The 67,204-nt window shown below is 45.1% G+C and overlaps 5 protein-coding genes across 6 annotated transcripts in view; 2 read left to right on the top strand and 3 right to left on the bottom strand.

The window, feature by feature from the left end:
- The first annotated feature begins 7,408 nt into the window (after positions 1-7,408).
- On the top strand, positions 7,409-32,335 carry itga3b (integrin, alpha 3b). Its single transcript, XM_084669810.1, has 26 exons — positions 7,409-7,765; positions 20,011-20,141; positions 21,235-21,317; positions 21,540-21,789; positions 21,971-22,060; positions 22,350-22,551; positions 23,343-23,536; positions 24,473-24,561; positions 26,755-26,888; positions 27,028-27,117; positions 27,289-27,356; positions 27,969-28,111; positions 28,330-28,476; positions 28,566-28,663; positions 28,831-28,999; positions 29,119-29,193; positions 29,298-29,377; positions 29,483-29,560; positions 29,674-29,776; positions 30,097-30,273; positions 30,443-30,565; positions 31,005-31,118; positions 31,227-31,325; positions 31,417-31,542; positions 31,722-31,865; positions 32,245-32,335. The coding sequence occupies exons 1-25, from the start codon at positions 7,593-7,595 to the stop codon at positions 31,830-31,832; spliced, it is 3,147 nt and encodes a 1,048-aa protein (XP_084525936.1). The 5' UTR covers positions 7,409-7,592; the 3' UTR covers positions 31,833-31,865; positions 32,245-32,335.
- Positions 24,993-26,428, bottom strand: LOC146259527 (intelectin-like). Its single transcript, XM_084669811.1, has one exon. The coding sequence runs from the start codon at positions 26,295-26,297 to the stop codon at positions 25,278-25,280; it is 1,020 nt and encodes a 339-aa protein (XP_084525937.1). The 5' UTR covers positions 26,298-26,428; the 3' UTR covers positions 24,993-25,277.
- Positions 32,336-34,503: 2,168 nt separating the features above from the next.
- Positions 34,504-49,719, bottom strand: ace (angiotensin I converting enzyme (peptidyl-dipeptidase A) 1). The gene is made up of 25 exons (XM_084669809.1): positions 49,195-49,719; positions 45,643-45,810; positions 45,295-45,385; positions 43,650-43,793; positions 43,133-43,324; positions 42,741-42,838; positions 42,395-42,564; positions 41,927-42,150; positions 41,615-41,759; positions 41,301-41,399; positions 41,052-41,174; positions 40,606-40,817; positions 40,194-40,330; positions 39,925-40,083; positions 39,713-39,800; positions 38,910-39,053; positions 38,534-38,725; positions 38,268-38,365; positions 37,923-38,092; positions 37,398-37,621; positions 36,968-37,112; positions 36,628-36,726; positions 36,306-36,428; positions 36,004-36,188; positions 34,504-35,130 (listed from the first exon to the last, which is right to left on the bottom strand). Exons 1-25 carry the CDS (start codon positions 49,405-49,407, stop codon positions 34,883-34,885), a joined length of 3,891 nt encoding a protein of 1,296 aa, XP_084525935.1. The 5' UTR covers positions 49,408-49,719; the 3' UTR covers positions 34,504-34,882.
- Positions 49,720-56,990: 7,271 nt separating this feature from the next.
- Positions 56,991-60,167, top strand: abi3b (ABI family, member 3b). The gene is given in 7 exon segments (XM_084670918.1): positions 56,991-57,471; positions 57,784-57,951; positions 58,437-58,610; positions 58,885-58,952; positions 59,242-59,283; positions 59,503-59,864; positions 59,867-60,167. Coding segments are annotated over 7 exon segments (1,056 nt in total). The 5' UTR covers positions 56,991-57,336; the 3' UTR covers positions 59,974-60,167.
- Positions 60,168-64,286: 4,119 nt separating this feature from the next.
- Positions 64,287-67,204, bottom strand: part of mpp2b (MAGUK p55 scaffold protein 2b) — a 26,518-nt gene continuing 23,600 nt past the window's right edge. For both annotated transcript variants that reach the window (XM_084670912.1, XM_084670911.1), the window contains 4 exons: positions 67,179-67,204; positions 66,726-66,928; positions 66,054-66,182; positions 64,287-65,800 (listed from right to left, as the gene is read on the bottom strand). The exon at positions 67,179-67,204 is cut by the window's right edge and continues 136 nt beyond it. In XM_084670912.1, the coding sequence (XP_084527038.1) occupies positions 65,624-65,800; positions 66,054-66,182; positions 66,726-66,928; positions 67,179-67,204 (535 nt within the window). In that variant the 3' untranslated portion in view covers positions 64,287-65,623. The remainder of the gene's footprint in view (positions 65,801-66,053; positions 66,183-66,725; positions 66,929-67,178) is intronic.

The raw sequence follows: 67,204 nt of genomic DNA, 5'->3' as shown, positions 1-67,204 counted from the left end.
TATGTGTGTTATAGCAGAACTCACAGTGTGCAGTAGTTATGTGTGCTATAGCAGAACTCGCAGTGTGCAGTAGTTATGTGTGCTATAGCAGAACTCGCAGTGTGCAGTAGTTAGGTGTGCTATAGCAGAACTCGCAGTGTGCAGTAGTTAGGTGTGTTATAGCTGAACTCATGGACACAGTAGATGGCCAGGAGAACACCCACAGTGCCTCAGGTCAGTGTTCTGAGCAGAGCAGAGAGGGGACTGTGACTGAGTGACTGCACCCCCCATACAGGCCTCTCAGTGTTTGCCCCCCCCTCCTCCCCCCACCAGGACTAATGAATGGGTATTTAATGATCAGAGAGCCACTCAATTGAGTGGAAAATGTTCAGGTCCGTAGAGCCACAGAGCCACAGAGCATGGTGAGGCCTTGTTAGAGAAAACAAAGACTCCTGCTTGGTTCACACACTCTGAGGAGAGGGAGGGAGGGAGGGAGGGAGGGAGGGGAGGGAGGGAGGGAGGGAGGGAGGGAGGGAGGGAGGGAGGGAGGGAGGGAGGGAGGGAGGGAGGGAGGGAGGGAGGGAGGGAGGGAGGGAGGGAGGGAGGGAGGGAGGGAGGGAGGGAGGGAGGGAGGGAGGGAGGGAGGGAGGGAGGGAGGGAGGGAGGGAGGGATTTTTGTTTAATTTTGCTTTGTTTTGTTATGTTGAGAACAGTAAGTGCCACTGAAACAATATTTGAATTTTCTCCTCTTAGAGACAGAGACATGTGACCATGTGTTAGTACATTCATCAATGTACTAAAAGTTGTTGTTCACTAGAAACCAGTTGAATATAACCACCAATGCTTCTGTTGAAGTCAATCAAATTCTTTGTGCCACTGCAGTGGAACAATAAAAACCTGGCTTTGAAATGCACAACTAGTAAATCTACAACATCTATCAACCCAGGCAGATTCACAATAAACACTGTTTGAAAAACCAACACAGACCACAGGTACATGTGTGTCCAATAAAAAAAGCCATCCTTTAATGTTGTGATATTTATTTACAAGTCATACGAGTCAGGTCATAAACAGATGGCCCCATGTCGCCATGGGAGACAGCATCATAGGAGGACAGGAAACAGGAAGTCTCGTATGGGTTTATGGGAGGGCTAAAGGATGACCGCAAACCCGTGCAGGGGCCACAGTGTCTCACAGCGAGAGACAGGAAGGAGGCTTTATGGGGGAGGGGGGACTCTGTAAATCATAGCAACTCACATTACTAGAAGGGAGGGCAGGGGTGGGGTGGGGTGGGGGTGGGGGGGGCAGGTCAGGCGACAGCGCTGGTGCCGTGTGCTGACGACCACGATTCACTACTATCTCCTCTCCGGTAATTGCGTCATCATTCACTGGAGAGTTCCACTAGATTACATTAGGCTTTGTCACAGTGTCCATACATCACCTTTACTGTCCTGTAGCTCTAACTAATAGCTCAGGTGAAGAATAGGAGACCTGTTAAATGGGATTAAGTGGAGGTTGAGTAGAAAATAAATGTCCAGACCAGACAGTTTGTAATATTTCAGTGTGTCATTGTAACTTATAGAGACACTTTTGGAGTCAGCAACGTCCAATCTTTCTGGAGTGATACCATTAGTATGGTAAAAGTATCTGGAGAGAGCGTATATACATACACGTGGTTCTGTATTTTCTTAGCTGTATTGTACTTCCTGTGTTTGACGGCTGAGGTAATATGGTACTTTCATTACTCTAGTCTAGAAGGTCTAAATGAAGGATGAGATTGTTTATTTTTCGCCTACCAAAAGACAGTGCAGCTCCATTGGTAAACATTACAGACAGTTGATGGTATGGTTCCAATGCTCCAGGCTCCTGGGTGTCAGGTCATGTGTGGTGTGGTGTTCTACTGGATCCAAGAGGTAAGGTTTGTCAAATCTGAAGCAAACATCACCATTACTGGTTCTGCTGTACTGAAAGATTTGTTCTGTCGACTATCACAGAATGGCATTTTTCTTGTGGTTTGAGGGCAAGGTGCGGCAAGCAGGCAGCGTGATTGGTTAAACTCCTCTCGTGTTTCGACAGAGCTGTATTGTGACTGGCCTCTGGCTGGAGGTCAAGCAGATGTCAGGCAGTAATTCCCTGGAGATAGCCCCCTTGACCTGTCTACTCCCTCAGAGTCCACAGACATGTTTGTATACACAATCCTAAACTTAACTTGACGTATGGGACATCTTGTGTACTTTTTACACAGTTGTAAGAGCTTCTAAGCTTCTATCGGAGAAAACTGTTCCGAGACTGTGTTCTGTGTTATCGCACGTCTGGGCACTCTGCCAGGTCAAACTTACCCTCCCTTTACATGTGAAATACTGATTCTTCATCAATCTCTCCAACAAAGAAACTGTACCAAGGCATTCACAGGCCCAAATATTTCAACGATACTTTGTTAAGGCTGTCAAAGGAATGTTTACATAGAATCTCTCCCCCTTTGCTGACATGATAAGGGACCAGAAATAACTATCGGTTGTAAAGTTCTGTTCCTATACCAGTTGTAAAATACAGTAGTATTTCATGATTTACTTCAGAAAGTAAAAACTCACACAACCACATAAATAAAGTCTAACCTTATAGATATCCTTGCAGAAAGGTCATACGGAAAGGTCTTGGTAAAAGCTCTCTATCAACCATTATCAAAACTGCTGTGGCTTATGTTCTGTGCTCTGTAGTGAACACAGCTGGGCAGTAGAGTGAATAAATTATGATCCTGAGACCATGAGGAACATTATAAATATCGCTCTAAACACTGCTTCCTGTTGAAGTTGCTGATACTAAAGCTGGTTGTATTTGCATTTCAGCTTTGAGCCTAAACCATTACACAAGAGATGTTTGTTTACATACAGTAAAAATATGCAATGAGCACTACATGTCGTTCTTCTATTAGTATTTGGATTATCTGACTTGGAGTAACAGCTGTTTTGTTTCCAAAACACGGTGGGTATAGCCTCCTGTCATCTCTCCCTCCATCTCTCTCGGAGCTGAGCTGAAAAACAGGTGCCCTTGGACAGGGAGAGACTGTACATCTGCAGAGAACCTGCTCCGCCCTCCTCCACCAGTACCTAAGGGCATACATTCTTCTACAGAACTGTGTGATCCCACCTACACACACACACACACACACACACACACACACACACACACACACACACACACACACACACACAGAGAACCTGAGGAACAGCCTGCTGTGTGATCCCACCTACACACACACACACACACCATCCAACTCTGAAAATTTAACAGGAGATCAGAGTGCGGGGTAAATCCTAGGAACCATACGAAGCCATAAAACATCATGTGCTCATACAGGGAGATGGGATGGTATCATATAACAATACCCACTCCCCAAATTTGATGTACATAACATGTGTGACATACTAGCTCCAGTTGATATGGTTAATCCATCATCCCCACTAGCGAAAATGTAACCACACCTTCTCAGAGAACAAGACTTGAATCACATCTCTGACCTTTGTCATTTAAATGCATTGACTAAACTTGATTGGACTACACGTCTAAAACAAGATCTATCTTGCTTTGGGAGGTCTGGTAATTCAAGGAGTTTGAAATAACAACTATGTCTGACATATTATTACTCCATTCCATAAGAGCCTGCAAGACAAGCTGGATTCATTTGTACCATCACAGCTGTGAGCATTTGATAGTATGAAGTGACCCTACAGATAGAAGATATAATTGCATCCCTGCTCATTGTCTCACTGTACTGGTGCTGCACAGTATTTAATCCCCATCTGCCCCAACCCCCCCCCCCCCCCCCCCATTTGTAAATCCGTCAGCAGAGACAAGAGCAAAGAGGAATCCTGCTTGTTCAGACAACTGCTCGGTACCAAATACTCTGCATAACTCGTTCTGGTCCACCCAAACAAATTTGGAGTACAGCAAATCTTTCTCCAGTTTGGTTTAGTTCTCAGGGAAAGAGTTCCTGCTAAAAATAGACACGTGCATGCATGGACCATTTGTGTCAAATTTGTGCGGGAAAGTGTGTCAAATTTCATTGTCCTTTGTCCCCTCCAGTTGTGTAAAAAGTTCACTTGATATTCAAAAAGCTCACCAAAGTGTTCATAATGACCTATAATCACGCCGACAGGAAGTCATCTCCACAAACAAAATAATGAGCATTTTAGAACGGGACACATCTAATGATTGAGAGGAGCTGAAAATGTTTGTCAATGTGTTCCTGATCATGTGTGTGCTTTGTACACTGAAAGTGTGTGTGTGTGTGTGTGTGTTATGCTGTGTGTTGTATGTAAAGGGGAGATTACTGTATTACATTCCACTATTTGAGATACAGTAGATCTTCTCTCACAGGCAGCATGAGCCCAGAGACTTGGCAGGAGTTTAAATAGAGTGCAGTGTCTTCCTCCCAGACGATATCGGCTGGCCTCGGAAACACACTGGGCACATAGCAACTGAGGGATCCATGGCAACGGTGAGCTCTCTCATCGAGGTGCATGGAGGACTTGGCTTGAGAGCGTGCTGTGTTTCATATTTCACCAATGACCAGCGCTGTGCTGTGTGTTCCTGTCTCATTCACATCCAACACAGGCCACATCAAACAGAGACAGGCTCTCTCTTATTATTCATTCAAATGATTTCATTTACAATGGCCAAGCAAAACATCAATAAAAGGAGGTTAATCTCCACGGCAGCAGGAGTCAAGCTTCCGCAGCTGAACATGAATGCAAGCAGGCCAGTCCTGTCCAGATGCACACCTCTCTTCCTACACACACGGCCCAGGCTCAGTTAACATTCACAGATACACACACGGTCCAGTTGTGCTACAAGTACCTATCACATGTCCACATCAGGAAGTCCTGATACCCATCCACCCACCCCTCTGCCCATGGCCTCCTTTCAAGGGATGTTGCCTGGAGAGAGAGAGAGACAGACAGAAAGAGAGACAGAGAGAGAGAGAGAGAGAGAGAGACAGAAAGAGAGAGACAGAAAGAGAGGCCCCGGGCCAAACCACCAAGTAAATAAAAGACTTTGAGGAGGGGGGAACACTAACTGAAGCTACAGGAACTTAACCCCCTCAATTAGACAGATATTACCAGCGAGAGGGAAAACAGCAATAATGAGATGTAGGAGGAAGAAATCTGTTTTTCCGGAATAGTATGAGGCGGGGGAGGGGGGGGGGGGGGGGGCAGGAAACAAAGACAGAAATACCAAATTCCATATGTGTGTAGTAGTATGAAGTATGGGTGGGAGGTGAGGGACTGGGAGACAGAAACAGGGGGGAAGGGGGGGGGGGGGGCTGGAGAGGAAGAGGGGGGGCAGGGGTCTCTTGGGGTTGTGGTTGTCGCATTAGGCCTTTTGTACTATGGTTCACAGAGGCTGGTGTAAGTTTACAGTTGAGTTCCGGGTGGAGCCCAATGTTGCTGTACTGCATGCTGAGAGGGCTGTGTGCTCACTGGGCCGTATACAAAACGTCGGTAAGGAACCGTGTGTCCATTCTTGAAGTTGTGCACTCCCCCTGCCTAAATAGGAGACTAGCTCACGGTAAACACATCTATCACAGTCTTGTGTGGGACAGCACAGCGAGGTTGCCAACATCGCACGATGGAGGGCTTTACATGAAATCACAGAACTGCAATGATCAACATGCATGTATCTGTGTCCTTTTATTTGTTCACAACTGTGTCTGGTGATAAGGCCAAGCTCATCTTACACCCAGGTAGCAGGTTGAGAGGCATCTGCTGTCTGGATAGGACCTATTGCAGGGTGGGGCAGAGAGCTGGAGGGGGTTGAAGATCTGATGGCAGGTGTGCCTGTCTTTGTCATGCTCACAGTTATCACCATTGATCATGTAGCCAGTACAGGGTGAAGGAAAGGAGGTCTATTATGGTCTGGTTACTTAACATTCCTCCTCCTAATGTCCTTTTTTTGGGGGGATCTCGTGTGACCTGACTGGAGTCAGAGAGGTTATGTGTTTCTTTGTTTGCACAATCCAGTTGATCTGTTTTACATCACTGCAGTATGAGATGCCGACCAGTGATAGCGTCAGGATGTTGACTCTGTAAACACCGGCATGTTGTGCACTCACCTTTGGGTTGAATACTTTTCGCTGGCGAGATTGAAGCTCAGAACCGTCATAGTTGTTCCTCCAATTTAGCTTATAGTATTGTTCTAACTTTGTTGTAATTGTTTCTTCCCCTCTGAGTCGCTCAATGTTCCACTGTCACTGGAGTATGTAGATCTGATTGGCTATTTATAGCCAGCTTTTCAGAACAAACAACACATCATCAGTATCAACAGATGGCCAGACGAAGTTAGTAGTTGGCTTATGGAATGTGCAGCTAGAACTATTATCTACAAAGACATGAATTCACTAGGGAGAGAAGAAGGATTACCCTGTCCAGTGACACAAACTCCCATAGGGTGAGGAGAGAGAGCATATCAGAGAGAGCTCATCTAGCCTCCACCAGTCAAGGAGGAGAAGGGAGGAGGAGAGGTCACTGACGGCACATTAGTACGTGAAGACGTCTAACATGGTGGACAATGTTTAAGGGTGAAAACGAAGCCAGGGTGTTGCCCGGGTGGGTGATGGCAAGTCGGGTTAAACGGTTTCTAAGAGTGGTTACGCGAAAGGAGATTAGATAAGAAAGGTTGGGGGGTTGAGTTTAGAACCAGACTAAAACACTGCCTCCCTCTCTGAACAGACTAAGGGGATTAAGGGTTTTAATGAAGTAGGTATTGCTGGTCAGAAGTTTGATTGACAGGTTGTGGAGTCAATTGTGAGCCTGGTTCTTACTGGGGGCGGGCCTAGTGACAATCAGTTGACCTGGAGGTGAGGCAGGAGGCCAGGCTATCACGAGGCTCCCAAAAACATGAGAATCCTGAGAGAACTTCAGCCGTCCTAGACTTACAAAAGCTTACTCCACTATAGCATAGCATCATGAGTCAGGACTACAAAGTACTTAGTTGACAGGACTATTTTGCACAAGATTTGATTATGACCGGTGCAGGTGTATGTATTTAGCAATGAATTGTGCAGGTGTTTATAGATATACTTCAGTGAGAATAATATTTTTCACAAATTATGGTTTGTCAAAAGATTATTCGAAAAATTAATCTTCCCATATGTTTACTTTATTGGTGGATGTAGTTTTTTTTGGTATACGTTTGTTTGTGCGTGAGTGAGTGGGTGAGTGAAAGATGAGTGAGATAAATCCCGAAGTGAATGTACGCAGCTAATGGCTTTGAGTGCGTTGCCATTACTGACGTACACAAAGTGGCTTCAATTACACTATCATTAACTTTATCCACTGTATGCATCCAACAAAAACCGGAAGAGTTGGTGAAAGTCCATGCAGGTTTGAGTGTGTTGGTCTACTCGTTCAATGGGTGGAGTAGAGGCAAGGAGGGAGGGGAGAGAGAGCCAGCCACCGGCACCTTAGCAGACGTTCACAGAATAAGAGAGGAGAGACGTTTCTAAATGGAGTGCGCACTGTGAATCCTACCTGGGAAACCTAGGTGCAGGGAGAATATTTTACACTCCCGCTTCAGACTGTGGAGCAGCGGGAACTAGTCAGCGAGGAATAAACATGGCCCCAGATATATTACTCCGTGGAGTCTTGACGTTGTTATTTGTGACAACCTGCTTTGGATTTAATATTGACGAGCGGTTCCCAGTCATCAAAGAAGGAAAAACTACTGGCAGTTTATTTGGATTCTCCGTAGCTCTGCATTATCAGACACAAGGCTCGAAGCAATACCTGTGAGTATCACGGTGCATCTATTGAACGTAATTTGTTGTGTCTAGACGAAGATGTGGGGGTTTAGATGTGGTTTGTATTAACGTGGTATAGTTTGCAAATATTAGCTGTTAAAACTCGGATGTACTGTCACATATCAGGTTATTGAACAAACCACTTTCTCCAATTAGATTTACAAAAGGTTCTGGAATCTTCTTTAAAGTTCTTACGGTGATATAATCAGCTGTATATTGCTGTCCATTGCAAACTGGTATTATAAACCACTGTAGATCTGTGCCGCAACTTCTCAATTATTCATAAAAACTCTCCCACAAGTCGCACACCTGTCACATCAAACTGTCTTCCTTCGACAATTTTCGGCGCTTTACATCGACGCTGCTATCCAATCTCACCATGATGAGGGCTCAGTATAGGATTATTCCGTTAGATACAATAACAACATGTATTCTCGGATTCTAAACTTCAAAGACGCCGAAATACATCGAGCTACTGTCTGTGCCCTTGCTACGTGATGGCTACGCAATTCATGAAATAGTATGCGCCAGTAACGTTACTTTTTTGTGTGTGGAAAGAGTGTAGCCTAGGTGTCATGGTTGAAGGTGTGGAAGGTAGATTGCGTCAAAGACAAAACTTTACCTTCACTTTCACCTAAGCTATTCAAATTCCGTTAATGCTTATTAAATACACAGCGTCTCATTGCCTTTGACCTTTCTTCATGTGTCCAAACATTCATAAAATGTGTGGCTGTGTCTTAGTTTGTTGCATAACTAAAGGCCACAGAACATAGCCCAAGACAGAACATTTAAATAAAAGAGGATGCGTTTGCAGAAAGCAAAGCATTTTTTATATATGCTATCTTACGCGGAATCTCGTATGTCTCTTTCTGGCTGGCTCGATTGATCAATGGCAGCCTAAGACAACAGAGCAATGTTTCATAGGTATGGTAGTAGTCTTGGATGGAAGATTTGTAACCAAAAGGACTTGTGTAGACTTCTCACTATTACATGTGTGTTGTGCTCTCTGTGCTGGGCTGTCCGCTGCAGGATAAACAGGTGGGCCAGGTGATCATACATTACAGCCTCCACTTCCAAGGTTCTTGGCTTGTGTGCTCCAAAGGGGATCATATACCTCACTAAATATACCCCTGGGGGGTTGTATGTCTTAGGGAAGGGACTCTATACACAATTGCAGACTTAGAAGAGAATCCCAGAGGAAATGTTTCCTTATACTTACTGCTCTTGTAGGTTGGCTAGATGCGTATACTGTGTTTCACGATAAGATGGTCACTGGGCAGAAATTTGTGCAGTTCGTTATTGTCTGTAAGGGCATTCTTGCCCATATATCTGTATGTTACATACAGATGTATGTTACATACAGATATGTATGAAACATATATCTTGCCCTTATATCTGTATGCTACATGAATACAAACGTGTTCTTCTAAGATCTTACCTCCCAGTGGGCTTGATAGAGCTATGTGGAATCTCACTGGTAGGAGATCACTAGGACTACCGTACATCAGTACATAATTGAGGATTTCCTTTGGTCAAAGTGCCCATATCTTCCTGTTTCTGTTTTGTCATGGAGAATTGCCCATTTAATTGCCTACATGAGTTAAGCAGGAAAGAAAACTACAAACTGAGCTCCTCTTCCTGTGATGTAATCATGGACGTGAGATGAAGAGTAGGGGAGTTACCGTTTTACAATAACTCTAACCCTCCCCAAAAATATATTCCTAATAAAATAGCAGAACAGTGTATTACTCTGTGACTTCTTAGTCAGGGATATGGATTGCCAGCCTGTGTCCAGCTGACTCTTGCTCGATGTGCCATACTGGCCCTGTCCCCAGTGAGATGGTGTCACTGTCCACAAGCTGCAACCTAAGAAGGGGACCACATGGTCATGATGATGAGACAGGGGACCTAGGGGACCTGGGGACATACTGATGGACTCAAACCTTGCTGAAGATGAAGGAGTGAGAAGAGCCCTTAGCACCTGAACTCCAACATTTCAACATCTTTATTTATTTGTATTATTTCAATTCCTCTACAGTCTAGCAATAACCTTAAATGTCATGTTGGCTATGCTGCTAAATGTTTTGACCTATGACTTTATATGGAAACTAGTCTACTACTTATTTTTATAGTTTTTCATGGTTCAGTTGGCAACATCATTGGCAGTCAACCAGATATTTAGTGTGAAAAGGCAGCATGTATTAGTAAACTGTACTGTACGCAGTATACGATATAAGCCAACATGCGATGCTATGGTGGCTGGTTTGGTATCGTATTGGCCTGTCTCAAGAGACAGAAGAATGTGCTGACTTATGTTTGAGTTAAGGGGATTTATCTGTGTTGTCTGCTGTCTGTGTTCTGTATTCCTTTAATGCTGTTTTTGTCTTGTTTTACCACAGTAAGGGTTGACCACAAATCTGCTCGTTACATTTCTCCATTGTAGAGGGGATGGAGAATGATTGTGAAAAATGCTTTTAAGGGGTCTATGAACGAGGCATAGCTTGTACAATGTTTTAAGTTTATTTATGTGTAGTTTTTGTCTGTATGCGTGTTTGACAGAGTTGAAGATTGGAGCTGTAAAAAAGGTTTTTACCGGTGCAATAAACCAGAGCTGAGATTGTTTTGGCATGGAGAGTGCAGAATTTGAATGTTTCCAGAACAGAATACTTCAGCTCAATGTCTGACCACTATATGGAGGAAAGGGGTTAGTTCCTGTTCAAAACCCAGAGCCTTTATGATCCAGACAAGCTAGCACCTTGCCCATGCAATATATGTACCTGGTCATTTGAACATGACATCCCTCTCTCTCTCCCCCTTCACTCCACTCCTCTCTTTTTTTCCCTTCCTCCCATTTTTTTGTGGAAGATCTATTGGGTGTTTTGTTCCTTATTGGACCAGGAGAGGAGGGACAAGGCTGTCAGCTGGCCTCTCATTGGTTCTTCCAGGCCCCTGACTCGGTGGTATGCGTGGAATGTTTCACTCTTGCCTGCACACTCGCGACCCGCCAGGTTGCAGGTTGGGACAGGACTAAAAGCGAGGAGATTGAACGCATCCCTCTTTTCTGCCACTAAATTCATCTTGTATGCATCCAATTCAAACCTCAACAAGTCAGAAAAAAGCAGATCTGTCTCTTCCCAACACAGACTCACATTTACGATTCACTGTGTTCCTGAATTGGTTAATCAACGGGCCATTAATCCTTAGACTCAGACATATTTAATCAGAGTTGAGAGGTGCAGCTTCAACACATCATCTCTGTCTGGGAGCTGTTGCCCAGCACCATGATATCCTGCATTTCGTTTGATGGGGTCCTCCCCTTTCTCCACAGAGGTGTAGATTAGATTGGCTGTCAGTGGTTTGATAGACACACACACACTGAAACAGAGTAGCTGCCGCTGCAGTAACAAGTCTCCTGACTTTGTCCCTTTACAAGAGACTGAATTTTCATGCAAAACTCCAGACAGATATCTCCCCCCATACTGTTGATTCCGGGAAAAAAAAACAGTAATTACATTCACGAACAAAGGAATAAGGACAGAAGAATTACCAATGTGATTCTGAATAACAAAAGATAGTCCCCTTGATAACATAAAAGAGTTGGCCACGCCGGGTTAGTTGGACTTGGATCCAGTCCAGTATTCCATGTCCGTAGCTGCATCTTTGGCTCCTGAGTAAGCGCTTTTCAAAAGCACTAGCATCATGCCATAATGACACGCCTTTGCGATAAGAAGCCTGTGTTGTCCATTAGGAATAGGCCCTTAAACATACAAACTATATGCCACCACTAGTCACACCCCATAGACAGTGGCCCATTGATAAATCTCTGTGACAAAGAGCTGTAGTATTTAAGTTTTGTTTTAGGATAATATGGGATAGAAACAGAACTAACCATGTGTGTACTTTGTGTTTTTCAAGGTGTTTTAATGCATACAGGATGGCCTACCGCATGCTGCACCACATCTTTCAGATTTTGTTAGCCTTTATGTATTTATTTCTTCATTTTTACTTACATAGATATCAGAACAGCCATGCTCTGTGGAAGTTACTGAAAATTTAAGTGCCGAGTCATTGGTGCTGTCTGCTAGAAATGGGATCAAAGCCTTTGGTGCATTCATTAATCGTTGTTCTTCTTTTTGTTAGTCTGCTGTTTTTGTGCATTAGCTCTGAAATAATCCATAGCTCTCAGTGTATAGGGCCTTTGCCAATGATGTTGCCAAGTGAAGTTTCAGCAAAATCTGAGTAATGCTGAACCTATAACAAAGTTAAGTTGATAGCTTTGTCTGAATTATTTTCTCTTTTACTGCCCTCCTTTACCAGGTAGAATCTTTTTTTTTAAGAAGTTTTCAAAGAACATAGGCCTACATTTCAGCTAGTTTTAAGATTGTTCATGGTGATCATGACCCCTAACCAATCACCACTAGCCTGCATCACTTATCTTAGCCTCTGTCCCATTAGCATGACTGACAAGTTCCAATAACGTGTTGAAATTAACCTCAGCATGATCCCAGGGTCCCCCCTAAAACAGCCATGGAGACTCACCTCAGAGGGGCTTTCACTGGGAAACACCTGCAGGGAAGACAACTTCTCACCAAACAAAACAGGAACACTTCCTTTGTCTGCTATGGCAGTACATACTCACCAAAACAGCATGGCGGATGAACTTGTAATGTTACCTCAGGGGCTAATGAAGATATGGTCGCCAAGGGAGCAACATGCTAGCTCACTTTCCCCTTTGTCATATTTCATCTCTGATGGTCATTTGATAGCGAGGTATACGTTTACCTTTGGTATGCATGTCTCTTGGCAATAACATTGTATTGGGGAATACTTAAGATGTTGTAAGAGCTTCTGTAAACGATGTCACCGGCTTGTCAATTAATCCTCCTCCCAATCTGCCCATACTGGCGCAAGTGAGCAGTATTTATACTTGGAGTGAGTTTAACCAATTAAACTCAGTTACACTCACCCTCAGGTTATCTACAAGATTTGTTAGATTACCTTAGCAAACATGCTAAAATGTTGTTAGCAGAACATCAACCGTCAGCAACTGTCAAGACTGCTCTTGACAAACCCCCTGCTGTCCAACCTGGAACCTTTATATGGGGATAGCCAAGCGGGGTCAAGACAGTGGAGATAATCTCAGGGCTAGTCTGTTGTAAATTCCACTATTTACAGCTCCGTGAGGGAAGTGTTTCAGTTGGAAACCCCTGCTCTGGTTAGCACAACGACAACCACTGACTTTGCTGCCTTGGAAAGATTGGTCAAATGGGTCCAAAGTTCTCCCGGGCCATACAGAAATGTGTTTACGGATTCCCCAGATGTGGGTGTGGATGTGTGTGTGTGGGGGGGGGGGGGTGAGCGTGTGTGTTTGAGCGTGTGTGAGTTGGATCCAAGGGTACAGTATAGTAATGTGGTGTTGCAGTGTCATGTTTGTAGAGAGACTGTGTTCAGTACAGGAGCCCCCCTGTACCATCACATCCCTCACACCAAGCCCCCCTGTACCATCACATCCCTCACACCAAGCCCCCCTGTACCATCACATCCCTCACACCAAGCCCCCCTGTACCATCACATCCCTCACACCAAGCCCCCCTGTACCATCACATCCCTCACACCAAGCCCCCCTGTACCATCACATCCCTCACACCAAGCCCCCCTGTACCATCACATCCCTCACACCAAGCCCCCCTGTACCATCACATCCCTCACACCAAGCCCCCCTGTACCATCACATCCCTCACACCAAGCCCCCCTGTACCATCACATCCCTCACACCAAGCCCCCCTGTACCATCACATCCCTCACACCAAGCCCCCCTGTACCATCACATCCCTCACACCAAGCCCCCCTGTACCATCACATCCCTCACACCAAGCCCCCCTGTACCATCACATCCCTCACACCAAGCCCCCCTGTACCATCACATCCCTCACACCAAGCCCCCCTGTACCATCACATCCCTCACACCAAGCCCCCCTGTACCATCACATTCCTCACACCAAGCCCCCCTGTACCATCACATCCCTCACACCAAGCCCCCCTGTACCATCACATCCCTCACACCAAGCCCCCCTGTGTGGGGTCCAGTACAATAATCTGAGGGCTTTAGTGTCACTGAGTACAGTGCTATTCGACTGCTATCAGTTATTTACTTATTTGCCACCAGTCGGAATTAGTTTGTTCTGTTTTCACTGATTACTCCCCAAGGCAGATGGTGGTCCTCAAACAGGATGTTTCTCATGTTGCCCCTGGCAGATCTGGTGTGTGTTTCTGTGTGTGCGTTTCCTACTGTATGTGCTTGTGCGTGTGTGTGTGTGCTTGTGTGTACACAGGGACTAGAAGTTTCCTGCAGAGTTGTAAAGCCTGGCTGAGTTCGTAATTTCCTGTATACATGGTGAAAATATACAGTATTACTTTAATCGTAGTATTACTTACTAATCGTTTTTTGTTTTCTCTAGAATCAAGTGGCCTTCTTTTGCTGTAGAGCTACTATTGATCCTAATAATGCATGGATCTGCTTCCCGTGTGTCCAAGTGTTTTCTGGAATTCATTCTAAAATGTCTGACACCATTGTGAGGCGGGTCTGTGTTTGACCAGCACTACAACGTGAAAAGTAAGTACGTCTGTGGAGACTAAAGTAGTGAGAGGGGAAAAGCAAACAAAGGCCTAGCTCGCTCTCCCCACAGGTCGTTTACTATGGCTGTCTGTCAGGCCAGAGACATTGTGGAGTAATCTAGAGAACATTGTGTGTCCATATTGAGCTACTAAAACTGGTAGTTCTGTGGTAGAATTCAAATTGATCATATCCTATGAGATATGGTCTCCTTGTTTTGTTTGGGGTTGTGGAATTGCCGCAACTTGCCTTTCGTCAAGCTGTCCTCAAAATTGCCTTTCAGTGGTTCAGTAGGTATGTATGAGTGGTTCACCACCAACCGCCATTCACCTGCGGATCATGCATGCAGTAATGAACTAACACGAGGTGAATGTTGGCTCTATTGAATGAAGAACTCTTGTTCTCCAATACAGTTGAATAAATACAAAGCTCATAGTTATCGTAGTGGGGGTCTGATCATCTTTGTGGTCTGAAGGCCCTTCAAACATTTGATGTAAATGCTATCTCCAACAAGTTATTTTAAATTCTTGCTAAATATTCTGTGAAAGGTTTGATTGATTGGTTTACTGTTCTAAGTAGTAATGTTCTTTTAGCAAATATTCAACCTAAGAAATGAACAGTTAAAAACAGTTAAAATCTGAAACCTCTTGTTTTGGACTTGAATGTTCTTGCACTGAGCTACACCCATCCTATCACTCTGTTCCAAGGCCTCCCAATGCAGGCAAGGCTCACAGCGTGTCCCAGATGGGGACTCATGTTGTTGGCATGTCTCTGACAACCACATTTCAACAGAAGCAGGTGGTTAAACTGCAGCCCCCCTTCTCTATGTTTGTGTTTGACTCATCTGCCAGCTATGTGTGCTCACAGGTGAGAACAGAAAGGTGCGCTCACGCTGAATGGTCTGATACCAATGTGTGCTCAAGGAGAAGGTATTTCGTAAGCTGTATTGTAGACAGTAAGAGTCCAGAAATAGTTTATTTCCGAAGATAAAGACTTAAAACTAAAGGAGTCAGGTGGCTGAGCAGTTAGGGAATCATGCTAGATATCAGAAGGTTGCCAGTTTGATTCCCGGTCGTGCCAAATGACGTGTCCTTGAGCAAGGCACTTTACCCTACTTGCCTCGGGGGGGGAATATCCCTGTACTTACTGCAAGTCGCTCTGGATAAGAACGTCTGCTAAATTACTAAATGTAAATGTAAAACTTCAAAATGAACTATCTAAGGCCAAGTGAAAGCTCTTTTTTATATCAATATCAGTCAAATCAGTCACCCAAAACAAATGTGAGAGAATGTTAATGATTCATTCCCAGAGTTCATGGTCTAGTTTGAGACCTTCCCTTTGTCTCTGAGGACTACCGTGCTACAGTAACATTCAATCACCAGCTCCTGTTTGAAATCCCTATTCTCATGACATGGAGTATTAGACATATCGTCCGCTTTCAAAGTAGCTGTTACACCATTACAAAGGCATAACTTAATTGTGTACCTGGTTGCCCTAGTTCTAATCCTAAATTGAATCTGCAAATTGAGTCGCTACCTTCAGTATTACCCCATCTATTAGCTTAGCAGGTTTAATTGGCTCAAGTGCAGAGGTTTTCCAGGAATCGATGTGCTCGTTCATATAATGTAATTGATTTATTTGCTAGTCTTACGCTTCCCACTGGTGAAGTGCAGGTAAGGCATGCTGCTTGTCCAACATGGAATCTATTTGTTTCATTTCATGTAGTCTCCCCTTGGGACTGTACTGGATCTTGTCATTTGTGGATGATCAGCATGGCTACCAGTGATTTTCAGATGGACTTCGTTTCCCATGAGCACTCTGGTGTTCCTCCCCCACAGTTCCTCCCATGACAAATCAGTTCCCTCTTGAGCTTATCTGGGCAGGTGATCCATCACCGGTAGAGTGTACCCACATACACGTGCAAACACACACACACACACACACAGGCAGGCAGGCAGGCGTATACGTCTCTGTGTAACATACCGCTCACACTTTCTCTCTCAAACACGCACACACTCTCTCACACTCACACCTCCAGGAGTTTTGGGCAGGACGCCAGCTGGACTGATGGCCATCGTCTGTCGGCAACAGCCCTGCGTCATGCCTTATCACTGAGCTGTTTAGACTGGAGATAGATGGAGATGGATGTTCCCCGGCTAAGACTATGCCCCCTCTTTCATTCTCCATCAGGATGGCTGCACATTGTCTCTTAACTGCTTGTCATTGTTAAATCTCTTTATTATCTTTTGAGGACAGGACTGTTGGAAGGATATTCCCCAGGTGGGAACTAAAGAATATGGTCTCTGTCTCAGTCTGTAAAACGGGAGACGGTTGCATGTGTATGCAGTGCTGAGGTGAGAAACCGAGATGTGTCTTTGTAAAGTCAAACAAGTCCTCCTCTCACAAAGGAAGTCGGAATATCAGTTATTAAAGGTTACTGTGTATACAACAGTCTTTATGCTGTTGTTCAGCAACCCTTTTCTCCCCTTGTCGCTCTCCCCTCCCCTGCATTTCATATCCTCTCTCTCTCTTTAATTAAGGGCTTTTTGTTTAGTGTGTCTGGCATGAAATAGGGTAGTTTATGACTTGGCAGGTTTGTAAAGAAAATGTTACATCCTAGTTCAACAAGGACACAATTTAGATCCTATTTTGTTTCTTGTGCAAATATAGAAGAACGTAACAATGCACCTTGTGGGTGTGAGCAATCGCAAATGTTTGGTTTAGCTCGGCTAGCTGGTTGAGAGGGGCGAATTTCAACATGTTCTCTGAGTAGGAATGCAGCCCCCCAGCTCCACGATCCTGACTCAGAGAGGATTCAGACAGTTTATTGGAAGGTGATGAGCAGAGTGGTAGACATGCAGGCTTGCATTGTTTAATCTGAAATGAGAACATATCAGCATGTGAAGGTCAAACAGGAGAATGTGCCATTGTTTAGTCTAGCTGCTATCTAAAGAGAACCCAATTATCATGTACTGCTCTTTGTTAGAGTGTTGAACATTTACAGTTGTTCTGGTTGAAATATAATCTTGTACTGAGGATTTCTCACATTGTATATTAGCTCTGTGGGTGTCACTCAAATGAACATAATTGTCCTAATTTCCTTCAAAGAAATTTGAGCCACTAACAGCAGTTAGTGTTTTATTCTTGACAGGGGTTAAGTTGCTGCAACAAACATTTTCCCTACGTGGGACCCGACAAACAAAGAGATGGGACATTTCTGTGTGTAAACCAGGTCAAACTCAACCAGTATTGTTGTGAGGTGTGTAATGAAAAGCCATTAGCCTGCCAAGACCTAGCTTGCCTCCCACTGCCTACATCAGCTTTGCAGCCTTAGTGCTCCAATTTCTCATGGCTTCACCCAGCAAAATTGGTGCTGGGTGCAGTTTTGTTGATTTTATTACAATAGGTTCACCCTGGCTCTTCTATAACCCTGGATATTACCCAGTATAATCTCTGGTTGTGTTCATTTCCCACAATAATAGCCCAACTCCTTAACTCCTTGTTCTGAGCCACTAGGTACAGGTTTTTACCATTGATTAACTCTTTGGGTGGCCATGACTTTTGATTGAATGACTACGCATTCAGGTAAGCCACTGTGCACACACACAAACATTCCTCACATTTACACGCTCAGACACACATATCAGATTACAAAGTAGACTTCCTTGTCTCGTACTGTAGGTCTGAAAACCAACCAGTCTTGGTGGCCTTGATTCCCTCCATATCTGTCAGTGCTTCAGCCACTCCAAACATCTGTGGAATCTCAGATAGTCTATTACTGAGTGATCACAAGAGCCAAGGCCGCTCTATCACCAATTGGAGCCACAATGTTTCAGTCATAACCATAGGAAATACATGGCGTGGTGTGCCGCTGAAAGGCCATTTGGGCTCTAGCTGTTTGTCATCACCGTGACAAGGTAATTGATCAATGGCTGGGGAGGCCTCTCTGGAGAAAATAAGGATAATTGTCCTTTAGTTTGAAATGATGCGCTCATATGGCTGGAGAGTGTTAGTAGCATGTTCCTGTGTAGGAACAGGCCAGCTCTTCTTACTGTAGAGGTGTCCTTTTAGTCTGCTGAACGAAGGTGAAATGAACTCATTCAGACAAGTTCCTCACATCTCTCTCAGGTGCGGCTTATCGAATGGTTATTATCGAATGGTTACAGTTGAAGTTTTGGAATGGAGACATCTGATCCTGGATCTGTTACTAGGGTTGACTTCTTCCACCAGGTCTCCTTGAATCCAGAGATCCAGACTAGAGAGTAGAGATTCCACTTCACAGTCTGTTGAGGTTCATGTTTATACTGCATGGCAGCGGAAAGACCATACATAGGCATGCTGCTGTGTTCTTGCTAGTACTGTATAGTGAGGTATTGATTCATCGTCTGTGGTGTGGGCTTGAATAAACACTGCATGAGACAGGCAGTGCCAGGCACGCTGCTCCCAATCAGCTCCCAAATACACCCTCCTTCACTCTACAAACAAGGCGCACACTCAGTTTAGGTATGGCTCACCAAGTTCAAGATATGAATCAAGATAAAAGGTGTACGAAAAACTACTCATTTTTTTTATGCGACTTTTTTTGGAATATTCAACTAGCGGGTCTCAAACTCCCTCAAATACTTACCTCAGAGGCAAGAAACAGGTCTCTCCAAACAAGGGCTTTGGTCAAATAACTTACTTCGGAAAAACCTCTATCGCTGTCGGTTATTAAGGAAAGTTGTGTTTCGTCCTGCAGCCTCTGTCTGTGTTTGTTCTTATACTCAGGGACAGTTACATGGGTGTGGGTTCTGACTGTTTTAAAAGCACAACCTGTTCACTTACCACCTGGTTTTAGGAAGTATGGCCCCCTCAAGGCACCAAAAACACTTTGACTCACTTTGTGTGACTGACGTCAATGAGAACAAAGGGGAATTTGACGTAATTTTCTGTACTAGACAATGAAAAAGTACAATTGAGATTTGAGCAGTTTTTATAGACTTTAAATAAAGAGCTGTGACAGTATGAACTTCAGGTTTTATCTTCCATGGACCCCATAATATCATACCACTGACTGTCCCTTCATGCTCAAACTCATCAGCAGAGGCTAATACATCTGACTACACTATGTCTCCAGCCTCAGGACCTGCCTGATGTATAGTGTACCTGCTTCAAAGTTCACCATGTCTGGAGATGCAGAGGGAGAGAGTAGGCCAGTGGCTTAGTAGACTGGGTTGACTCCCTAAGCTGGCATCACGTCCAGTCTTGTCTTGGTTAATGCCCCCACTTCCCCCGCTCTCTCATGTCTGCACTCAAGAGGCTGCCTCTGTTCTGCCTCTGCCTCGGGGGTTCACAGGTCAGCTGGTGTGGTCGCTCTCTCTCAGGTTAAGACCCTTGTTATGATGAGTTGGATGGTTGACTGCTGACCACATTTGACTTACTGTGTACGAATAAGAGAATTGTCCTTACGCCTGTCGTCATCAGAATCAATAGTAGGATGCCAAATGGTACAAATCAATCATGGGAGATGTGTCAGTGATTTACAACCGATATGTTCAGATATAGTTGTTGTGTGGTGTTGTGGGGACAGGAAATGTAACTGGTCTCATTTGATTCTGTCTGCCTGTCTGTCTGCCCCCAGCCTCCTGGCAGGAGCCCCTAAGGAGAAGGCTCTGTCGCAGCTGAAGAACGTCAATGAGACAGGTGCCATCTACTCCTGCCCCATCAACATGAATACCTCTGACTGCTCCAGGATGGATCTGGTCAGCTCTAGTAAGCCACGACCACGACTACAATGACCTTTGACCCCCGTCACTACACAAATCTTCAGTTTTTCATTAAAGGCTGTAAAGTAGCTAAGTACAGAAATAGAGTTGTGGCCATTATTTATGATATATATATGATAATAATCATAACAATAGCTTCCTTTCTTGTGTCTAAATTGAACCACCCCAGTGACCCATATTTTATATCCAGCCCTCGATATCTCCAGTCTAATCTAGAGCCTGGCTGATACTTCCTCTCTGCTCAGAAGCTTAAGTATCAAATGATCACAAAGGCAGATTCCCCCCCCCCCCCCCCCCCCCCATGACTAAGCTGTTCAAGTGGCTCAGTCAGCTCTGAAAGGCATGTTCCAGATTTGACTGAGGGGGCAGCCTTCGTAATTAAACTTTATTATGGGTCGACTCACCACTGTGTGCTGGGTTCCCAGGGCTGTTTCCCTCGGAGGCAGAAAGTAAGAAAGATAATAACCGACTTATGTTTTAATGTCAGGGAATTGGTGCTGTCAACAAGTATTTTTGCGGTGGGACATTATCCACGATGGTTTGAACTGTCTTCTTCGATGCTTGGCTGTCCCGCTTTCCTGACGGTCCTCATGACCGTCGTTGTAGAATTAATGATGATGGTGGGGATGTTTTAGTTCCTCCCTGAAAACATACTATCAGAAATAACAATGTCATGTTATCACATCTCTGCATGTGTACACATTTATAACTGTTAAACGTGAACATTACAACTTTTATTTACAAAATGACAACATTACAAAATATTACAATAGTATGAAAAATTGTTCATATGTCCAACCTTTCCAAATGCAACATCCCATCACCTATACATCACCAACATAAAAAAAAAAACACCAATTCATATCTGATGACGATGACACCATCCAAAGATAGAGAATCAACGGTATTCTGCAGTACTAGAGTCCGCACACAGCTTCCCTCAACAAACACAAACACCCTCTAACCACCCTCTAAACACCCTCTAACCACCCTCTAAACACCCTCTAACCACCCTCTAAACGCCCACGCATGCATGTTCCCTGGTGCCTCCCTGTGAACACCTCTCCCTCCACATACAGCCGACTCTTCAGAGATGGTGGAGGGCATGTGGCTGGGAGTGACGGTGGCCAGCCAGAGAGAGAAAGGCGGGGGACGCGTGCTGGTAAGAACCCTTTACCCCCCCCCCCCCCACGGTCCAATCCCTTTGTTGACGATTAAAAGCCAGAAATGTGACAGGCTTTAGATACTGTACAGTGATAAGGTTTGATATGCTTTATGTCAATGGTTGTAGCTATGCCCTCTGTTAGATCTACTTATTGTTTGTGGCTGTTGCTGTACTTCTGTTAGATGTGTCAGTGACGGTTGCTCTGCCTCTGGGGTGCAGGCGTGTGGTCACCGCTATGTTAAGATGGTGGGAGGGGCCCCGGAGGAGCACAGGCGCATGGTGGGGAAGTGCTACGTCAGGGGGAACGACCTGACCTTTGACCCCGCAGACGGGTGGCAGTCCTACAACTACGAGGTGTGCAACTCCAACTACAACGAGAACAGCGAGGGCTTGTGCAGCATGGGCATGTCCGCAGGCATCACAGACACCGACGTCTACATCGGCACCGTGGGAAGCTACACGTGGCAAGGTGCGCACCGGGAGAAGGGCACAAAGATGTATAGACGGATGTATAGACGGATGTATAGACAGATGTATAGACACTTCTCCAGACACACGTTCTTATGAGGATTTGATTGAGCCACATCTTGATTGGTGTCTTGTTATTATTTTGTAAAAGTGTGTTTCCATATTTGTTTCTCGTTATTTAGGGAATGTACACGTCACTTGGAGAGACCATGATCTGGACATCCCCTTGGGCTCAGACTTTGGAGAGCTGACCAACAGAAACATTTACATGGGTACGTCTTGTTTACTATACTGCATTACAAGGTTTGACAATCTGACTGTGCTGGTAAACGTGTTCGGTTGAAAACACCCTGTCAAATATAACCACTCCTCATACTGCATAGACTGTATACATACTTCTTCAAATGTCCTATAAAGAGGGAACACACATAAGGGACCATCACAGGAAGTCAACATTGACCTTAATGATAATGATAAAAGGTTTTTAGTAGTGACCCACTACTACTATCTATGGCTGGTCCCCGGTACCATCGCTGTAACTTGGGCCTGTTTTTACCCCAGGTTATTCTGTCCACGAGGACAAGAACCTGCTGAGTCGAATTGAAGACACGGTGGTAACGGGGTCTCCCAGAGACGAGTCCAAGGGCTCCGTGACTCTGGGGAGGAAGGACACAAAACTGGTGCCTGTGCTCGTCATCCCTGGGGAACAAGTGGGTTCGTACTTCGGGAACAGTCTGGCTGTTGCTGACCTCAACAATGATGAGTAGGTCCTCAAATATTTTGGGGAGAATTAATGTTATTCCCTTTTTATGCATGCCATATTTCAGCCATCTGCTACTTTCTGGCATTAAGTTTCTTATAGTATACTACACTATTCTCTCTGACTGGCGAACAGAATGACTAGTTCTTCCTTGCATGCTGTTTTCTTATTATTTCAACCAATTCGTAATTCGTTACCTGGATGACTCTCACTCTGGCCTGCCTGACTTGATGAAGAATTGATGTTTTTTTTGCCTCTTTTCACCACACCATAGATTCACTTTATCTTCTCACCACCTGAGATGAATAAGCGTCATTGCATCACGGCTGAGGCATGTTCTCTGTGCCCTCCTTTCGATGCATGAATGAGACGTTAAACATTAGTCTTCTTGATCTACCATCACATCAGAGAGCTCGTGTTCAAAGACTGCACCGAGAGAAACACAATATGAAGAAAGTACCATTAGAGTAGATACAGATCTGTGATACAGCAGGTCCCAGCTGGAAACATCTAGAACATGAATGAGAGATCCTACTGTACTGACCTGTTATTAGTTATATTTATTTACTTTTAGTCATTTAGCAGATGCTGTTATCCAGAGCGACTTACAGTAAGTACAGGGACATTCCCCCCAGGGCAAGTAGGGTGGAGTGCCTTGCCCAAGGACACAACATCATTTTGCACGGCCAGGAATCAAACCGACAACCTACTGATTAATAGCCTGGTTCCCTAACCGCTCAGCCATCTAACTCCATTACTTTAATTGATGTGCTTCTGCCTGCTTTCTGTTGAAGCTGGAACGACCTGATCGTAGGGGCACCGTTTTACTTTGACCGCAAGAAGGAGAAAGGAGGAGCAGTCTACGTCTATATGAACGAGAACGGATCCTTCCAGGAGAGCCCGACCCTCGTGCTGACAGGCCCCAGGGGGTCTGGGTTCGGCTTTGCTGTTGCAGCCATCGGTGATGTCAACCAAGATGGTTTCCAAGGTAACGTCACTACAGATCTTCACTAGAATAACAACAGCAATATACATAGTACATTTTACTGCCCATTCAGATAAGTAACTTGGTAACTGGTATGGAATTTGGATCAATGATCATCCACTTACTCACTTACTCAATTCCATATTACATACACAACCGTTCAAAAGTTTGGGTTCACCCAGACAATTTAGTGTTTTCCATGAAAACTATCAATTTTATTTATCAAATAACTTTCAAAATGAACAGAAAATGTAGTCAAGACATTTACAAGGTTAATTATTATTATAAGAAATAATTATTTTTATTTGAAATATAAATTTTGTTCTTCAAACTTTGCTTTTTCGTCAAATAATGCTCCATTTGCAGCAATTACAACATTTTAGACCTTTGGCATTCTAATCCTTCTAATCATCCATTATTCTTCTAAGACAATTAGCAAACACAATGTTCCATTTGAACACATACAGTATGAGTTGCTGGAAATGGGCCTCTATACACCTATGTAGCTATTTCATTAAAAACCAGACGTTTCCACCTAGAATAGTCATTTACCACATTCACAATGTATAGTGTATTTCTGATTAATTTAACGTTATCTTCATTGAATTTTTTTTTGCTTTTCTTTGGGTTCACATTTTTAAGTGAACCCAAACTTTTGAACGGTAGTGTATGTGTTAAAGGTTCATTTATCATGTCATATCAACTCAATTATTCAAGAGAAGGTTTATTGTAACTTATTTAAAAGAGGGTTCAGCCCTTTTTACGTTGTCTCACAAACAAGGTCATAACAAGTGTACCAGTGTGGTGCTGCCACCTAGGGTTCAGATGAATATCACAGCAATGTTTACTGATCTTAAAGTGAGTCAGAGATGGGCAGGGCCACACACATAATCCTCAATTGATACGTTAATTGTAACATTAATCTTATTCATTTTATAGACATTGCTGTTGGGGCACCATTCCATGAAAACGGAGAGGTTTACATATGGATGGGAAGCAAGAAAGGAATCTCTGGGGAAGCCAGTCAGGTATGAACCTTTCTTTCCCATAATGCTCAGCATTCCTCAGACATTCTCAGATGTCACATCTGCAAATGCACAAAATATGACTTAAACAAAAGTAGTTTTTTGTCATCTATTCAAACTATAATGTACTACCTTTCCGAGAACCCACATATCACACTGAAGCAGAAGGTGAAAGGTTGAAAGAAAAGCACACCACCTCATCTGTGATTCAGCCGTTTTTATTCATTTCATAAATCAAAAATATTTTTCTCTGACAAAAAGCTGACATTTCCCAAACCACCATTGGAAACAAGTGTGAACCATTTTGAGTCATTCTGTTTGACAGATGACACCTGTGTTGTAGTTGTGTTTACTGTTTGCCACCTGTTTATCATTTTGCAGCACAAGTGCATCACAGTGCAAAATGTTTTTAGTGAATGAGAATGTGTTTAGAGTTTTGACAAAAGTGTCTGATTCGTCAAATGGGTTTAGGCCACTGAACATTTGATTCAGTGAATGGGGTTTAGTGTTTTAGACATTGTGAAAAATTGTGACAAGTGTACTGTAAGTGTTTCATCCACCTAGTGGTATACTTTATTGTATGACTGTGAGACAGTAAAAAAACACAAACAATTGTAAAGACGTTTTAAAAAGTATTGTCCTGCTCCATATCTTGTTCCAGAGTTATGATTCACTATGGTTGGGCTTCACTAAATCTCAGACTATGGTTACCTGGCTGCTCATCGGTAGAATAACAGCACAGCTGCCTCGGTGATCTCCTTTGAGGCACTCCACCTTACATTTCTTCCATAGCCATCCAAGTCGAAGCCAGCGAAGTCACCACACTGAAGTGGGGCATCTTCAGGGAAATGTCCTCCTCCTCCTATACAGTAGTGCTCAGTATTACATCCGTTTGGCTTGACCCCAGAGCAGATAGCCGAGGCTGCCCTTTCAGTATTTATGGCTCTGAAAGTGATTAATCCGGCCTCAAACTCTCTCCTTGACAAAGGACCATAAAATGCACTGGTTGATTGCCTGCTTCCGTAGTCGTACACTACTGGTATGGAGGGTCCTCTATCACTGCATGACCCAACGTTGTACCGTACAGGGTAGCGCTTAAAGAGCTCATACAGGTTCCCCCCATACAAGCTGAGGAAGCGTCTCTCTGTGTGGTAGCGCAGGATGGAGGCCAGGTTCCAGTGGGCCAGAGGTGACCTGTTGGGGACGTGCCACACTGCCACATCTTCAGCCGCTATGTCGTAATAACCAGGGTTCTTAAAGTCATCGGAGGTGGCGCCCTCTACTGTCCCAAAGGTGGCGGTGTTGGCCCAGTTTCCATCCCCCTCTGGCAGGTTGGGGTTGCTGCCCTGTTGGCTGGACCACCGGTCGCCCACCGTGCACTTTCCATACATGTTGTTCTCGTGCACGCTCAACACCAGCGTCCAGCCTCCTCCCGCGGTGGTCATGTCACAGAAGGTTTGGTACACGGTCCCAGTGGTGGTGGTCAGGTAGTACAGGCCATCCTCTTCCTCTGCATATCTCTCCTTGATCTCCTTACAGCTTCTGGCAACATAGTGGGTTCTGTTTCTCAACTTCTCCAAAAGATTAAAGTCTGTCCTTCTCAGGACTGGACTCTCTGAGAGTTCACCGTCTGGTTGTATTTCATTGTGTGATTCGGACTGGAACATCCCGGCACAGGATACCTGCTGACTCAGCAGCAGAGGAATGACCAGCCGCAGGAGAGAGTTGAAGCTCTTCATATTTACAGTGTGTCTGTCGTGTTCACAGCCACACAAGTCTGTTTTCAGCTTGTTGAAATGTGTCTCCTTATATCCGACTCCACTCACATGATCCAAGATGTAATTATTAACAGAAATCAACAACAGTTACAGGAAAGGATTTATATGTTTTATTGCGTTTTCTGGGAAATTCTGATAAGAGGACCTCACCCTCACCTCTTTTAACAAGTTTCATCCACCTAGTGCTCTTCTTTATTGTACTACTGTCTGTGAGTTTTACAGCCATCCAAGTCACCTGCAATAAAGTCACAACTTTCTGTAGGTGGCTTTGAACATTAAGTGTCGGGCTCTTTGTCACCTTCCAAATGACCTCCCAAATATAGAACAGTTACTGCAAGTACTTGAGCCATTTGGAAATACCCTGAAGTCAAGTTTTCTGTATTTGTCTTCATTTCACACTATTTGCTGCCCCCTGCAGGTGATTAAGGGGAAGTCAGTGAGCAGTGGGTTTCAGACGTTTGGCTATTCCATCAATGGGGGCATAGACATGGATGAGAACAGGTACCCGGACATTGTAGTGGGTTCCCTGGACGATCGTATCGCTCTGCTCAGGTGAGGAAGTGGATGAGAGGTTCATGTTTGGTTCTAGGAACTCATATCCCGTCTGGATTGTATGTGCCTGTGTCAAACATCCTGACCAGCCTCCATCTACACTGTAATCCTTGAAAGTTATGCTTCTCTTCATTTCCAGAGCTCGTCCAGTTATCCACATCTCTAAGAACTTCACGGTGCAGCCAAAGATTGTTGACCCCAAGCAGTGCCCACCGAAGGACAAACCTTGGTGAGAAATATCCTTTAGATTAAATGCTTTTGAAATGAAGTACTGAGCATTGTTTGGAATTGTTTGATTCGTTTTCACACTTAACTAAATAGAATCTATGATGGATTCCCGAAATGTCATTGAACAAAGTTTCCAGCCGTCATCTCCTGATGCCCTCTGTTTGTTTCCCAGTATCACAGTGACGGTATGCTTCTCCTACACGCTCAGCACGGGAAATAAGGACTTAAAGAAGGAAGTCGGTGAGTAAACGCACAATTACATTACATTTAGTCATTTAGCAGACACTCTTGTCCAGAGTACACTGTACTTACTTACAGTATGTCACGACGTGTGGAGGGGTAGGACCCAAACGCAGGAGAGTCAGCAGGCATGGTCAAAAACAAAGGGTTTAATACTCGAAACAGACAGGGTACACGCAGGGACGAAGGGTAATGCCAAGAAAAAGACTGGTCACAAAACAGGAACCTAAATACACAGAAACAAATAAGACACAGGTGAACACAATGAAACTAACGAGAACTGAACGAGACACAGGTGACGACAATGACAGGGAAACACTAGGGCAGGGCAAAACCAAAAACAATAGGGGGATACGGCTGTGGCCGTGACACAGTAAGCACAGGGACATTCCCCCCGAGGCAAGTAGGGTGAAGTGCCTTGCCCAAGGACATAACGTCATTTGGCACGCCTGGGAATCGAACCAACAACCTTCTGATTAATAGTCCGACTCCCTAACCGCTCAGCCATCTGATCCCCTTAGACGATTATCTCATAAACGTGCAGACACACACACAAACACGCAAAAATGTGCCGACAATAACCGTGACGTGCCATATCCTCCTGTTTCACAGTTGTGAACTACACAGTGAAGGCGGACATGGACCGTAGGAGCCCCAGGGTTCGATTCCTGCTCAACCAGGATGATTCGTACTCTGACCTCCTGACCTTGCCCTCCCCTACAGCCGTGTGCACTGTGCTGGAGCTCATCGTCAAGGTAACGGCTCGATAGCTCAAACACACACAGACCATACACACGACCATACAAGTGCTTCCGATACAAACTGTCTCTGCATATTCGCGAGAGCACACATGCAGGAGAAACATCATCATTTACATACCCCAATCACCAACGGAGATACTGTCACATTTTTGGGGGGTTACAATGCTGAATTGGTGCCAAAAAAACAAACACTTTAGCTGTCGTTCCTGCAGGAGAACGTGAGGGACAAACTGGAGCCGGTGGTGTTTTCTCTCAGCATGTCTCTGCATGAGAACAAACCCAAAGCTAGGCGCTCCCTCCAGAATCTGGATTCCTTCCCTATCCTGAGCCACAGGGAGAAGGTCACGGAGAGAACTGAGGTAGGGGTCCCTCTCACTCAGCGTTTCAATGACCCTCGGGTTCGTTTGGCCACGGGTGACATCTTTTGAGTTTCTGTCTTCATTTTCAGATCCACTTCCAGAAAGAGTGTGGCATAGACAACAAATGCAGCAGTAACCTTCAGCTGAAGGCTGTGTTTGCTAACGAGGTCAAAACACCTTACCCTAGGTGTGTGGACAGAACCGGAAATCATGCATGCAGAATTTATTTGTAATTTATACATCTTTTACGATACTCTAATCTGTCACAAATTCTGTGTGTGTGTGTGTGCGTATGGATGGCTGTGTGTGTTTGTGTGTATGTGTGCGTCCGTGCGTATGGATGTGCGTGTGCAGTAAGGGGAACTTGCAGGTTCTTCAGTATAGCAGTGATGTAAAGAAGGTGCTGTTGCTGGTGGAAGTGACCAACACACCCAGCCAGGGGAAGGTCGCCGAGGACGCCCACCAGGCCATGCTGAACATCACCATCCCTGACGTGCTGCGCTACTCTGGAGTCAGGGCCGAGGTCGGTCCACACGGGGGCGACAGAGAGCCAGGCCTCATGTTGGCTTGTGTGGATGAAACGTGAAGGAAAGCCAATGTAATGTTAACATTGTGTGTGTGTGTGTGTGTGTGTGTGGTTAGGACCTTGATGTAGAATGCACATCAGAGGGAACTGTCTTGTGTGAACTCGGGAATCCATTGAGAAGTAATGAGAAGGTAAGAGCAAAGCTGTTACACGACTGTGTAGCCATGTACAAATTCACTTCATATGTAGTACTGTGTGTCTGTTGTGGGATGTGAATCTCTCTGGCCTCTTCCAGGTTTCAATGAAAATCATATTTGAGACTTCAGGTATTACGCTCTACACACAAGAGATTGAATCTCGCTTACAGCTGTCCACGTAAGTCACTGAAGACAAATAACTACAGTACAACTTTAGCAAACAGACCGGAGTTTCTAGAACACAGAGATGCGTTACATTATTGTGGTTATTTTTCTTCTCCAGGTTGAGTGAACAGAACGACTTGTTCCCTGTACCTGTGGTCCTGCTCATCGAGAACACCATTCTGACCTCCTTCTCAATGTAAGCCTACGCAAATTGCTTTCAGCAGTTTTATTGACATATACCTATGCGTATTTTTTACTCACTTGCAAAAACAAATCCACATCTCTCCTCCTCTCTTCTCCGCTGGCCAGAGAACAGCCCCAGGTTCTGACCCAGTTCAGTGGAGAGGTCATGGGGGAGTCAGCCATGAACACCACAGGCGACATTGGCAGTCTTGTGGAGTACACCTTTAAGGTCAGGCATATGTCCACACGTTCCATACATTTTGGCTGTTTACTTGGTTCTGCAAGTTCTCACTCCTCCAGATAATCAGGTCACACACACTAACAGACTCTTGCCTTTACATTGAGTCATTTAGCAGACACTCTTATCCAGAGCGATACTCTTATCGTTAGAGTTCGATACTAGTAAAAGAGTATCAAAGCTTGTCATGATGCAACTATGCACTTTAGATATCATAGATATCACTGCGTAGTATTGTTTGACGAGGAGATACTTGACTTGAAGTAAACTTTATACTTGACTTGAAGAGCTTTACTCCTCCCTGCCACCAGGTGAAGGTGTTGGGTCAGCCTCTGGGCAGCATGGGGATGCTGGCGCTGGAGTTTGATTGGCCCTTGGAGGTGACCAATGGGAAGTGGCTGCTGTACCTGACTGAGATCATCACCAAGGGAACGGCAGAGAGCCGCTGTGTGCCTCCTGGGGATATTGTCAACTTCCTCAACCTCACTGTGAGGAGTCTTTCTTTCTCTTTTTCTTTCTTTCTTTCTTTCTTTCTTGAAATGAACGCTGGTTATAAAAACGCTGTGTTGGGTTTTCCCTTCCTCTCTTGTGAGCTGTTTCTCCCGTCTTTCCCCTCTCAATCTCTTCCTCCCCCCGTGTCCACATCTCTCCCCGCAGCTGTCCAACAGGAGAAGCAAGCGGCCCAAGAGGGAGGTGGAGGAAGAGGCCGTCCGGTCCCAGATCCTGGAGCCGCAGGCAGCCATCACTGTGCTGTCTCCTCGCAAGGAGACCTTCCTACTGGTGAGAGCCCTGGCCCTGGTCCTGGTCCTGGTCCTGGTCCTGGTCCTGGTCCTGGTCCTGGTCCTGGTCCTGGTCCTGGTCCTGGTCCTGGTCCTGGTCCTGGTCCTGGTCCTGGTCCTGGCCCTGGTCATGGCCCTGGCCCTGGCCCTGGCCCGCAGCACTCACCACCCTTACACAGAGCAAAGGAAATCTTAAGATGGTGGGATGGATGGTTAGAGGGGTGGATGGATGTGGAGATGGACAAATGGATGTGTGGATTGATGGATGAATGCATGGCTGGCTGGATGTAAGGATGGATGGGTAGATGGAGGGGTGGGTGGTAGAGTAGTTGATTGAGGGACTGTTTAGAGCGTTTTTTGACATGCGAACAGAGGAATGGAGCAGTCAGGTGTGTAAGAACATCCACATGAAGTGTCCCCCTCTGTCTGTGTCTGTGAAGGACTGCTCCCTGAACACGGCCCGCTGTGTGACCTTCACCTGCCCTCTGACCAACATGTCCCAGTCTGCCCAGGTCACAGTCAGGTCACGCGTGTGGAACAGCACCATGCTGGAGGTAAAAGGTCATTGACTGCAGCAGAAACAGGCGGATAACCAATTAATGGACATGTAATGTGGTGTGCTGACTGTCGATGTGTGTGTGTGTGTGTGTGTGTGTGTGTAGGACTATGCCAATTCTTTAAGAGTGACAGTGAAGGGGAAGGCCACTCTGAAGCTAATAACAGACAAACCCACCATAAAGATGAAAGATGAAACCAGAGAGGTAAGTGAGGATGATGAAGATGATGACAGACGTTACAAGTACTGATCATTAATGTTGTTTTGTTCTTTCTTGACCCCCCCCTCCCCCTTAGTTTGGGCTGAACATTGATCCAGTGCTGGGGGAGGAGACACCGTATGAGGTCCCCATGTGGATCATCATCGTAGCCGCGGTAGCCGGGATCCTGTTGTTGGGGGTCATCAGCTTGATCCTGTGGAAGGTGAGAGGAAGTGACCGTCCTCTGACGTGTCTAGAAACACCCCGCGTTTCCTTCCAGGTGTCGACTCTACCACTGTACTGTAGCTACGTGGGTCAAAGAGACTGTTCTAGAACCTGGCTCGTCCCGCTGCATATCTATCCACCAGTCTAACCCCCACATCCCCGCCCCCTCCCCCTCAGTGTGGCTTCTTCAGGAGGGCCAGCAGGAGGGAGATGTACGAGGCCAAAGGCCAGAAGGCTGAGATGAAGATCCAGCCCTCTGAGACAGAGAGGCTGACTGAGGACTACTGAGACCAGCAGGCTGCTCACCAGCACGGCTCCTGGGTAATGGAGTTTATGTGGACCAGGGTGGACTCTTCCCACTTCCTTGTTGCTACCGACTTTTTGTTGTTGTTGAACTAATAGCCTTTTTCCTACTTTTCTAGGCTGCGACTAACTTGTACGCTTTAGTTTTGTTTCCTCTCTCTGCTTCGTTCCTTGAGTAGCCCTAGGGTGTCTTTCAGTGTTCTGGTGGTTGGTTTACTAATTCTACTGACTGATCGTGACAGATATTCTCCCGTCTTCTGTTGTTGTTCTGTGTTTCCCTCATTACTAAACTAACGATTTCTTGGCTCAATATTTGAAAGTGCTACAGTGTTGTGAACCTACAATCCTTAATGCCAGTATGACTGATTTTAACACCTGGTTTAAATGTTTCCTTCAGCTTGGCTTCTTCAGACGGGCCATCTACTACAGGATCATGCCAAAGTATCATGGGGTCAAGATCCGCCGGGAGGAACGCTACCAGTTAGAGTACCAGTTCAACATGGGCTTCATGCCTGAGGACCCACAGAAGAAGTACTGGATCACCAGCTGGACTGAGATGCAACAATACTACTACTGAACCTCTCAACCCTTTCACCTTTGAACCCTGAACTCTTAAACCTGATGAAAGAGAAGAATGGGGTTGTCCTAGGTTGGATTTTTATAAAATATGGACCAACTGTAAATAGGTTGATCGTGGAACTTTTTTCATTTTGTTAACAAGTCCTAGTACATTTTCATCAAAACGTGTTTTCTCTTGTTCTGAGTGCAATATGCCATTGTTCTATTCTGAGGATCAGGATGTTTTCAGGATGTTTTAAGTATTTTGGTGAAAGCAGTGTTGTATGTTGTAAAAACATCCCATATTGGTTGTAAATGTATTTTCCATTTGTTGTGTACTGTACTTGTATGTACTGGAATAGACATTGGTGTATATTTAGTTTGATTTTAATTTCTATAATGTATTTTCAGATCTAAAATCCTCATGACATTTAGAAGCAGCACCAGATTTTCTCCCAAAAAGGTCAATCCGTTAATTTAAATCATTTGGGATTGTAAATGTCATTATTTTCTTCTCCTTGTATTTACAATTTTGTTCCATGTTGGTTGTAGGTTACGATGTCACACAGACCTAGAATTATATTTTGGGAGATATTTTTAGTAAGTTAAATGCTAAACTAGCAATGGTCATGCATTAACCAATGACAGAATGAACAGAATAACATGAGTGCCTTGCAAGTGATCAGCCCAGTATTGATATCTAAATGATGATGTTGCTACCACATGAGATGCCTGTTTGTAGCTCACAGCCTGGCCATGAGCTAACAAGCACACTGGGGAAGTCTTGATGGAGACCAAAAGAACAGTGAGTGAAGAGAGACATGATTACACTCCCACTCCCAACACTTCCGTTGGTTTTTGATCGACGGAACAGAAATCCTGTACGTAGAAAAGGCATAGAGAGAGAATGACAGAACGTTGCCACCGGATACGGAGTGGTCTCAGCAGCTGTCGTTGCCCCCTTCTGGAATCACCCCTACAGACTCTTTTTTTTTAGGAATAGAATAGCCTAGTGTCGTTAATGTGGTCCATCGCTGGTCCAACATGGTGGTGGGATGGTTGGAGTGCACTTGAATTGTCTGTGGCCGACAGGAGATGTGCTTCACTAAATGATTATTTATTACACTGTAAACTGTTTGAGTATCGCAGTTAAGTACCTGTGTGGCTTGTTACCAGAGTCACCCTGAGGGAGTCGCAACACTGGATGAAATATAAAGACCGTCTGCCACCGTGAGATTGCATCATTTTCGTGCACAGACACAAAAAATGGTGATGTTGAAATCTAAACTCTTGACTCTTTAAAGTAAAGAAATGTGGATCTATAATTTGATGAGATTTTGTTGATTTTGATTTGGTTGACATCTAGTTGTAGGTCCCAGAGAAAGACGAGTCTGTTGATGGGCTTCACTGTACCACTGGAAATCACTTAGTCCAGTCTTTGTCTGGAAATCCACTAAGATATATAATCAGCTTTACAGTTTGTTACCTTGTGTACGAGTGATACAAGACTGTTTTAATGAATAAATGTTTCCTGATTTGAAATGTGCATTTTTTTTAATACATTGCCACACTTTTGTGTTTTGTAAATTTCTTCACTGTGTTTTCGTATGTTTGTCCAATTCACGATGCGACCTGGGTCACCTGAGGTACTCTACCTGGGTCACCTGTGGTGCTCTGCCTGGGTCACCTGAGGTGCTCTGCCTGGGTCACCTGTGGTGCTCTACCTGGGTCACCTGAGGTGCTCTACCTGGGTCACCTGAGGTGCTCTACCTGGGGAGTGTGTCTTCGTAGTCTGCACCCTTGGCTCTACAGACCTTGTACTGACTAAATGAGTTGAGAAGGTGTGTGTGTGTGGGGGGAGGGGGGGGGGCTGCTGCTGCGTCAAGGCACTAGGTCTCCTCTGCTACACTGTGGGTTTATTTTATACTGTGCTGTTCCAGTGTAATTAAACAGTTTCTAAGAAGTCCATTGTTCTGCTTTGATAGTTGTGTGCTTGTTTGAGTCATTGTGCAGAACTGCTTCATGCGTTGCGTCTAATCGAGCCCAACCCCTGATGGCACTTGTCAATACAGCGTGACAAAAAAGCACATTTCTCTGTCTTTATTATACGAAGGCAATGTATTCACTGATCCAATCAAATATTTCAAAAATGCATACACAATTGATACTTTACAGACATTCATTTGAACAATTCTTAGTCCCAGTGTTCAAGTATCACAAATAAATTACAAAACAGTGTGCTTGGTTTTTTTTGCATACTGAAAATAATTTTGACTTTCAATTTATACAATAAATATACAAAACATCCGACACATGGAGAAAAGCAGACAGAAAGACAACTGAAACCGATAAAATCAAAACGCCATACAGTAGCACACATACAAACACTGATGTTGCACAAGATCCAAGGTCTTGTGATAACAGTAGCTACAGTTAGTGTGGCTTTAGCCAGTTAGCTGCTAACTAAAGCAACCATCTTATTTCTCTTGAAGCTCCATCTTAGAGGAAGACCTGCCACGTCCTCTTGACTTCCTGTATTTGTAGCCAATGAAGATGGTGGCCACCAGGAGAACCAGGCCCAGGACCAGGAGGACCCACTGGCCTGCTGCAGCCGCAGCGCTGTCCAGGCTCATCCCCAGGAAGTCCACCTTCCCTTCCCCTGGGCCGGGGGTCGAGCTGGGGCTAGGGGTGGGGGGCGCAGTCGGGGGAGCAGTGACCGTATCAGCTTTTAAAACACACACAAAAACAAACACACACACACACACACACACAGTGAGCAAGATGGATCCTGTTTCCATACAGTAAATGCAACCAGGCCAAAACAAAATCAATGTCTTGCAATTTGAAAGACAACACTGTAAATGTTCTGTGTGAACATTCGTGTTATAGTCTCATGGTTTCTGCTGTCTTTCATGCCTTTCTGCTGGCCTCATTCTTTCCATCGTATTCTCTTCCTCTGTCCCCCCCCCCCCCTCACACCCTGAGTCTCTATCTCCATTGTTTGTCCCAGGTATAGTGTTTCTGTCTGGTCTGACTGTTGGCTTCTGGCTGTATCTAATCTCCAACACATCCTTTCACCAGGAGCTCATCGGGGACTGGGGAACAGGGCTAGATTGATTTCCATGTAAGCTGTGGCAGACCAGGAATTCCCCAAATCAATGGTTCAACTGAAAGCTCTCTATGTTCTTGTGTCTCTTCTGTGGTTCATCCCATTGGCTTTGGCACATTTTTACAGAGTGGGATTGTGGGTATTCTTTATGAATGTACAGAAACCAATCAAAACTCATGCAGGTCCCTACCAGGACAATCAACTTTTAATGAGGTTAAATTCGTTTTTTTTTTTCTTCTTCTGCAGAATCACTGTCAATTATACTTTATTTACATTTGTATTTATTTTTCAGCAGATGCAATCCAAAATGACATCCAGTGCGTAGAAAATCCGGGGGGGGGGGGGAGGGTGAAGGACCCCTCCACGATGCGCTCAGCGTCACATTGCAGGATGACGTTTCTTGACCTAAGGGGGGGCTGAGGGGGACTCGATTCCAAGACGCATCCCAGGACTAACGCCCTACATCCCTGAGCCCTCGTGTGCACTTACTGGGTGGTTTCCAGTCGTACTCGGGCCAACCCCGGACCTCGCTGTTCTTGTTGTTCTCTGCCTCCAGCCAGTCTGTGAGAGGTTTGAAGTACTCCACCAGCGGCAGGGCGGACATGTGGGGCTGCCCTGTGATCATGGCCATGGCTTCCGGCCAGGGTTTACTGAAGCCCAGCTTCATCACATCACTGTAGACAGCAGGGGTCACAGGGTCAGGCAGGGGGCAGAGGGCAAATACACTTCTGGACCTTGAAATGAGTAAACTCAGTGTTTACACTCAGAGTGTGGCGAGGTGGCCTACTGACCCCAGCAGCTTCCCGGCCTCTTTAGACTTGTAGATGTCACAGGTGTGGAGGGGCCCCACGTGCTTGGCTGCATTGCACAGGGCCTGGTGGAACTGGAACTGGATGATGAAGCTCACAAAGTATCTGATGGTAGAACATATGCACACACTTGATGAATAAACGTCATTCTCACAGGCACAGGTTTACTGTAATCCAAGGAGTGGAGCATTCAGAAGGGTCCACTGAAAAGCCATCTTATTGTAAGTGGTGTTAGATGAACACTGTCCCCTAAAACCTTTCAAAAAGAATAGCAAAAAAAAAAAGTGATCAGTGAGTACTCTACCTGACATAGGGCACGTTAGCTGGGATGTGGAACTTTGCACCTGGGTCAAAGTCCATCTCTGTACGAGCCACAGGCGGACACAAGCCCTGGTACTTCATTCTGGAAGGGACACACAGACAGTGAGGCATTCAAATCGTACATTTTGCCTCTTTCACTCACACAATGAATCAATTAATCCCCTATTCTCACTTTACCGTTAATTTGTGATGTTTACTAATTGTTCCATCTCATGTTTGTAGGGATGTATGTTTGTGTGCATTCTAGATGCGCACAAACCTGAGGTTCCACCATTCTACAGGCGCACGTACCTGAGGTTCCACCATTCTACAGGCGCACGTACCTGAGGTTCCACCATTCCTTGTTGTACTCGGCCTCTGGGATGCGTCCATCAAACACCTTCCATCTCCACTGGTCCATCAGGTAGCCGAAGGGCAGGAAAGCGATCTTGTCCAAGGCGATGCTCATCAGGAAGTTGATGTCACTCTCTGTGGAGATCGACGTGTTCGGTAGCAGAGGTAAGGGAGTTGTAATCCGGAACAGAATAACGCTAACAAAATAACTGTACGGTACATAGACCATAAAAGGAAATATAATCTTGTCGGCACAACATACACATGCTGGTATTCACATGATGCATTTACAGAAGAGGCTTAATCCAAAGCCAAAGTACAAAGAGTGTGTTTTTGACAATACAGCAAAAAAAATCAAGAAAGTACATAATTCTAAGAAGAAACGATTCAATTTCGTTTCCCCAAGCAGTCTGACCCTACCATGGTTGCTCTCCACCTTGTCCAACAGGCCGATGCTCTGCAGGTGTTTGGGCGTGGCCACCGACAGGGCCAGCACGTCGCCGATGGCCTCGTGGAAACCCGGGTTGGCGCCGTCGCGGAACGAGATGGGCTGGTCCTTGTACTGCAGGAAGTACTGCACGTGGCCCATCTCGTGGTGCACGGTGATGAGGTCATCCATGGTTACCACGGTGCACTGTTTGATCCTGCAGGGGTACCAGGGGGAGCGTTAGGACCGACAGGAAGGGTGGATGTGTTGATATGTTGAAGAATGTAAACAAAGGATGGAAACAGTTGGATAAGAAGCTGCTCCGGAGGCTGGGCAGAGCTGGCCGGGATTTGAACTTTGGAGCCGTGTGGTCCGTGTGTAACCCTCAGGAGGTCAGCTGGTGTGCAACATGAACTACTAGTACAATTTTGCTAATGTGCCACAGCTACCAACTTGTTCATCAATCAAGTCTATTTTCATTTGCTTTGCATGCAAAGTGAGATTCTCTCCAAGTTGACCTGAAGTCTTTGCGGTTGTAGAAGTCCCAGGCGGAGGCGTGGCACACAACCTCTCGATCTTCAGGCTTCTCCAACATGGATTTGCTCCAGAACTCTGGAGGCATCGGTATCAGGCCCAAGGACTGGAAGAAGTTGTCGGACTCCTGGAACATCCTGGTTGCATTCCAGCCCTGTGAAGAGGCAGTACAAACACTGTCTGAGAGTCAACCTTAAAGATTGTGTTTCTGCATGTTCTTGTCTGTGTGTGTGTGTCTGTATTTGTGAGTGTGTCTCTGTATGTTTGCGTGTGTGTGCGTTTCCATAAAGGGACATGGCACAGCGTAGCTGCTTGAGGTGTGTGTTTACCTGTTTCACCATGGCTGGCGTGGCGTCCACCTGCGTAGCGTCGGGATATGGGATGGCCAAGTCCATGATTCCAGACCAAGTCTGAGCCCACATGTTCCCTAGCAAGGCCAGGACCACAGACACACAGTCATCCCATCAAGCATTGGGACCATCAACATCCCATCCCATTGGGAATGCCCATTTACATTTAGTAATTTAGCAGACGCTCTTATCCAGAGCGAGTTACAGTAAGACATTTCCCCCCCAATCCTGGGTGGCCCCCTTACCTAGCAGGTGAGCAGGGATGGGGCCCTTTAAGTTGATGTGATTGGCTCCGTACTTCTTGTAGAGGGATCGGCGCACGTAGGCGTGCACGTTGAGGTAGAGGGGTTCCAGTTCCTTCCACAAGCGCTCCAGGTCCTGCTCGAACGTGGGCGTCTCATACAGGGAGCGCCAGAAGGCTCCGTTGTCAGAGTGACCTGAAGACACACGGTCGCTGAGATGAGAGGGGACGTTTGGACGGTACGATCAACCCAATCCAATCCAACAGCTGGGTCCCAGCTGTTCGGACGATCTCATGGAATCCAGAGCAAACTATCCTTACCAACGACCGGCCCGACCCACATCTGTGGGTACCGGGGCTTTTATTTTGAGATGTCGTACCGTTGAGTGTGGCGGCTTTGTTGGCCAGCTCCACATATCTCTGGTAGTCCTGGCGCAGGGCCCGGCCCGAGGCATTCCTCCAGCCCTGCCAGGCAAACAGCAGCTCCTTGTAGTCCCTGGACTCTGCCATGATCTTCTGGAGGTCTGAAACCAAGACACGCCCTTGTTTATTACAGCTTCTCTAAAGCCTAGGGGGAAACCACGGCTGCACTGCATGGTTTGAGAGGCCAACAAAAGCATTGGATGTGTTCTCCCTTGGCCTCCCACTAGGTGAGTAACAGACCCATGTGGAGCCTTATCCAGCTGGATGCTCTAACTGACGTCATGCATGGGGCAAGCTAAGGCCCTGCCTTACCATAGTGCCTGATCATAGTGCCCGACCATAGTGCCTTACCATAGTGCCTGACCATAGTGCCTTACCATAGTGCCTTACCATAGTGCCTGACCATAGTGCCTGACCATAGTGCCTTACCATAGTGCCTGACCATAGTGCCTTACCATAGTGCCTGACCATAGTGCCTTACCATAGTGCCTGATCATAGTGCCTGACCATAGTGCCTGACCATAGTGCCTGACCATAGTGCCTGACCATAGTGCCTTACCATAGTGCCTGACCATAGCGCCCGACCATAGTGCCCGACCATAGTGCCTGACCATAGTGCCTTACCATAGTGCCTGACCATAGTGCCTGACCATAGTGCCTGACCATAGTGCCTGACCATAGTGCCTGACCATAGCGCCTGACCATAGCGCCTGACCATAGTGCCTGACCATAGTGATCACAGTACAGTACAGACTCTCACCTGGGTCGAGAGGGTGGCAGGTCCCGTTTTCTCGACACACTTTAGCCACGCTGTACTTAGTCTCCATGTTGGCCAGCAGATTGTTGTACTAGAAGAAGTAAAAAAAAAAAAAGCTATTATGGTGGAGACAATCCATGACACATCTATTCTGGTGAGCTTCCAGTCCGAACACTGAAGCGGTGGCGTCCAAGATGCATTCGAAACCCTCTTACCTCTATCAGTTCATGATCAGGAAGTCCTGCCCTCTCAATGTCACTCAGCTTGTTCAGGATTCGCTTGACGGACGCGTCCTGGAAGTCTGTGGTGTCGTAATTGCGGGCCTTCATCCCATAGGTCAGTGTGTGGTTGGACATGTCCAAGTTTTTCTGAAGCTGGAGACGAAGCCGTACAGTACACACACCATTTTGAAGAAGTGAGCGTGCGTTGAGTGAGAGTGAGAGTGAGAGTGAGAGAGAGAGAGAGAGAGCTAATCAAGTCTCACCATGTTCTGCTTGTTTGCGTCAGTGATGTCAGTGTTGTAGGTCCACGAGGCCTCAGTATAGTCGTTCCACACCACCTCTGCTGTGCTGTTGTACTCTGCCAGGAAGGCCTTGGCCTGCACCTCATCAGCTATTTTATCTGGAAACACATGTTTGGGCTCAGGCAAGGCACAGCAGTCAGGGCTTGGTACAGTGATTTGTTTGGAGAGCTGCGCGCAGCGCATTGATTCGCTCAGACCCTGCTTGCCCCCACTCGCGTTCTCTCTCTCTCACTACAACCTGAATGTCCAAACCTTGAATTTTTTGATCTTTGATCAATTTTAAAGAGGTGAATTCATTCTGTGGGAAACACAGGAGTCATATACTGTAAATAACTGAAATGATGAGATCACTCCACAATCACTCATCTCTCACCAATATCCTCAGGGTAGCCCTCTGGCATGGGTGGGACCCAGTTGAAGTCAGGCCAACCCAGAGTCTCGTTCTGGTTCTGGTTCTGCTTCTCCAGCCAGATGGTGATTGGCTCAAAGTATTTCATGAGCGAACTGGCATCCATCTTCCGTGTTCCAAGAGCATCTTGTAGAACTTCCTCCCAGGGTTTGGAAGACCCAGATTGAAGCACCTTCCTGGGATAGGGGAAAGAAAACACACGGTCTCTGATCACTCAGCTCCAACATCTTTGGAGGGTTTCAGGTTTGAATCCATAGAAAAGGGTCAGAAGAAAAGCCATGAAACATCGTCTGAGTTCGTAAACGTCTATTACAGTCGGAAATGAATATTGAGGTTGAGAAGGACTTCATTAGCCTAGTTCATGTTGGCCCTTAGTCGAAGAGAGAGGAGGCCATCTTCAGAATACTCACGCTAAGATGGCTCCTGCCTCTTTGGACCTGTAGATGTCACATGTATGCAGGGGCCCCATGTGGTTTGCGGCCTGGCACAGCTTCTCATGGAACTGGAACTGCAGGATAAAACTCACAAAATACCTGCAGGGGTGAAGCCAAGTTAGTCAATGTCAATGACATTACCGTAACCCAATCTATGTGTGTGTGTGTGTGTGTGTGTGTGTGTGTGTATGTGCGCAAGTGGGCTTAAACCGGGTCTTCCAGTACCTGATGTATGGCGTGTTTCCAGGAATGTGGTATTTCGCCCCAGCGTCAAAGTGTTCCTCTGTACGTCTCGTTGGCGGGCAGATCCCCTGGTATTTTGTTCTTAAAAAAAAAAAAACCCCAGTCATTCTCCCTCACCTCTAAAGCAGTCAGCAACGGTGTCAGTATCAGCGGAGCAATGCAAATCTAAAGGACATTTCGATTATTATGCCTACTTAGAAGGTCATTTACACATAACAGTTTCAACTTGTGTAAAAGGAGATGAATTCCTTTCCCTCGTTCAGCCAAGCATGTGATTCGAAATACGTGGTACTGACCTGAGGTTCCACCACTCAGCGTTGTAGCGGTCTGGGGGGGTCCGGCCACTGAACACCCCCCACCTCCACTGGTCAATCAGATAGCCGAACGGGAGGAAGGCCATCTTTTCTAACGCCATCTTCAGCAGGTAGTTGATGTCACTCTCTGCACACACACACACACAGATGTACACACACACACTTTTTAAGCAACACCAAACTGTATTTCCTTACAGTCTGAACTTTCAGGGTCACATTCCCTGTGGAATATAGTAATATGTACTGTATATAGTAGCATATTCTAAATATGGATTCTGGGTGTAGCAGCTGTACCGTCATCGTTCACCAGCGTTGGCAGCAGGCCGATGGTGTTCAGGTGCTTGGGGGTGGACACGGAGAGGGACAGCACGTCTCCGATGGCCTCGTGGAAGCCAGGGTTGGCCCCGCGGCGGAAGCTGACGGGCAGGTCCTTGTACTGCAGGTAGTACTCCACATGACCCATCTCGTGGTGCACGGTGAATAGCTGCTCCATGGTCACCGTGGTGCACTGTTTGATCCTGAGGGGGGGGGGGGGGGGTGAGTGTGTGAGTGTGTGTGAGGTCTTTATTGATAAACTGTATGGTACTGTGTATCTGTTCATTTGAATATATGATTTGATATAGATTCGTGACAATATTGATCTTTTTTTTTTCTTTACACAGGTATGCTCATTCATGTTCATTGCTCACTTCTCTGCTGAAGATGCAGTTACGTTGAAAGAGTTGCTTTTGCCACGCAAAAAAAAAGGATCTGTAAGCTGACCTGAAGTCCTCTCTGTTGTAGAAGTCCCAGGCAGAGGCGTGGCACACAACCTCTCGACCTTCAGGCTTCTCCAACATGGACTTTTCCCAGAACTTGTCGGGCATCTCGATCAGGCCCAGAGATGTGAAGAACTCCTCAGCCACACGAAACATGCGAGTGGAATTATAACCCTGACAGAGACAGACAGAAACAAGTAGAGAAAGACCGATAAAATAACATTAGAATGTGTAGATCGATTTGATAGTCCCGATGGAAATCGGTCTTGGACAATGTCCAAGTTTTTACTGTAAGATACAAACGATACAGCGCACGCACACAATAACAGTCTTCACTTTCACACACGTACTTGTTTCAACATCTCCTCCGTCACGTCCACATTGGGTTTGCCAGGGAAGGGGATCATCATGTCGTAGATGTTGTTCCAGGTTTGAGACCACATGTTACCTGAATGGAAGGTGGAAGACCATTTAGAGTCAGTGAATCTCTGTTTCCCCTCACTGACCAACACACTGTCTGGACACAGCTGTAAAGGATGCTGAGCCATGAACTCAATTAGCAGCATGAAAAAATGAGCAAACATTAAATTATTTGCTCATTTTCAGGTGAATATCCTCTACATTTTCCATTTAGATTAAACAAGATTAGTTTGTTCAATATTTATCCTGGACTGATCGAGTTTAAAGGAACACAAATCTCATCTCTGCTCGTGACAGGGGAGAGAGTGAGAAGATACTGTACCTAACAAGTGAGCTGGGATTGGTCCTTTGAGGTTGATGTACTTGGGGCCATAGTGATTGTACAGCTTCCTGCGTACGAAGGCGTGCAGGTTGTTGTAAAGTGGCTGGATGGTTTTGTAGATCTGTTCCAGGTCGTTCTCGAAGGTGGCCGACTCGTACCACGAGCGCCAGTACGCCCCGGTGTCAGCATGGCCTACACATGAAGCAGAGGACAGTCCCATATGATGACCTTTCATCCATCCATCATCTATTCTTCTTTTCTCCCTGTCTCTCTCTCTTTTGCCCTTTTGCTCTCTACCTTTCTCTTTCCGACCCTCTCTTTCCTTTTCATTTCTCTTTCTCTCACACACACACATTCTAACCTCGTTCTCATTCCAACCACAGATATCCCTTCGAAACGTGTCATCGTATCCAATCACAACGTCCAACCTCAAATCACAGCTAGCTTTCAGCTAATGTTAGCAGCCTGCTCGACAGTTATCCCGTGGGTTAAAGATCAGCATGGTGTGACATCTTACCGTCAGCGAGGGAAGCCTTGTTGCTGAGCTCCACAAACCTGGGGTAGTGCGGCCTGAGGGGCACCCCCGAGGCATTGTGCCAGCCCTCCCATGCGTACAGCAGCCGCTTGTAGCTCCGAGAGGTGGCCATGATTTGGGATATCTCTGGGGGAAGAGAAACAGGTAGAGGGGGAATCTTTTAACAATGCTCACAACAACTAGTTCTGCTTTAAAAACACTTCGCGGAGGTGGCTAGCAAGTGCTACCAACGGCACTGACCGCAGACACGCACAGTTGAGTGCTACTTAACCACGTCTGAGGTTTTACATTACATTTAGTCATTTAGCAGACGCTCTTATCCAGAGCGACTTACAGTAAGTACAGGGACATTTCCCCAGAAGCAAGTAGTGCCTTGCCCAAGGACACAATGTCATTTGGCACAGCCGGTAATCGAACCAGCGGCCTTCAGATTACTGGCCTGACTCCCTAACCGCTCAGCCATCTGAATCCTAGTTTTGAATGTTTACATGACTTGTGTGACACTACTCCTCAGCACACACATTAGCACCGAGATTAGCCCTGAGTTATGGTGACGGCAGACTAAAGCTTCCTTAAAACAACATGTCTGTTTACATGCCAGACACACAAAGGGAGTGTGATAAGAGGGGGAAATTGAAGGCCTTGGAACAAAGTGGGCTAGTGAGATGTGTGGAACAGGGAGATGACCCCTTGGTGTGGTCAACCCCTCAGGGTTTCTGTCTGTTATGATAATAAAGATGGTGTGTGTGTGTGTTTTGGGAAGGTGTGTGTGTGTGTGTGGGGGGGGGGGGGGCAGCTACTTTCTGTCTGTTTCACCCAATGTTCAGTTTTGTTGATTTTAACTCAGGATAAACTGTAGGTTGTCCTGGTGGTAGCCAGTTTATAATTTCTCTGTGCTTGTGGAGGTGTTGGTTTAGTCTTGCATGCCTTAGCTTAAGGAACCTTTGATATTTAATTTCAGTATATTGTATGTATTTCACTGTGACAACAACTCTACTGAATCCTTATCGTGGGTTTTACAGTAGTTTATGCGAACACTGCAAACACAACACATTAAGGTGTGTATTTTGGCATTGTGAGCTTTCCATTAGTGTTTGGCTACAGCAGCATGTTGAGACACAGACCTATTGTTGAAACACTTCGATTATTGAGAATGATATATTAAATTGATGTGTTTTAGAGTGCCCTGAGTAGCAGACTTCCATCATGCTGTTTGTGTAGCCTTTTTACCCACCATCCTAACAAGCTTCATCCACCTCAGACTAATTGTCCTCATCCTGTTTCTTTTCCTCAAGTCGATACAATCACTTCCTCTGCACTGCTTCTCTTGTTATTCTGTTGGAGTATTCCTCCTTTCGATCTCTGCCTACTTCTCTTTGTTAGACTAGAACATTGTCCAAAGACAAATATAAAATAGACAATCCATATGGGAAAATGTGCTGGCCTAAAAGCCTATGAATTACTGTTAAAGTTCACAGACGCTGATATTTTGCACGAGTGAAGGAATTTCCCTTTTTCGACTCAATCTGGTAACACCTTTTGTTCTAGACGCGAAGAAGAAGTGTTCAGTTGTATGTTTAAAGGATCGCTATATGGTTTAGTAACATTTGATTTAATCAACGCGTACCTGGCTCAAGATTCCAGCAAGGTTCTCCAGGTGTGGGACACACTTTGGCTGTAGAATATATTTTATCCATGGTGCTGAGAATGGTGTTGTACTGGGAAATCATTGGGGGAAAAGAACATTAACTTCAAACTGAAACAAAACGTATTGTCTACTTAAGAAATATGACCTAACAGCATATCAGTGAAACAATGCAGAAGTAGCAGCACTTAAGAATCATCCCCTTTATCTCAAATCTGATGCTGAAGTTATTGTCAAAGTCATCCCCAGATAGAGGAAACAGTTCCACCCATTAAAACACTGACATACTTAATCTTATGATTCAGCTTTTGCACATATGAAGACACTGACCTCCTCTCTCTCAGTGGTGGGGAGATTGGCAGCTCCCAGCTCGTTGATTTTCTTAATGAGCTTCTTCAGCTCGGGAGCGAAGCCATTGAGGGTTGCGTCGGGGAAGACTTGTTTGGCCTTCTTCCCCCAGGCTTCTGTGAAGGCCTGCTCCTCCAGAGATGCAGCCACCTGCAGACACAAGCACACCCAGCTCAGTAATCAGCGTGTCGATGTCTTTGGGATTATCAAGGTGAATCAGATGGCTAAGCAGTGAGGGAGTCGGGCTCGTAATCAGAAGGTTGCCGGATCGATTCCCCACTGTGCCAAATGACGTTGTGTCCTTGGGCAAGGCATTTCACCCTATTTGCCTTGGGGGGAATGTCCCTGTACTAACTGTAAGTCGCTCTGGATAAGAGTGTCTGCTAAATGACTAAATGTAAATCATCACCTCAAGGTGCTGAGAAGGTACACTGAGTTTACCCCAAACTTGTTTGGAAACAAATTACTATTTTATGAATCTAATCTCTGAAATAAAAAAACTTTTAATTGGATGAACTATTTGATCTTGACTGTTGCTGAAAAGCCATGCCTTTCTGCTCTGGAGGGCTTCGAAGTGTCACAGAGAGGAGCAAGGCTGGGTCAGGAAATAACAACCTCAGTTAGAGTGAGGTCAATGTTAACGGCACTTACAATGTCCACCTAGAAGCCTTCACGGCACGTGTCGACACATCCACTATTGTTACAGGGAAGGTCAGAGTGTAGACTGTGGTCTAATGAGTGCTGTTCTGTGTGATAGTGATGGATTGAAGAGTTCTCTGAGACAAGGCCATGCAACATAGAACCTGTTCTTTTATCATTGTAGCACCGACAGCGACACAGTATACCAGGTGTGACGGTTTGAGTTTTCATCACGACGACCAAATAAACCTTGGTTTGCAGCACCAGTCAGCTGACAAGATGTCAAAAGGCTGTCAGGAATTCATGTCTGGATGACTGCTGTAGCAGAAACCACAATCACCCCCCCTGCATCACAAGTCATGTGTAATATTTACATATTTACAAAACCACAGCCATGTTAGTCCTACTGAGGTCCATATTGCATGTCAGATCCAACTATTGTGCAACAAATGATTTCACATAACACATTACTCACTCACAAACTAGCAGCGTCATTTGAACCATAGTACATCATAACAGCTCTGTCAAATCACTGACATTTGCCCCAGAACTGATAGAATGGTCTATCTATCTCTCACTGATTAACCCACAGTAAACCGGACACAGTGTGATGCATCAACTCAATCTCTCCGTCTACTCCTCTCTCTTATGTCCGGTCTCTTGTTCTACCTTTCTCGCTCTCTGTTCCCTTCCAGGCTGTAAAACATAAAATTACATTATAAAGTTGTTATGGTTTATAGACACTTCATATTTGTTCTTTCCCCATTCTGTTATGGTTTATAGATACTTCTTTTCTTTACACATTCTGCAGCAATAACAACCTACATACATTTCCTTGTTTCTCTCGTACTGTATAATGTACTCCTCTCAAAGTCTCTGTGTGTGCGTGTCTAAACAGTATAGGCACATTAGGATGGTCACATCTGGCCCAACTCCGTTGTTCCCTCTAAAAGGGAATTTCCAAAGTGTACTTTTCTTAAAGAGTGTAATGTTCACTTCAGAACAACTACTGAATGAAAAGGCAGAGAAGGAACTTCTTTGAGTTTGAGGAGCTTAGTTTTTGTAAAGTGTGAGCTGAACCCAGGCAGCTTCATAAAGAGCAAACCCACGATGGTTTTGGACGGGCAGTGCCAGTTACAAAGTGCTTGGTTGATATTCCAGAAGTGTGTCAAAGGGCCGAGGGTCGTCCACAATCACTGCTGCTGCTTTAGGTCTCCTGTTCTGGGCTGATTATAAACCCCAGGACCAGGCCTCCTGCCTTTTGATCCTGTTTTCGCATCTCATTTGCACTGAGATGAAATGATCTACCACCTCTGAAGCAGCAAGGAGTGAGTGTGTGCGTGTTCATGTGTGTGTGTGAGCATGTGTGCGTGTGTGCGCGCAATGCAGGCATGTGTGTTGGTGTGGCCAACAAACTAGTCGAGCACACCCACACACGTGCCTACTTGCTCCTGTGTGCCCGACTAGTTGGTTGGCCACACCCCCTACAATGCAGCCTTTTCCTAAATCCTAGAATGAATTTCACTTCCACCAGAAGAAAAACAAAGCTCAACGTCAGGGCTCCACCTGGGGGTTTCCAGGAAGGACCCCAGTGGCAGGAGTGGACAGCCGTGTACATCCCAGCACACTCCAGTGTCAGCCTGGCTAATCCAGTGCCAGGGCTGACATGAGCACAGAGAACAAGCTCCTCTCTGGCTGCCAAATCCTATCGAGCTCAAAGCCCCTGATTCCCTTTGATCCCGTCTTTGAAGTGTCCAGAATAATAGCGTTCATAACTGGCAGCCCACAGGTCGGACCCAAGCTTGCTTTTCTTGCACCTCACGTCCCGGGTGCATCCTGGGAGAGGCAGGCATTGTGTGGAATGACCCCTGTGACACGAGCGAGGCAGGGGAGAGCCTACACCTGTTGTGTTGGACATGTGCCGCAGTCCAGCTCTAAGCTGGGCTGGTGGTGTTGTAAAAACCCTGTTGAGACAGCTGCCTGACAAGGGAAGGCAAAATAAACTAGACAAAGGCGGTCGATTCTTGACACTGTGTATGTGTTCATTCTATGTGTGTGTGTGTGTAGGTGGCTTGGATGGATGGATGGATGGGTGGGTGGGTGGGTTTGTGCCCATGCATGTGCATGAGAGTTGTTGCGTTTGTCTTCCTAAATCTCCTTTCTCGGTGCTGGAAAATTGCACATTTTCACTGATCCCACCAACTGTCTGGATTCTGGTGTTGTCTCTCTGTTTTCCAGCCTGCATCACCTCTCCGTGTGTGGAAATGCAAATGGCCCTCTAGCATGCAGAGAGAGGAAATGGTAAAAGTAGAACCATCTGGAGACAGTAAGCTACTGCCTCTTTTGGCAGAAAGATCCTCAAACTCCCCAAAAATATTTACAGCATCAACTAAGACAAAGTCTTATGGAAGCCTTGTGGCAAGCAAGGTTTACTGGGACGAAAAAAGACTCTGTCCTTATAGCCCAATAGAAAACAAATAGAACCAGGCATTAGAACTACTAACCATCTGATGAAACACACTGGCTGATTCCCCCTGCTCACAGCCCCAAAACTCTGCCAACCTCCTCTGGAACTCGTTTCAAAGACTCAGAGACGCCCGAGCCACATGTGTTCGGATTGCTTTTCAAGGCAGCAGAAACGCACATGCAGAGTTGGCCCAGCAGTGTGGTAACGGGGCATGTCATTCTGGACGACCATGAATAGGCGTGATCCTAAAGTCCCCAAAGTCATGCAGGGCTTCGCTCAACAGACATCCCTCTGTGGGTGCAGTCGTGATACAAGAAAGCGATCCGGCAAATCACAAACACCACTCTACGGTCTTTTTAAGGTTTTTGATAAAGCAAAAAAAAAAATTTGCAAACATATTTTATGTGTAAATGTTAACAGTACACTACCTGCAGCTCGGAATTGTGGTCCGTCAAGTTCGTGTTGTAAGTCCAGCTAGCACTGGTGCTGAGGAAGAAGACTTGCTCTGCTGTGCTGTTGTAGTCGTTGACAAACCGTTGGGCTTCCACCTCTGTTGGTGCGTAATCTCCTGGCATCCACTCTGATGGCAGGGCATCAGAGAGTCCCAGGACTGGCAGCAGTAGCACTGCTGCCCACAGCATTCTGGCCCCGTTGCAGTCTCCACAACCTGGGGAGAAAAGCCTAGAGGCAGTGCTGGAAAAGCAGTGTCAGAGAAGAGCAGCGCAGGCTTCTGATCCACTTGTTGCTGCTGCAAGTGTGCACCTTTCCTGAGTGTTGCTTTTATCCAAGTTGCCTCTGCCTATTTGTCAAACGCTGTGCAGCCACAGCTAAGTTCCCTTCTTAAATACCAGCTGAACCCAGCCCACACTTCTCTGCAGACGTCCCCTCGCCACTTTACAGCGCGGCACTGACACTATCTCTCTCTCTCTCTCACTCACTTCCTCCTTCTTGTTTAACCTGCTCATTTGCCCCTCTCTCTCTCCTTCTCAGTCTCTCTTTCTTCCCCCCTTCTTCCTTTCCCCTCAAGGCTTCCTGGTTGGTCAGCGTTGGTAATGATCAGAATCACAAGAGCTGCCCCTATGCGCTGCCTGAAGCTGCCACTGTGGTGTCAGACAGGAGATCAGTTTTTACACTCTATCGCTGCTGACAGGCGGCTCCTCAATCACCCACACTCCACACCCCCTCCCCTCAACCCACAGGATGAGAGAAAGAGAGGAGAGAGAGAGAAACGAAAGAATGAAAGAGAGAAGTAGTCGGAGGAGGGGGAGACAGAGTTAGAGTGAGAGGAAAAGACAGGAACAAAGAGGGAGATAGGAGGGAGAGCAAGAGGGAGAGAGGAGGCAAACCCAGCAATGTGGAGGTGAGAGACGGGGGAGGGGGAAAGAGATTATGAGGTGGGAGTTCCAGAGACACAATATGAGTGAAATGGGATTCTTATGTACAACAAGTGCTGTTTCTCCCTGCCCTGGGTGTTTTCCTGTGTTCTGTGTCATTGTCTTCACCTGTCTTGGTAATTGCTTTGTTGTTTCGGTTAGCTCGTTTGTGTTATTGCATCCACCTGTGTCCTGTTTGGCAGTGTTTCTAGCTTCCTGTTGTGTGTCCAGTCCTAGTCTTGTTGTCGTCCTTTTGTTTCTCTGAACCCCGTCTGCCTCTCTCTCCTGCGTTTGGGTCCTACCCCTGCACCCACATGTTTTTTGCTCTCTCTCTCTTTCCTTCCTTTACTCTCTCTCTCTTTGCATCTCTTTCTGTGCTGTGCAATTCTTTATGCTAAGGTGATCATGTGTTTGAGCACGACTGAGTAATGCTGGGGACACACCACAGGATAATCGGGCTGAATTCGGCCCTTCCGACAATCCTAGGTAACATGTGTCCTGATTATCTTGATGGTTCCGCAGATTTTATCAGATGTTCCCTTGGTGTGAGGTGTGTTAAGAGTGACCACACACTGTAGGCGCAAAATGGCTAAATCTAGGATTTAATATCCTCATGTTTGTGGTCTCTCACAGTTAGAAAATCTTATAAGATAAAAAAATAATCGTATAGTGTGTCCCCAGCATGAGTTACTCAGTAGATGAGCTGTGGTAGCCGTCCACACCTGGCTTTCACAACCCCACACTCTTCAACTTCATTGTGATGAAACAATTGCCGCTCCGCCTCCTAGCCTCCACATAGGCTGTGAGCTCAGGTCTTTCTGGGTAACAAGAGACCAAGAAGTGGGTGTCACACGGAGGACAGAAGCCAGGGGCAGTAATGAGGGGAGGGGGAAGGGGGAAGGGGGAGGGGGGGGGCACATTACCATATTCTCCAGCGTTTGAATCCAAACAGCACTGTGAGCTATTAAACATTCTGCAGAGCACCAGAACATGTGGTGCAGTGGATATACCGGAACTGAACAGATGCTGGTGGGGGTGGAGAGGAGATCACATAGCCAAATCAGAACTGAACTGGGGCTTTATAAGAGAGTAGGAGGGTGAAGGGGGGGGGGGGGGGAAGAAGAGGAAGAGAATGAATGGGAAAGAAAGGACAGGGAATGGCCTCAACACATGGACACACAGACCATGTGGATCGTGTTCGTATGAAGACGGAGGCATAATCGTTCAGGAAGCGAACCGTGTAGTTGCTCTTAAGACCTGTGTCGACTATGTCATCGTCATGGAATTCTCGAGAAGCCTGTTTGTGTCGTGGTCCAATCTCAGCAGATTTAGTGAGTGTACAAGGTTGCGCAATCTTATTTGCTACATGCTACATGCAACGTTTCGCATATCCTTCACCATGAATGTTCTTCACATATTAAACAAAGGGGTAGCATAACTATTAGATACCTTTGTAGCTCCTTCTACGGCTGTGAGCCGTGAAGCAATACTTTCTATGGTGGTCTTGGGCCGGGGTTACGACCATGGACGTCCTGAAACACGCAGCACGGTGTTGTTTTCTATTGTTTCGTACATTCTAACTACTCAAATCAAATCATATGTATTTAAAATCACAGAATAAATAAATAAAAAATAAAAAAAAATAAAAAAAATAAAAAAAATTCTGGAAATAGTGAGGAGAAAACCTCAACAGGGAATGACGTTGTGGAAGAGACTGTTCCTATATTGGGCAATCATGCAAGGTTACAAAGACCGTTTTAGAGAGAACGTTTTTAAGTTAGCAACAAAGCTGTGGTTGTCACTAGTCACTGTTTCCACTGGAAACGTGGCCAGGCTTAGTCACAGTCCCGCCTCCCATTATGACACCACAAGTCTACTAGAAATCTGCTGACAGTGTCACTCAATGATCCTGATAATGTTATGATTGATACATTAATAGCAGTTAATACTAGTCGTTATGTTATAGTGTTGTTCAAAGTCTGCAAAAACCCAGATAACTGTGATCGCTTTCATCAACAAAGAGGCTTAGGCTACAGTGTCTGGACATGACGTGACTGTTATCTCTCAACCCAAGGTCTTTGCATCCAAAGTTGTTTTGTTCTGAACTTGATGGCAGTGTTGCATATCTGCCATTGCCTTGCTTTGTGTAGAAGTTATGTTTATGTGGCTATTAAGATCTTCAAAGGGCTTTTAATCTCTCTTTAGATCTACCTTTGCTCCACAGCTTGTTATGTGGGACACCCAGCACGTGTCAGCCTGTTACAGATTTATCATAATAAAGTAAGAAGGTAAGAGGTCAAGAAGGTAACTCGCAAAACACAAAAGCAAAATTGAGAACTCATCGTTTTTTGGGACACATTTAGATTGCTGAAAACAGAAAATCAACATGGTGTCAATGTGAGGTTGCCAGGTCAGAGAGAAAAAGAGTCACACAGTAGCCCAGTCTGCACCTGGGTCAAGTTAAAGGCACCAGCTCATTTTTACACAACATCATCTGTCCTCCCAGAAAGTCATCTGGCCTCCTCTATTGTCAACCCAGGATCTGGTCAACAGCAGCCAGCCAGACTATCTCATCCCAAGGTGGACAGCATCTGCTCTGGTGCTTGCCCTCTGGTAGCCTGCTGAGTGGCCTGCTTCCAGGCTGGTGCACGTGTGCTCTCCACGTGAGCAGGTGGAGGTGGTCTGGTTACTCATTGACGGCAATATCTCTGTTGTTCCCCATCAGATGAGCCCTACTGGGTTATCTTCCTTCTCTGCTCTCAGGGACCTGGTTTGATACCAGCTCACTGAACAGTTGGCCTTGATGGATGTCAGGTGCCCAGCGTTCAGCCAGCTGAACCAGGCTGAACCATCTGATTTTTAACCACGTATGGTTTTGTTGTCTTGGGATTCACGTTTTTTTTTTATCGAATATGAATTATATGAATAATATGACATTTAAACTGATGTATAAATCCTCCTCAGTGGGCAAGCATGAACTTGGCAAACAAACACTCATATTACACCCAAAAAAAGTTCTTAATTTACTTATAATTCTACTGATAGGCAGATTTTCTGTGTACATGTGAAGCTTGTGTCTCTGTAAAGTCAAGTGGTCCTGCAGCGAGGCCTCCCACTGAGCAGAATATAGCACACAGCCCAGACAGTTAGGAGACAGTAAGGCAAAACATATACAAACTGGGACTTGGATGAAATTAACGACCACTTCACCTGCTGAACGTTCTAGTGTATCAGTGTGCTGACCACCAAAGACCCGTTAAGGAAGTCATTCTGTGCATGCTATGTTTGAACATGTCCAGCAACTGTATTTAAATTCTCTGAAGAGAGATGTTTCTCACTCATGCTCTCCACTCTGTTGTGGATTGGTGGCATGATCCGACGTCGAGCTAATAAAAACCGAGTCAACCCTTTTTTATAATTGTCGTGACTCTTTCCGGTCTGCCTGTTGACAGATCCATCCTTACAACTACTGAAACTCAGAACACTTTAAGACAAAGCTAGGTAATATTGTTGCTTCTTGAATTCTCAAGACCAATCTGTGCAGGGTTACATTTGTTGTTGGTTCGAACCTTGACCTTTCACAAGAAACCGTCAAACCACAAAAAAACATTGACAACACAACTTGAATTTTACTGATCTGAGCTGTGAGAAAAGAGGACTTGCTTGAAGCATTGAGCAATTACAGCAGTAAATGTGCTGATAATCTTGACTGAAATTGGGTCCAAAGTCAACGCTATTTAGGGACAAACAGTGGTCAGACGGCTGTGGTGGATAGTGTTGGCTGTTGGATAAAAGTGTAAGTGTGTACGTGGGTGTGAGTCTATACACTTCATCCCTCTGTCTAGGTCTGCTGGAGTCTCCAGCTCACTAATTGAATTCAGGAGCTATAATGAAAGTCAGTGAAGTGTGGCGAGTCTGTGATAGCCCTGAGCATCCAATCTCCACAGATAGAAAAGGCATAGGTTGCACACCATTGGATCTGGATGGTGTGTGTGTACGTGTCTATGTTTGTCTGCGTAGTATAAGGGGACTATTTGAAATCTGTGTACATGCTTTTTTCTCTCATCTTCAGTAAGCTGAAAGATGTTCTTCTAACTGTAGTGGTGTGTTTTCATAGTCCTCTACCTCCTCATCCTTCCCCCCCTTAACGCTAAACTTCAAAATCCTGGTCAGACTGTAGTCTGTTATTGCTTGAGAAATATAAAAAATATCCATTCTTTCCTTTGTTGATGTGATTTGCTCGGATCGAATTTCATTTGACTAAAGTTTCATCTATGCTTTCGTATTTCAATGCTTCTTTCAATGCTTTTTACAACTTTGTTAAAGAACAATACGTCATATAATCTTTCATTTTGAAAGGCTGACTGGTGTGGGGATGCAGTTTCAACTGACACAAATAACTACCATAAAAATCAGTCTACTATAGCAACACTGTTATTATCAGCAATATTTAGTAAGACTTCTCAATAAAATGAGGTTATTTCCCACTCCAAAGGCTGGCTGGACACATCACTGCTCTTCATGGGGGCACAAAAACAAGCCCATAAAACAGCAGTCAGTCAGGCGCTAGGCTAATGCTGGTGTGCAAGTGGGCAGAATTGGAAGTGTTCTGGTCTCTATGGGGGGCTGAACGTTTAAATAGGCTTTCAGTCCTGAGAAAATGTCATGTCTCGATATAAGGTTTGGTTTAATGTTACTTCCCATGCCCTGTGTGGACTGTATAATTTGCTTGTAGGTTCTCCAAGGACTGCAGAGGGAGATTAGTGATACCTCCCGAGTGAATACAAAAGCCGCACACATTCTAACCTCAGTTGGACAAACTGGTTGTTGTGAAACCATCACAGGAAATAATCTTTGGTTTCATGTTCTTGGCTATTGTATTGCTCTGTTTATGGCATTTTAGTACAGTTACGTAGCAGCACAAGCCAAGACTTAAAGTGTAAAATAGCAGTGTGCCACAGTAGCTTTTATTCACTGCCATGATTATACCAACCACCCCACAAACACACAAATACTGCAAGCTACACGGCAACAAGGTTATTGGTGAGAGAATAATCTTTAAACAGGTGACTTGCTGGTGACAAAGGAGTTTGACACTGGTGCCATGAGAGGGGTGAAGGGAAGCCACCTGTGTGAGACATTGAAGTGCCTTGTCCAAGGACACAACGTCATTTGGAAAATGGCATTTTGCCAGCAATTCCCATTGCCGGAATTGACCCGGCAACCTTCTGATTAATAGCCTGATCCATCTGACTTCCACACCCGTGTGGTCTTCTCTGGCTGGTATCTGCAGCACACCAGGGTTGCGTTCCTGCTGCAGCGCTGCAGAACAACTCGAGGCAACAGAAGCAGGCACGTTCGCTGCAATATTTGACAAGTGTATAACTGGATCTAATGTTATGCTTTGGTATCAAACTGAATGTGTTTACGAGGCCTACCAAACCAAGCAGAACTTCAAACTGTGGAGATGAAATAGCCATCATTAGTCAATGTCAGTTTCTGGACAGATTCTACAGTGAATTAAATAACATCCGGAACACACATGGCTACACAATCCGGTTGTTTCTCGAAGTATAGAGCATGCTCTATATACTGTGCACACACAATCTACTGTACATATAGGAACTGATGCTAGTGCATACACAAATATTCTGTTGTATGAAGTACTCAAACCATATGTGGAATGGATTTTACTTCCATATTTTTATTTAAAAAATGTACACCATCACTATGATTACAAAGCCCACGTTTATTTGTCACCCACAGCAGTTTAATAAACGGAGAAAATTGTATTTCCCCCTGTGGATTTCACGTAACAGTCCAGCAATTTTGACACGGCTGTGCAAAATGAATCTAAAGTTGTCCATGTACCCAACCACTCACTGACTTAATTAAATGTCTATAAGCAATCAAACAGTTCAATGTTCTTTACAACATGTATTATCACAAGATGAAACTTTTGTTGATGAACTTTCACCTATGCCTGTGTCGGGACTGCAGACCAACACACATCACATGTGTGATTAAGTGTGACTACGGGTGCACAGTAAATAGATAACAGGCAAAGGACAGGAGCCGTTAACGCATTATCAAAAGACAAACATCACAAAGACTGTAATATGAGCAATGAAGAGTACGATTACAGATGATTAATTACTACATTACAGTTATAATATCCTTCTATGACAACATTAAAGGTCAAGGAGACATGACATTTCCAACCCAGCTTTGTCTATCTAGTATAGTCTCCCTTAATATAAGATAAACTAGTAGTACGATACAAAATGAAACAGTGCTGTTGGCATAATAGGTGTGCTGACTGTAAGACAGTCAATAAAGCAAAATTATTACTTTACCAAGGTACTGAAGGCTGCAGTAGGTAACATTATAAACACATTTAATAAGAGAAACAGCGCCCCCAATTCTTGTCTGAACACCTGCAAGCCTCTACAGATGGAGTTAGATTGGCAGTGGTTTTACAAAAAAAAAAGTGAAGGAGAAAGGTATGCCTTGCAGAAGGTGATTTGCTGGAACAGGATCACTGAAAAAATAATTGGCAAAAATTATGAATTGACATTCCACTGGAACTGAGCTGACTGTGTGCTAAAACAATTCTCCAATGTCCTCTTTATCTTACAGAACATGTTTATAGGTGCCCTGTGTTGACCTGTATCACTGTTTTAAGATTACCTACGGTCACAAAAAAAACTGTAGCCTAATCGAAATAGGATATTTCACACAATTTCGCAATGCAAAATAGTCGGCCTGTTCGTTAGACACTCATTTCTCACTCGCACCCAACGTTTGGTGAGTTGCCTTTGGCTATTCTCTTTCCTACGTTGTAACACTGACCTCTACTGGGCTCGATAAATTAGCCAACACGTACTTGGATTTAATCTGTTCAACTTTAAACTGGAGAACAGTCGAAATAGTTTTAGTAAAGTGTAACCTTTCGTGTCTTTCTTACATGTCACTCTCACAGTGACATATTATCACTTAATACTCAATGAACTGAATCAAATATTTTTGTAGAATTTGGTGCCACAGGGCTGTAGCTAAACCTACCTCCAATGAACTCATGCCCCGCGGATATTCCGCGTTCAGCATAGACCCTTCTTCGCCTGTCATTTCAAGTCGAGCCAAGGCGTCTATTTATCTTCGAATAGCATTTGGAGCTAAGAAACTGGATTATCCAAAATGACAGACAAAAATAATTATACAGAGCTCATAACGCAAATACTTCAAGAAGCACCCACTGCAAGGAAGGGGCTTCTTGAAAACAACAACAATCTTCTTAAAGTTGCCGATTACTACGAAAACAAATATCTGCAGGTGAGCAATTTTTACGATTCGCGCATAGAAAAAGCGTCTAGATATATAGGCCCTACTTGTAAAAGCAGACGCACTACACTCTCAGCAGACACTCAGTTATGCATAATAGTAATATGTACTATAATTTGTAAAACAAATAATAATTTGTATTCTATAATTTGTAAAACAAATAATAGTTTGTAATAGGGCAAGGACGTTTGGGTTTTATATGATTTCAAATGGTATTTGACCTATTAGAGAGAATATTGTGTAGGCGATAACAACATGAACCTAAATGTTTTTTGTTTTTTTGTTTTTTTCTACAAACTTAAGGTGGAGGACAGAAGGGCGTGTATTGAGGAGACCATGTCGTTAACAACCCAAGCCCTGGCCAGTGTTACCTACCAGATTAACGGTCTGGCTACCGCCCTTCTCAGACTGCTCGACCAACAGGCCAACCAGCTGATAGACATGGAGTCCTCCATCAATCTCCTCACTCTGGTGAGCGACTGAACAGAGAACGCTGGAGGTCACCTCGAGTATTTAAATATATGGATTTGATTCCACTTAATTAGTTTGATGAGGTGAGGGTCATTTATGGTATTGTATGAAACATTGAATTGAGCAGCTTTCTTAAAATGAGGCATAGTCCATATTTTGAGTTATAGAATAAAATGACTTTGTTAAAGGGCCCATTGGTCAATGTGAAAAAGGACATGGTTAATTACAATACTGCAGTTAATCACTGTTTAACTCAACAAATCAATAATATTGAATCAACTCTGCAGCTGATGGAATACTGACTTCAAACAGTTATAGATCAGTCTTCAGATGGAATTGCTCCAATTCATCACCCATCACTATACAATTACTCTAATCTATAGATTATATACCATGCCATGTCTTTACACTCTGGGACTCTGGAACTAAGTATGGGAATGGGTTCTGCTTGGTAGAGGTCATGTGGTTGGCGCTCTCTCTTCTAGGCAGTAGCTTTCCACCATGAGAATGTGTCTCGGAGGGAGATTGGTGTTTTAACAAAAGCAAAGAAGAAGCTCCCCCTGACCCCCCCTCCCAAGGCTGACCCGGGGGCTGTGGCCGAATATTCCCGAGTACCAATATGCTACTCCATCCTTGACAACATCGGACACTGCTTTGAGGTGGGCACTGCAGCACACACTCACTCTCACACCAGCTAAACAGCCAATAAAAATAAAGAAGCTTTTACAAGCTTTTAAACGAACAAAAAACATCCAGTACAACTGATCTGGAATAGATCCGGAGAGTGGGAGACCATTAAACGACCTGGGTGATCCTCTGTCACTCAGCAACTTTAATCTTGCTACTGTGTCAGCCTTGTTGTGATTCATTGCAGACTTAAGGACAGTGATGGACTGAGCCACTGCCTTCAGTCACTATTCGTTTTCTCCTCAGGTTTCTGGGCTGCGTCCAGAGAAGACAGGGTCGATGGACAGCATACAGAGGATAGGAGTCCACCAGGGGTACGCACACAAATACTTTTACTACTGCAACTACTTTGACCGTTACTACAATTATTTCTAATACTGTTGCTGTACTACAAATAGTTCTACTAGTGTGACTACATCTTCTTCAAGTACTACTACAAGCGTGCTACAACTGTATTGCTACTACTATTCATGTTTTGGGTACTATTGGTAAGTCACACTCTAGATGTACTAGGCACTGTTCTTGGTTTAGCACAAATCCCTAAGAGCAACCAGGTTTGAAATATGGTCAAGCAGAAACTTGTTTTGTGTCTTGTTTGTGCAGTCGTGCAGCGGAGCCTGTAGCATGTCCGGTTGTTCCGACTGGGTAAGCAAACCGCTGATCTGACACATGGTGGAGTTAGTTATCTCTGGCCCAGAATGTGAGTCAGACGTTGCTGGGATCTGGATCTGTGTGGAAAAGTCATGTTAGCACTTTGCAATGATGAGTCAGTGTTTTTAGTCGCATTTATCAGGCACCATTAGGTATGAGATTGAGATAATAACTTGTTTCTCAATAGTCTCAATTCTCTTTTCACCCACACAGATCCAACCTTGGAATTGCTGTGCCGCCACCTTCAGTGCCCACTTTACCCTCCATCCCCACACTCACCCAAGACTCTCCACCGGCCTCTGCTTCTCCGCCTAACAACCTGCCTCCTCCTTCACCTCCACCTACCTCCATTTTTGATGAGCTTCCTCCTCCCCCTCCTGATCCTTTCTTCGCCGCACCCACCGACCTCCCTCCAACCCCTCGGCCTTCCTTCACCTCATCCACCATCTCTCCTCCTCCTCCTCCTCCTCCTCCTCCACCTACTTTCACTTCATCCCCTAACCCCCCTCCACCACCCCCGTCTCCCCTGAAAACCTTAAACAGTGTTACTCCTCCGCCACCTCCACCACCTCCAAGCTTGTCCAATGGCCTCCCCCCCCTCCTCCTCCTCCTCCTCCTCCACCAATGGGAGGAAGCCACGCTCCACCTCCTCCACCACCACCACCACCTCCATCACAATTCTAAACATTTGGTGATGAGCAGCCACATCAAGTCTTTCTCTATGGAGGTTATTTTCTTACAAATGTTTTTGTGATTTTGAAATTAGTTTCATATAAAACATAGGCATTTATTAAGTTTGGGATGGGAAGTGCCGTGGTTCAGCTCAGATAAGGTTGACCATTTGTTGAGGTAAAAAGTATTAAAATAATCTCAAACTACCTCAGATTCTCAAAGTGTTTTGTCACAGTCGTCTGTGTAGAACCTCAAGCTCTCAAACAGCAACTTCTAGAACATCTTTAAACCCACGCTACCTTTAAAACCACACATTCCTACATGCAAAACAACTGCACAGAAGATCTTCCTTGTGTGGACTCCTGGCCTGAGCAGGTCCAGACACATACAGCAACATTCCTCAGCAACACGCCTCGACATGGAACCTCTCACTTAGCCTCCACATCTGACATCTTTACCATCATTTCTCCTGATTACATACTTGTACCTGTATCTTCTTTTTCCCCTTGCCGTTTGATACACTTTCAATGAACGTCCCTGACACCTACAGTGCTTAAGTAACACGCAGGTTGTAGGTTAACGCCAGTGATAAGATGTTTGCGTCACTGACTGATCCACTAATAGGGCTGTGTCTTTAAGCAGGTCAATGAGGCTGTAAAATCAACTGTCTTTGACGTACATTGCGTAAATTGAATGGGTTGAGATGCCCCGAAAACAACTCAAAGGTTGCCGTACAGTTACTGTGTATCCTGACGACTTGGTTGGTAAGGTAAGCAGAAATGTGTCTGTTAATTTCATTATTCTATCATGTCGTGTTGGAATGATTACTGCCTGCTTAATAACAATATTTTTTCATTTTGTTTGCCAATTACATTAATAATAGATATTCATGTGTAGCTTTTCTTTCATAATGTCTGTATTTTCATGAATTATATCCTCATTATGAAGTTAGTACTTCAAAACAACATTTTAATATATTCATCTTAACTATGCTTTCTCACAATTTTACAACTTTATCTTAACTTTGTGCAGCCAAGGATTTACTGTGAAACTTTTACTGCAGCTTGCACAATATACAGTTCATGGTATGCAGTACCCTAATAGACACAGAACGCTGAGAAAGCACAGCATATCTCATCCGACCAAACCTCTTAGGCATTAGAATGTGTAGCTGGACCAGTCTTAAAACCACACATTTCATTCCCAGAGTCCCCTTCTTCCTGCTTGGCTTAGCTCTGTACATGATTTGTTGCCGAACCAAGCAGAGGGACCCGGATGAAGCCGACCTGATTGTGCCACAACACCGTCACTCATCCTCCATCTACATCATCCCTATGCACAATGAGGAAGGGCAGGAAGAGGAGGATGATGAGGACGCGGAGCACCTCTGTGGTTTCTCCTCTCCACCTCGTTATAGCGACCCTCCTTCCTACAACTCGCTGAGCCTCCACCGCCCACCGCCGTACTGTCAGGTACTAAGCTCGTCATTTTGTCGTGGAGTTCCCCACAGTCCAGGAAGTAGCTCGCCTGACTCCGAAAGAGCAAGCGGAATTGTTACAAATCCAACCGCATTGTCTTGTCAGATCTCCTATGGCATGTGGCGCTCAAAAGACAACTGATGAGTGATCATCGTTGACCTTAATAACCCTTTCGAGTGTTCTCAGATGGTGACGTGTTGTCCTCCTTGCTTGTGTAGGCAGACGTCCCCCCTCCTCCCTATATAGAGGAGCTTCCAATGGGACACCGCTGACCTCTACCTGGGCTCTCCCACCTCATCATCCAGGGCACCCCTCCTTCACAACCCATCAACCGCATCATCACAAAGTCCAAAGGGACACTACTTTACCCATGCAGTTCCCTACTGTCTTCTTGTTGTTGTTGTTGCTGTTGATTGAACCTTACCAGATTATAGACCTATCAAAGACAAAATAACAAGCCAACTTGATTTATGTCAGTTGCATAGAGCATTGGACATTTTACCTAGGTGTGTGAATTTCATTCACTGTTGGCCATGCACTGGTTTTGTATCATACAACCCTATAGTGTTGGTGGCAACTTGAATCTACCATTAAGTATTTTCCTATTCACATTACAGAAGATGCACATTTGCCAAGACAAAATTGTTCAATCAATGCAAAGTGAGATATTGTATTTATTTTAATGTGTGGTACTTTGTGTGATTTGTACTGAAAACTAAAGGAAACAACTAACTTTTTTACCCAATGCCTCTGATCTTATTCATAGAGAGTAAGATTTTTTTATCTGTGTGAAAAGCCTTTTGCTAAGAATGTTTACGTAACTTTTTGGGGTTCCCGGGGTCCCTAAAACCTGTGAACCGCATCCATTTACACAAACACAAGGTGTCCATGTGGTTTATTTAAACTCAACCTTGCTTGCTTCAACAAAACCCAGATGACCTCAGATCAACCGAACAGTTAGAACCGTACCAACCAGGCCATGCCTCTCTGGGAGATACTAGTTGTATCTTCTTTATCTGAAGCTGTATCTTTAAACAGAACCGTCAGGCTGTAAAGGTTTTAAAGTCATTAAGATCCCTTGAAAGGTGCTGACATGTTTCCTGTAACAAGACGTTTTTTAAAGGTAGGACATGTCAAATTGCAGTGTACTTAAAATATTGTCAGTTAGGGAACTATGTGTCGTGTATGACATTATACTTATTATGAACTTGTGTTAGTTGAATTTAGTGTATTTCAAATATTGATTCAATCCCATGAGTAGTTACAGTACAGTTAGATTTACAAGATTCAGGAAAAGCTACAGGTTTTTAGCTCTTTTCGATAAACTTTTATTTGTACGATTTTGGGATTGTTGGAAGGCAAACGCTTTAATCCGCATTTTGTTCACTTGAAGGGGGCCAACCAATGATCATGGTTTGTATTCCATAGTCTGTGACATCTGATCATCTCTCTGCTCAAAGTCCTCAGGGATTGGCTACTGTCAACACAGGGTGGAATCATGAATTGTATGAAATAAATGCCATGCCTTATCCTGAGCGTATAAGGCATGAGTGACATATATGAAGAAGGGTCTGGTTTGATCTATGTAACCAGGTTCAACTTCTCTAAGAGGTTCAAACATCATACATCTGTTTTGTGTTGACCAGCTTTAAACAGTGGACTCAGAGGCCCCTCAACACTGCAATGGGAGCTCAATATCTTCCTTATATGTAAGTCTTAACAAGTGCTGTCAATGTTGTTGTTTTTTGGTTGTTTTTGGTCATTATTGTATGAATGTTTTTCTTGGTCAGTTGCAGACTGGTCATGTACGAGAATCCAGCTTCATTATTGAAGCTGGCCAAACCCTCAAGTTTAGGTTTCCCCTCTCAGCCATTTCCATGCTTTATTGGATAGAGACAGTTCAAGACAGGAGGACAGACATGTAGCAAAGGGACCAGGTCGGATTCAAACCCAGTCCGCTGAGGTAACCCATGTGCTGCCTCAACTAGGTTTTCTTCTGAGACAGATTTGAGCCTCGCTACCGTACTTTCAGATTTCCTGCAGTGGTGATAGCCATGGCTGGGATACTGCTAGCTTGCTACTGCCATGCGAAGAAGAGGTCTAGAAACGTGCCATCACAGACGGCCAACTCCTCCTCCATCTACGTCATTCCCCTCTCTATCCAGGAACAGGAGGCAGAAAACGTTCTACTGACCCACCCCTACAATTACCCTCCTCCCTATGACTCACTGGATCTAGACCCCCCACCCCCATACTGTCAGGTACTGCATCCGTTAAGGAATATGTCTCTCTACTATCAGTAATCTATTTAGTCCGCAAAAAATATATCAGGCATGTACTGTAGCATAGACAGACATGCGTGATAATATGCCTTGCTACAATGACGGATTTTTCTCCCACTGCAGATTGATCTCGAACTTTACACCCGGAGGTTCCCCTTCACCTCAGGTCTAAGGCCTCAACCACCTCTGTCCCCCTCCACCCCTCATTAGGTGCCCCCTGCCTTCATCCCAACCCCCCAACTTATCTGAACTGGACATTTGCAGTTGCTCTTTCAGCAGGGGCTTTATGCAACGCCCCCTACACGGAGTGTGGGGCCCCACACAGGCATCATACGCAGCAATTCAGGAGTGGAAGCAATGATGTGGAAGTCAAACCCAGGACACAATATCAACCTAGCATTGCAGGATGAAACTTTCCTTCCTTTGGATCAGCGATAAAGTGTACAAAAGACGCACATAATTTAAGTCTTATAACAGAGAGCCGACCAGGAGCTCAGTACTAAAACTCATCCATGCATATTAAGTTGTATTAATAGATCAGCTATTAAAGACACAAACAGGAGCATTACTCTACAACATAGTATTTAATACAGTGTTTTTAGGAGCCAGTGTCGAGTAGTTGTCCCACCATAGCAACATGCTGGGATAGTAAGAGCACCAACGTGTTTGGCTACTGTATAACTTTGTTACAGTATAATATTTACAAGATTGTGAGGAAAAAATATAAAATTACAAATGATTTGCAATTACATGGTTTTCTTTTCGAATCATGGGAGAAGACATATCCAGTAGTGAGTAATACACTAGTACATTTGTTATGCCACGACAAAACGATACTTTTCCATCCAAGAAAAAAAATGTATTAAAATGTCCAAAACAAATCTATAATCCAACCAATTTGTATTATTTTGACCTAAACATTCCCAAGGGTTCTTCTTTACAGTATTATTGAATTATTGACGGTGGTCATACAGTAGGTACGTAACAAAAACATGAACAATTTCCAATAACTTTTCCATAGACTGACCGAACAGTCTGATGCACAACATAAGGCAGAAAGAGTCAGCGTTCTCAGGAAGGAACTCCAGAACATGCACTGAAACAATAATCCAGCTCAATTTATCATGAGCACAATCCTTGGTGTGTGTGTGTGTGGTTATTTGTGTCCGAGTGTGTGTGCGCGTGGGTCTGTGTGTGTTGATGTGTGTGGGTCTCAGATATATTGCTTGTAATCTTTGTAAAGAACAGAACATAAATAAGACTACTACTAGAACACATTTCATATATTTAGAAACCATAAGATCAGACGTTCAAATGTACAGATTTTCATATAAAGAAACATATGACATTTGGTATTCTTTTCAACTGTCCTTAAACTACATATTCTATGTAAACATTGCGCAACGTATACAGTATACCTGTAGCTTTGTAACATTTGGGAAGGCTAAAAATGTGGTCTTGCTCCATTGATTTTGACACTCAAAGACCTCCAGAACAATATCCGCAAAATATATAAGCCTACTTCAACATGGGTCTACACACTCAGCACTCACACACTATGCACTGTACCGTCAAACCTCTACAGCCTTCAGAACAAATCAGAACGATCTGTTCTTTTCTATACAAAAAATACATTGGACATCATGTCTATAGAGGAGTGATTTTGTGCAAAAGGTCTACTTGGAACTGATTCTTTGCACCTGATCCTGGTGATTCTGGCTATTATCAACAGACCTCCAATCTATAGCCCAGCAAGCTACTGTGTCTCCCCGCTCTAATCATAGCATATTCTCTCATAATCTCATCTGATTGGTCCCTCGCTACTTGCGGGCCTGTACCACCTCTGACCTTTGATTGCTGACCCTTGACCCGTCTTGGACTCCAGCCTGTCCAGTCTCGGTCTTAGAAGACCCAGCTGACCGGCACCCACTGATGTTCGGAGCCCAGTCTCTCCAGCGCCACCTTCAGGCTGCGGTAGGCACCGTCTAAACCGTCGTTGACGATGTTGACGTCAAAGTAATGTCCGTAGGCCCTGTGGATCCTCTCACTCTCATCCACCGTCCTCTTTAGCTCAGAGTCCTGGGTGGAAATCATTCACAACCATGTTCAGATCAAATCATTCAACGACAACGTTCAGACTGTAGAAGAATGAAGGAATGTAATCAGCCAGTAATTTACTATGATACAGAAGGCAACAAGGGACACTGTATACAATGTCATTTGTACACAGTACACTGCAAAAGCTTATTATGTTGTTAAAATGTAGAAAGGGTCGCGGTACTTGTGGGCTTGGTGGGCTAAGCTAAGGGTGTTGTAGCTGGTGGACACTCACCGTTAACTGTTTGGTGACTACGCCTGATTCGATAGCTGACCGGTTCATCGCCTTCAGGACCTCGAAATCCGGAGCTTCGATAAACACCACGTAGGGGAGAAACTCTGACGTCCGCAGAACCTTGAGAGCCTTCAAAGAAGAACGTTGTAGAGCCATTCACATGAAGCACGCATGCCAAGCTGTGTGGTTGAATTCAGTTACGTGACATAATGCTGTTAGGTGGGGGGGGGGGGTGCCTTCACAATGCAGATTTGCTCGGCTGATGTGAAACTCATCCGTTTGTTTTTAAATTTCCCTCCACAAAATACCAATGAGTTGCTACTAATCATTAAGGGACTCTGCCCGTTGAATAAACATGCTGATGGGATTCGATTATGGCTTAATGCCTCCCTCTCCCATGCATTGGAGATGCAGTGGGTGTGACAGATACACCCACTGAAGACACAGTGGATGAACTCTGTTGGAGATCTGTTTACTTCGGATGCATCCACATCTATTACTTTACAAGAATAACAAGTAGGAGAAGATTCGAAAAGGGATGAGAGTATAAAGGGCATCAAGGGCACACGTTGTCGAGTGTGAAGCTGCCTGGTCGTGAACACGCTAGCCAAAGTTAAAATCCTGGCTCAGGTCAACTTGAGCTTGTTTGGAGCGGTAGGTTTCAGTCCCCACCTGTGGATTGACGTCCAGGATGCAGATCTTGCTGGCGTCCACCACCTCGTGGATGGAGTTGATCTTGGTGCCGTACAGGTTCCCGTCGTACTCGCCGTGCTCCAGGAAACGGCCGTTCTTGATGTCCGCCTCCATCTCGCTGCGCGTCATGAACAAGTACATCTGCCCATCCTTCTCGTCTACTTTGGGTTTCCTGCAGGTGACTAAAGCAGCCAGGGGATTGGTCAGGTGGAGGTGACTAAAGCAGCCAGGGGATTGGTCAGGTGGAGGTGACTAAAGCAGCCAGGGGATTGGTCAGGTTGAGCGGAGTACTGTTTAATGAGTCTACTCTCTGCCTTGCAGAGACTCGGTCACACAGATAAGAACGTTGAAAATGTACCATATAAAGGACACTTCACCATAGCAAACCACCATCCCATAGTGCTGCTGCATCAGTGTAAGAGCTGTACTCACAGGGCATGGTGGTTCCGTAGCGGTGG

Source organism: Hypomesus nipponensis, chromosome 13 (assembly GCF_054491055.1).
Source record: "Hypomesus nipponensis isolate SF chromosome 13, ASM5449105v1, whole genome shotgun sequence".
Classification (NCBI taxonomy): Eukaryota; Metazoa; Chordata; class Actinopteri; order Osmeriformes; family Osmeridae; genus Hypomesus; species Hypomesus nipponensis.
This window is presented reverse-complemented; position numbering and strand designations above follow the sequence as displayed.

Excerpts from the sequence above, each read along its gene's own strand:
- itga3b (XM_084669810.1), top strand. The coding sequence starts at position 7,593 with ATGGCCCCAGATATATTACTCCGTGGAGTCTTGACGTTGTTATTTGTG. Across the intron at positions 21,318-21,539 it reads AAGGCGGGGGACGCGTGCTG|GCGTGTGGTCACCGCTATGT; the intron begins GTAAGAACCCTT and ends TCTGGGGTGCAG. Across the intron at positions 27,118-27,288 it reads CCACCGAAGGACAAACCTTG|TATCACAGTGACGGTATGCT; the intron begins GTGAGAAATATC and ends TTTGTTTCCCAG.
- LOC146259527 (XM_084669811.1), bottom strand. The coding sequence starts at position 26,297 with ATGAAGAGCTTCAACTCTCTCCTGCGGCTGGTCATTCCTCTGCTGCTG.
- ace (XM_084669809.1), bottom strand. The coding sequence starts at position 49,407 with ATGCTGTGGGCAGCAGTGCTACTGCTGCCAGTCCTGGGACTCTCTGAT. Across the intron at positions 43,794-45,294 it reads TTGCTGGAATCTTGAGCCAG|AGATATCCCAAATCATGGCC; the intron begins GTACGCGTTGAT and ends CTCTTCCCCCAG. Across the intron at positions 43,325-43,649 it reads CAAGGCTTCCCTCGCTGACG|GCCATGCTGACACCGGGGCG; the intron begins GTAAGATGTCAC and ends CTTCATGTGTAG.